The sequence below is a fragment of the Lucilia cuprina genome, chromosome 4, assembly GCF_022045245.1.
Source record: "Lucilia cuprina isolate Lc7/37 chromosome 4, ASM2204524v1, whole genome shotgun sequence".
Lineage (NCBI taxonomy): Eukaryota > Metazoa > Arthropoda > Insecta > Diptera > Calliphoridae > Lucilia > Lucilia cuprina.
In genome coordinates, this window is record NC_060952.1 from 65,814,009 (window position 1) to 65,886,097 (window position 72,089).

General features: G+C 30.1%; 4 protein-coding genes across 4 annotated transcripts in view; 1 reads left to right on the forward strand and 3 right to left on the reverse strand.

The window, feature by feature from the left end:
• The window catches only part of LOC124419252, a 118,411-nt gene extending 107,454 nt beyond the window's left edge, over positions 1–10,957 (forward strand). The window contains exon 8 of the mRNA XM_046947877.1: positions 10,799–10,957. Within this exon, the coding sequence (XP_046803833.1) occupies positions 10,799–10,957 (159 nt within the window). The remainder of the gene's footprint in view (positions 1–10,798) is intronic.
• A 28,963-nt stretch (positions 10,958–39,920) lies between these two features.
• LOC124419253 lies at positions 39,921–41,444 on the reverse strand. Its single transcript, XM_046947878.1, has one exon. It carries the CDS (start codon positions 41,442–41,444, stop codon positions 39,921–39,923), a length of 1,524 nt encoding a protein of 507 aa, XP_046803834.1.
• A 64-nt stretch (positions 41,445–41,508) lies between these two features.
• On the reverse strand, positions 41,509–43,909 carry LOC111678554. The gene is made up of 2 exons (XM_046947879.1): positions 43,452–43,909; positions 41,509–43,222 (listed from the first exon to the last, which is right to left on the reverse strand). The coding sequence occupies exons 1-2, from the start codon at positions 43,907–43,909 to the stop codon at positions 41,509–41,511; spliced, it is 2,172 nt and encodes a 723-aa protein (XP_046803835.1).
• A 1,429-nt stretch (positions 43,910–45,338) lies between these two features.
• On the reverse strand, positions 45,339–51,741 carry LOC124419254. The gene is made up of 2 exons (XM_046947880.1): positions 51,728–51,741; positions 45,339–45,745 (listed from the first exon to the last, which is right to left on the reverse strand). Exons 1-2 carry the CDS (start codon positions 51,739–51,741, stop codon positions 45,361–45,363), a joined length of 399 nt encoding a protein of 132 aa, XP_046803836.1. The 3' UTR covers positions 45,339–45,360.
• Between the last annotated feature and the right edge of the window lie 20,348 nt (positions 51,742–72,089).

The following is a 72,089-nucleotide window of genomic DNA, read 5'->3' on the forward strand; positions in this document are numbered from 1 at the left end:
TCTATACACTTATATGCGCTTATCACTAGCAATACGTTGTTGTTGTTCTTAACAGTATACAAGCTAAAGTAAAACAACACTTTGGTAGTCATGCTGGTAAACATTGACGTAGATTTTGTTTTTCTTTATCGTAAAAAAATTGTTTAATAAGCACTTGGAAAAAATTTGTGTTAGTTTTAAATTTCAAACTTACATTATTCGCATAAAAATTATTGTACAATAACTCACAATCTACTCTCATATAATTGAAAACGTTTTAAATACTTTTTTCTATTCATTAAAAAATATATTTGCAAACTAAAAGGGAAAATTATTTTATTTTAACAAAAAATGCAAATCATATTTTTTTGCTGTGTATTTTTTTGTATGTTTGGATTCCAAACATACAAAAAAAATACACAGCTGGATAATACCAAATACATCTACTCACACACGTGTACATCTTTTTCTATATACAGTGTTGTTGACATTTTTTGATGAAATTTTCAGAGGTTGTTTCGGATTTTTGCTCATATCTCCGTTATTTACTGACCGATTTTGCTGATTTTAAATAGCGATCTTCTAGAAGGCATGTCTAGTAGAATTATTGAAGATTCGGATCTCGCCGATATCTGGGGTTCTCTAAAAACTGATTTCAACAGACAGACAGACAGACAGACGGCTGTGGTTTAATACCCAAAATCGCGGGGAGAGAATGTTGGTTTAAGGATTGATATATCCTATACCTAATGGGTTGGATAAATCTCTCTTCGAACAGGTCTGTATACAAAGCAGCATATGCTGGATTCCTAAACCCGGTATTTCTTACCGTTTGTGTAGTGGGACGCCAGTATATGCTGGGGAATTGTCAGGTCAGTATTCAATGGTTGCCTGTCATCCCGTAGATCGATCTTTATGATCATGGGAATGGGACTGATGCTAAAATTGGTGAAAGATCCGGAAAGTCTCCATATATTGCAAATTAGTACTGATTTAGTATGCCTTTTTACGCTCCGGGGAAGCTCTTCGGTGCTGTTGCCGTCCCAACAGGATATATTGATACATGTTGCGCGACTATTTGTCGGGGTAATTATTGGAAATATATTTCGGATTACCAAATATGTCTCTAGGTGCTGTTGCCAAAACAACAGAGCCATCTCAGTAGTGTGGTTGCGCGGGCTTAAAGAGGTTAAGGAATGCACTGGAATGGGTCATTAGATGATGGAGATTGCATTTTTAATAATGCAATTCTTTCATGACATCATTAAGGGTGGTCACTTCAGCATAGTCGGAAGATTGATTTCACCTGATGTTGGGACTTGTCACCCCCTTCTATTGACTTTAGACCAGTAATTTTTCTTGTCGGGGTACGCGGATTAATTGCAATGAGGCCTGTCATTCCGCAACGGGGCTGCTATGGTAAGAGATTAGATAGCTCGAGTACTTCAACAAAGTGCTTGTACATGGACCGGACATCCATGTACAAAAATTACTACCTGAGTTCTTCATATAGGAATTCAGGGGCGCATGGTAGACCGTCTCTAGTCTACCCAGTGGATGAAGATAAGGCCGTCAGGTGCTCACGTTAATCTTTCGACATTCACAGACAGACGGACATGACTAAATCGACTTCGCTTTCTATAAGGATCCAGAATATATACTTTATAGGGTTGGAAAATTATTAGAAATTACAAACGGAATAACAAACTTATATATACCCTTCTCACGAAGATGAAGGGTATAATTATTAAAAATTCATTGATTAATTTCAAAAATTTTTTACCAAAACAAACAAGAATTTTGTTAAATTTAAAGTGAATGAATAAAATAATTTTTTGCTGGAATCTGCAAAAATTCTTTGTAGATCATTGACAAATCTACAAATAATTTGAATACTGAAAAAATTAAAAATTACTTTTACACTTACAACCAGTGTTGCCACTTTGGTTATTATTAACCAAAATTGGTTATTTTTATTTTGCATGTGTACATGTGAATTATTTTTTCGTTTTGGTTATTTTTTGCAAACAATTTAACTAAATACTGTTTGCTTTTAAGTATTCCAAAAATAAAATTAAAAAAAACTTTTATCTCTAGTTTTAAATCAATTATGTAAATATACATATCGTCCTGTTTTAAATTTTGTTAATATGTGGAATTTTTTTTACTATTCGAATTTTTTTATTACTGCAATTTGTACATCTACTGGTTATACTTTTGTGCACAAAGGCAAAAGTACCTATGAATTTTTTACATATTAAATGAGTTGATTAAAATCATAACAACACCGTAAATTTTATTTACACTAGTCAATCTGAATGACAAGTGTAAATGAATGATGAATCCTCTCTCTCATTTTGGTTCATCCGTGAACTTAAAATCACTTTTTGGGTCGATTCAAACTCGTTCGTCCTTCCTTTAAAATTTCTATTGGAACTTTTTATGTAAAGAATTCGCGATACATATATGAATAAAATTTGTTGGGAATAGTCTACGTACATAGTAGATTATGTCCTCCAAATTAAATTTATAGTATTATTACAACTTCTATACCTATTTGAAATTATGCATAAACAAATACTGTGCTAATTTACCGAAATTCTAAGATAAGTGATTTAATAAGAATAAATGAAGTATTTTCTTCTAATTGATGCAAGAATAGTATCACAATATCTTTGAAGTATTAATCAACTGATATTTTTAAGTAACACAGTTAAATTGTATTGTATACAAAAGTTGTAATAACATCTAAACTCGTACGACGAACAATAATCGCGATATATGCAAAGATTTGATACTCATGGCCTGTGACTTCTACTTTCTCATCATGACTTTTAGTTCTTCATTTACATTTTCTAGATGATGTTGTATACTAGTTTTTATTTTATTATATTAATTCCATCTGTAAACGAATATACAGTGTCTCTCATAAATATTCGAATTTAGGTATAATATGAAAAAAAAACAAATTTAGTAACATATTTTGTATGCAAAATTAATAAATTAATTTGTTAAATTCTCAAGACAGTCCTTAGCTTTGATATCACGCTTTTTAAAACTTTAAAAATTCACATATACTTAAATTAATTTAGCTTTATTTAAAAAAGTCCATAACATTACCTCACAAAAGTATACGAATTTTTTCTGTATTTCATATTTGACATAAACTTGTCTTCTATATATTGTTTTAGATATCAGCTGTTATACATTTTAAGTTTTCATTATATTGTGGAGGTGTATAACTCTAAAGCATGCCTCGCAGAAAGGCCATTCAATATAATGGAATCATTCCTTTTTATAACCAATGGCCTCTAGGCTGAATGTCACCATATCAATATGGTCTAACTCAAAAATATTGATATATGTTTAAATATTATCTAATATGATTAAAATTTTGGACATACAATGTTGTTGTACTGGGCAACATAATCGTGAATGTTATAAGTTGTAAGTACTAAAATCTACTGTATAGGATGACGGTTTGTTAAGGCATGTTTTGGAGTTGTATATCGCTACGATGTCTGGAAAATTTAAAATATAAGTATTAGTGCTAATATCTACAATAATATATATTATCCAACTTTGTCGAAAAATATCGATCCTAGTGGTGCGAAGAGGGACCTAAGATCCAGATAATTCAATTAGAAACAGAAGAACGATACCAAAAATATATCATGGAATGTTTAAAAGCAAATCCTTATAACAAAGATTATTATTTTTAGATACCTGAAGGAATCTATTAAATCCTAATATTAAATTTTGGTTTCATCTATGGAAAAAGAGAAAAAAATATGGAAAATATGGGCAAAAATCGTAATTTTAATGATATTATATGAAAAGATGGTATAAATGCCCCAAATGGTCCAAAAATATATCCATTCCGTTGATAGTTACCCCTTAAAACAATTTTTAGCAAAATAACATTCTATTCTAATTTTTGTGTTTCGTATAATATAGTCAAATATGAAATACAAAAAATTCGTATGCTTTTGTGAAGTAATTTTATGGACTATTTTTAAATAAAGCTGAATTAATTTAAGTAAATGTGAATTTTTAAAGTTTTAAAAAGCGTGATATCAAAGCTAAGGACTGTTTAGAGAATTTAACAAATTAATTTATTCATTTTGCATACAAAATATGTTATTAAATTTGGTTTCTTTATATATTATACCTAAATTCGAATACTTATAAGAGACACTGTATTTATTGTTGAAAACACGATAGAGTCGAAAAGAAACAAGATAGAAAACTGAAATATTATTAATTGACCCAGTTTGATTGGTATTGAAAATCGAAATATCGGTCAACGATTTCACCTACCCTCCATATTATGCCCTATTTAGAATATTGCTATATTGCTTAAAAAAGCATCTATAGCGATGAAATTCAATATAAAAAAGTTTTATTGGAAATGTATTTGTCAAAATTTATGAGGATTGGTATATAATTGACTCTATTGCTCATAAAAAGTTTCCTCTGAAAATGACTTTAAAGCCGCGGTGGCCAGAAAGAGAATGTCTAAAACGCATATGTCCTAGTGCAAAATATAAAGAGAACATAAATGAAAATATGTGTGCTTTGCACTGAAAAAAAATATATGTTTGTACATATTTGTGTTATTCATGTTATTACTTAGTATTATAAATAAACAACGCACAGTGGGGCAGAATGGAAATTTTTTGGAAATAAATCTAGCATTTCTAAACGGCTGATCCGATCGGGATAAAATTTGGCGTGAGCGTAGCCAAGGAGTATTCGAGTTTAAGTTTTGAAGATGAACCCCGCAGATGCCCCAAGGACGGAACTGTGGCGGGTCAAAGTAGGGTACCTACGACATATAAAAAAAAACTTGTCCTATTTTTTGAAAATGTTGCCACTGCGTCCTTCCAAATATGACCTATTTTATTTTATCAAAACTTCAAATTTGGGCGACAAGTTTTAAAATCCCAAAGCTGGGATCAGAAAACTGAAAGCAGTTTTGGAAACCTCAATATGTTTTCTATTTACTCCAAAAGTATTTTCCCAGCCCTGAAAGAAATGTGGACCCTATGGGCAAAAATGTAAAAAATCCCATTTTTGGGATTTTCATTCCTATTTTTGGGAATTGCGGGATGCCCTTTGACATTTTCAATTTTTTTTTTTTGCATTTTCTTATTTTAAATGACAAATTTAACAAGCGTTGAAGATTTCATTGAGTTTTGTTCATAAATAAAGATTTTGTCATATATTTGTTAAATTTCTAAAACTATGATTTATATCAAAATTTTAATAGGGTCGCAGATAGCTACAACAATTTAGTCCATATTTATCCCTTAATATCTTTTTTTAGTTAGATATGGAAATTCTCTCCCTTATAATTGAAAGGTCCTATTATGCTTAAATTTTCAGAAATTTATAACTATTTTTTACCTAAATTTTTTCGACAGATCATTTCGTTCTGTTTCGTTTATGATCATGTAGGTAAAAATATATAGGTAATGATAATTTCGATTCATTCACTAATAAGAAGTATCAATGACTAAATTACAGGTTATAGTAATATAGTCCTAATTATTAATAGGTAGACAGTTCGTAATTTTTTACTTTGAAATACCTGTATCGGAAATGACAAGAATTGGTATATAAGTAAACTTCTCAGATTTTAAGTACCATATTTAATAAATCTACAATGAAGATTACATTAAAGTACGAAGAGTTGTGTTCCGTTTTATGGAGTGTATCTTCAAAAGGGTCAGAAAGAATTGATGACATTTCAAATTATATAAAAACTAAGTACATATAGTAGAAAAGTAGTCAAAACAGGCGTATCAAAAATTGAAAACTTTTTGATGTAAAAAGTAAGTCTGTGGATGGAAATCAAAAGAAATTTCGATTAAAATTTTGTAGTTGGATGGAAACTACTACGGAAATCTCAACTTACAACACATCAGCAGGAGCGCCTTGCAAGTCATACGAAGACTTATGTTCAAAGTCATAAAAAGAGGGTCACACAAAAACTTTTTTCAATCTCAAATGAGGAAATTGCTGATACATTTAACGAAATGCTGAAAAAGGAAAACCAACCTATTAATGCCGTACATATTGCAACTATTCTTCCTAATGCATCACCAAAACAACTTAAGCGAATTGTGGAAAGTATACCAACTTCAACATCACAATCAAATTTTACTGAAGAGGAAGCAATAGCGCTTATGTTGGAACTGGGTCTCAGTCGAAATAAGTACCAAATATTAAGGAAAGCTCTGCATGGAAAAGGACACAATATATTACCATCATACAAGGCGATCCAGGAAAAAAGCAAACTATCCCACCATCACCTATTGCTGTTAATGATGTGGAAGTTTGTATTGATATATCATCTTTGCTCGAAAACACAACATCAAGAATTGTGTCAGACTTTTCAGAAGACCAACTAAGGAAAATTCATAACTGTGATGTTGTCTTAATGTGTAAGTGGGGATGTGACGGTTTATCAGCACTTCCAGAATACAAACAAGCTTGCAGAAGTTGGACCTTAGCAGACTACAAAAGTGTATTTATGTCATCATTAGTGCCATTACGAATTCGTTCATATTCCCTTAATCCATCATCGTCAAGCATCGGAAATTCATTTGAAGATATATGGATCAATACAACTCCGGGTTCAAAAAATTTTTGTAGACCCATTGGATTTGAGTATATAAAGGAGTCAAAGAAAACAACAAAAGATTTAGTGGAATATTTAAAAGATGAAATAAATGCACTGGAGCCCATTTGCCTAAAAATAAAGGAATTCTCTATTAACGTATCATATCAGCTAAGCTTAACAATGATTGATGGAAAGGTCAGCAATGCCATAACAGAAACTTCTTCCTTCTGGAGATGCTCAATATGTAATGAGAAAAAGTCGCAATTCTCAAATATAAACAAAAGCAGAAGTATTAATGAAGAAGTCCTGTCTTTCGGAATTTCACCACTTCATGCCAGAATACGATTAATGGATTACTTTTTACACATAGCATACGACCTCAAATATAGAAGTGTGCCAGAGAATCTTACTAAATCAACAAAAAATAGTGAAGAATTGAAAGAACTGAGAGCTGCGGAAAAAAGCAGAATCCAAGAAGAATTTAAAGTTCAGATGGGATTAAACATCGACAAACCACTTCCGGGTTGTTTCGTGATTTTGAAATTACTTCAAAAATAACTGGAATCGACAAGGAGTTGCTTCGAAGAGTTAACACTATTTTAATGGCAATGAATAGTAAAGATAAAATTAATGGAAATCGATTTGAGGAATATACATCTGAAATTTCTAAATTACTTGTATCTCTGTATCCATGGAGGGAACTAACACCAACAGTACACAAAGTATTGTTTCCAAAAAATTTCCATTCTGCCCCACTGTGCAACGGAAGGAATGTATGTATTGTTGTATGTATCTGTTGATAAAAGTATGTATTGATTCACATTTTGATGTAAAAATGTGTTGATGTATGTACGTATATTGTTGTTGTTGTTTTTGTATGTATTAAATTATCTAATAGGTATTCAAATGATTAACAGTCGATCGTTTAATCGTTACATTTTTAGCGATTAATTGCTTGAACAAATGAAAATACAAATATAAATATAAATAATTATACTTATGTCTAATAGGTTTTTCTATAAAAAATATTTATACATTAATTTGAAATGGCTTTTGAAAATATTCTCTGTGTATCATTTCATAAAGAGAACAACTAAATTAAATTGTTTTTGTTTTGTTTATAGTTTGTTTTGTTGCTGAGAATCAGGGATGGAAAAATTGGTACGATCGTACTTTTTTTGATACTATGTAATGTTGAAAAGTACCGTGATACTCCCGAGTGTTATTTGATACTCTCAAAATACCTTTAAAGCACTGTATAATACTATTCAAATTTTAAATCTTGAGTTATTATTTTTAATGTTTGGCATATATTTACATTGTTCTCAAATATGAATCAACTATATGTTCTTAAAAAACGGCTAATAAAATTATAGAGTAATGGAATTAGAAGATGTATTTGGCCACCAATGCTTTAAAGCTCAAAAATTCAACATAATCAAGGTTTAAAGGAACTAAAATATCTCTGTCAGATTTTATAAGAATTGGTTCATAATTGACCATACGTCTCATATAAGATCCCGTACAGAAAATTACTTTAACGTTCATAACTGTCTTCATAATAACAGTTTAGCGACGAAATTTAACATAGTTCCACTTCAGAAAATGAATTTGTTATTTTAATGTCCAAATGTAAACAAATAAAATAATTTTGTTTACTTTTTTCTTAATTTGGTTATTTTTTATTAGAATTTGGCTTAAAAAAAATGTTAAGGCAACATTGCTTACAACACTTGTTAGAAACCTCAACTTTTATTTCTCATTTTAGTATCTATTATTTTGTACTGTTAGAAACACTCTTGGTAGTCTACAAAGAAACTGTGAAGAGGTAGTCAAAAGTAGTAAAATGGATGCAATCTTCAAATGGGTTCTTGGGAGTCAGTCACATAACTAGCTCTTTTACTAGTTATTGACGTATCGTAGGGGAAAGACAAATGTACCCAAGGAGTTTGTACAATGAACAGGTATTGCAGTAGAGTTAAATAACCGGTCCGTCGAAGTACAACTCTAAATACTTATGAAAAATAACAAATGAGAGTGTCATATACCCACCATCAAAATGTCTACCATATACCGTAAATGGAATGCTACCCTATAAATATCAGTGCGATATTTAGAAATTCAATTATGGACTGAGCTATTTTGAAATAACAAAATATTAATTTTTTAAAACAAAATATTTTTGGTAAATTTTTAAATCGTGATCGTATTAGTAATTTTCTGAAGAGGACCCTCATATGCGTCAATTATGAACCGATACTCATGAAATTGTGTACAAATATTTCATTTTGTATAGAGCTTGTTTACAGGGACTAGGATCAGTTATAGATTAGTTTTCATTAAATTCCGAATGAAGAATTATGTTTCTAAGTATAAACTTTCTTATGTCGATTATCATCGCTGTACTAGTAATTTTCTGAATTTTATTCATTAAATTTTCTAAAGAGGACCCTTTATTAGGGGTATGGTCAATTATTGACCTATCCTAATAACTTTTTGTAGACTGATTTCATGTAAACTTGTTTACATTGAATATCACCTCTGTTCTTGCATTCTTATGACAGTAATTAACGTTAATGTAATTTTCTAAAGGGGACTTACATATATGGGGGTGGTGTAGGATGAAATAAGAAACTTACTTGTACCGAATTTCATCGCTATACTCGAATTTTTAGGCCAGTAATGAGTTTTAAAGTCATTTTCTGAAAGGGACCTTATATGGGGGGTAGGGTCAATTATAGACCGATCCATAAACAATTTAGTAGAGAAAGTCAAAACTTGCATGAAACTTGTGTGTATCAAATTTCATTGCTGTATTCTTATTTTTAAGACAGTAATGATCGTTATAGTGATTTTCCGAAGGAGACCTTATATGGGGGGTAGGGTCAATTATGGACCGATCCTAAAAAAATTGGTAGAGAAGTTTTGGTTCGTAAGAAACTTACTTATACCGAATTTCATCGCTATACCAGCATTTTTGGGCCGGTAATGAGTGTTAAAGACATTTGCTGAAGGAGACCTTATATAGGGGAAAAGGTCAATTATGGACCGATACTCAAAAAAAATTATAGAAAGATTTTAACTCATATGAGATTTATTTCTCTCGAATTTCATCGCTATACTCGTGCTTTTAAAGCCCGTTAAAGCTGTTTTTGGAGGTACACTTGTATGGGTGCTATACGAAAAAGTGAACCGATATTGCCCATTTTCAAAACCAAACAAACCTCATTTGTATCTTCAGTAAAATTGGACTTTTAAATTTTGGAATTCATTAATACACATAAATGACTCTGAAAGAATAGAATCAAATTAAAAAAAATGTGTTCATTGTTATTGACATATAGTAGTATATAGGCAAAACTAATTGTCCTAAGTCCCCTGTCAAAGACCCAACTGGTAAGAATGTATTAGTAGCAGCACACAAATAAACACAGTTGTTCAAAAGGTAATAAATAAAAAAATTATTTTTTTGACATTATTATTATACCCTTCACCTTCGTAAGAAGGGTATATATAAGTTTGTCATTCCGATTGTAATTTCTATAATATAATTTTCCGACTCTGTTGAAATCAGTTTTTAGAGGACCCCAGATATCGGCGAGATCCGAATCTTCAATAATTCTATTAGACATGCTTTCGAGAAGATCGCTATTTAAAATCAGCAAAATCGGTCGGTAAATAACGGAGATATGAGCTAAAATCCGAGACAACCTCTGAAAATTTCACCAAAAAATGTCATATTTTTTCATGCGTTGTTAAAAAAGCAACAACAACACTGTAATATTTGTATATTAATTAGGTAATGTGTATGTATATACAGCTACATTTCGTACAAAAATTATTATTTTTACCAAAAAAAAAAAAAAATTGACGGTAATATTTCTTTATTTTGTAAAAAGTTGTAAAGATATTGGCATTATAACGGAAATCAATAACACTATATGGTTTTCAAAAAAAAATTTATTATCTTCACACAGACGAGCTCTGAGAGCATAAAACAAACTTGTGAAAACTCACTAAACTTCAAACTTTTCATTTATTTAAAACACCGAAAATAAAAACGAAAAATTTGTTTTTGTTCTTTGACATTTCATTTTTATTAAAACTGAAAAAAGAAAAGTTGTACATTTTCGTATTGAAATAAATAAAAAATAAAATATGTTACTATATTCAAATTGTTTTAATTTACAGATAGACCACTTATCTAAAATAGCATTGGTCTCACTTAATGGTGTAACATCCATGTCTGAGGATGGTGGAACATGTCATCATTTTTCATTATGTGAAAATAACAAATTTGCGAAGCATTTACAAGATACAAGGAAACTTTGGATTCCAGTATGGAGGTAATTGTATTTTTATATCCATCATCAAAAAAGAGGATTTATATATGTTTGTATGTTTGAACTAAACGAGGATTTATATATGTTTGTATGTTGAACTAAACGACTGAACCGATTTTCTTGAAATTTTCACGGCGTATTACTGTATGACTGGAATAGGTAATAGGCTACCTTTTATTTTGAAATTTCATAAAATTTGTATATTTTTATAATATACAAATTTTGTCGGAGCCACTTTAATGTAAATATGATTATTTAAGATAAAAAGTGGGCGGACTAGCGTCAGAGGGCGTGGCACCTCACATATAAATTAAATACAAAAATTCGTTTATCTGGGAAACTAATACAGTTAGAATCTTAAAATTTTGCATAAATAACTCTAACATCCGTGTAAATATTTTGGGAAATAAATATTTACACGGATGTTACCCATGAAGGGAGCGGCACCTCACATATTAATTAAATACAAAAATGCGTTTTTATGGAGATAATATAGCAGTTAGTGTCCCGAAATTTTGTATGTGCCACTTAAGTGTCAATATGATTATTTAGGATAAAAAGTGGGCGGACTAGAGTTAGGGATCGTGGCATCTTCCATATAAATTAAATACAAAAATTCATTTAACTTGGAAACTAATACAGTTCGAATATTAAAATTTCGCACGAATAACTTTTACATCCATGTAAACTTTTTGCTAATAAATTGACGGACTACCCATGAGGGGAGCAACACCTCCCATAATAATTAAATACAAAAATTCGTTTTTCTTGAGATAATTTTTCAGTTAGAGTCATCAAATTTTGTAGGAGCAACTTTAGTGTCAATATGATTATTTAGGATAAAAAGTGGGCGGACTAGCGTTAGGGGAGCGTGGCGTTAAATACAAAAATTGGTTTATCTTGGAAATTATTACAGATAGAATCTTAAAATTTTAAAATCCATGTAAACATTTTGGGTATTAAATTGGCGGACTACCCATCAGGAAAGCGACACCTTCCATATTATTTAAATTCAAAAAATCGGGAAACTAATGCAACTAAATTCTTAAAATTTTGCACGAAGAACGTTAATAGTCATCTGAACATTTTTAAGAAAAAAAGAGCGGACTTTCATCTATAAGCCCCCATATAAATAAAAAAAGAAATTTTCGTATATCTGATTATAATATATATTATAATTATCTATTATTAAATTTTACTTGAAAAATTTTGACATTCATCTGAACGTTTAGAGTATATAGAGCGGAAACTCTGCTGTCAAGGACCTAAGTCTGTTGTCAAAAACCTAAGTCGATTGAATGTAGTAGTAGAAAAACTTATGATAGTATTAGTATATTCCCAATATTTTAAATAACCCAACAAACACATAATCAAACGTTTTAAAAATGTTATTAATTTTATTTAATATTAAACATTAACTGTTCTTTAAAAGAGAAACTGATTTAACGTTTACATTCGATTTAGAGTTTAAAGATTTAAAAATAGTTTGATTTACAACCTTTCTAGATTTTACATGAACACTGTGTGTTTGCTGGGTAACGACATTTTAATTTATTATTCTGACATCATCACAACAATTTTTTATTTATTTTTTAAATTTTACATAACTTTGGCAAAATAAACAGATGTAGGTGACCCAAATTCAAGAGAAAACACTCGTCATTCTTACGAGTATTTGGGTGTGGCGAGATCCATATACCCTTGATTCATTCAGTAACCTATTCCTTTGACACCAACTCTTCCCTGTTTGCCAGGATAATTTGATGCCATCCATCTTTGTATTGTCCCGGTTATTGGAGTATTCCATTTTGTATGTACGTGGTGGCTGCGGTTTAAACCCGGGAAGAGAATATTGGTGAAAAGACTGGTGCACGGTAAAGTCTATAATTCGGGATAAGTTCGGTGCTATAGCTGAGATAACAGCATTGGAAATGAGTTGGTGTCAAATGTATATCATACGGGATGGATGTAGGGTTATACGGACCTTACTTACTCAGATGTTGGTCTCAATGAGTGTGTCGGTGTGCAGAGTTGAATGGTGATGTATGTAAAGTATCTTATAAATGTGATACCAATGAATTTGCCTTCCATGTCAGGGTATATTTAGGGTTTACTCTGTCCGTACCAGACCACAGTATATCCACTGATTACGTCTGTAGGTGCCATTGCCGAATCACACATTCATTGTTGAAAACTAAAGTGATGTTTTTGCATCTCGGTAGTTAAGCAATGGTCAGAGATTAGGTAGCTCGAGTACATTAGTAAAGTTTAAGGAGCACAAAGTGGTGGTGGTGAGTCGCCTCAAAAGCTTACCCAGTGGTCTTATAAGGCCAATACGACGTGAAGTAAAGCATATTCACTTATATATCTGTTTTTTTCGGCAACAGCACCGAACTTATACAGAATAGATATAACCCGTAATTTTATGTTTAAACCACAGCCATCCTGAAGGGACCACTGCAATAACCGGGACAAGACAAAAAATTAAAATCCAGACGAATACGGAAACATACATTCATAATTTTGATATTTTATACAAAACTAAAAATATTTAATTTATTTACATTTAATTTGACAAATGACTGTGGGGAAATCAAACAGGTGGTATGTTGAATACACAGTACCCATATGTGTAAACAGCCTACTTTATGTTTTCAAAAAAATTTTGACAGGTTTCCCCTCTATGTTTCTCTATGGTTTAGAGTATAACGAGCGAACTTTCAATGGGGACTTGACATCTCCCATATGAATAAAATACAAAATATTGTTTATCTAGGAAAATATAGAACTATCTTTTATCTATCATTTTTATCTAAATGATAGATAAAAATTGGCGAACTACAATAATTTGCTTGGCATCTCTCATATATAACATATTGTTAATCTGGAAAACTATTGTGGTTAGAATTTTCAAAATCTTTAAGTGGGTTTTTTATTTATACTTAATTATTTTTTAAGAATAAAATTATATATTTAGTTTTAGCAAGTAAGAAATAAATAGATCAATAATGTATTATTTTAGAATTTAAATGAAATATATTGTCATCAAGAGAAATTATAATAAACCTTTAAGAAAAATTTTATAATTGAGTAACTATGTAAATAATTTTTTTTTGGTTATTATGTATTTAGTTTCGATTGAGGTAGCGAAGTACACCGGGTATTAGCTTGTATATATATAAATGTTTGTATGTGCTCCCAAAAAATTAATATCATTTAGTAATAAATTTTGCACTCTATTGTATTGCAAATTCCCAAAGTAAAGCACCCCCTTATTGAAGGTTTCTTTAATGTAGTTCTAGTTATTAAAAAGGAGACAAATTTTCTTATAGTTTTGGTAGGTGTTTTAAAAACTGTAACAGAAATGTTATTTATTCAAAATTTGCCAAAACATTAGCACCCCCATAAACATGATTTTTTAAATCGGATTTTTCAATTCCTTTAAAATTTTTTACTATAAATTACATTTTAAATAAATGAATATCCCTTTTACTTTATTCCTATATGTTGAAATTTGTTTTTCAAAACTTTATTGGTGGTATAGCACCGAATCGGAGATGCTATTTTCAAAATTTCGTAAATAAGAATATGAAACAATGCAATTTTTTTAAATTTTAAAATATCTACAAAATTAATTTTTGAGATGAAACATTTTAATATTTATCTACAGACTAGCTAATACCCAATCGAGACTAAATACATAATAACCAAAAAAATTATTTACTTAATTACTCAATTATAAAATTTTTCTTAAAGGTTTATTATAATTTCTCTTGATGACAATATATTTCATTTAAATTCTATAATAATACATTAATGTTCTATTTATTTATTACTTACTAAAATTAAATATATAATTATATTCTTAAAAAATAATTCAGTATAAATAAAAAACCCACTTAAAGATTTTGAAAATTCTAACAACAATAGTTTTCCAGATTAACAATATGTTATATATGAGAGATACCAAGAAAATTATTGCAAGTTCGCCAATCTTTATCTATCATTTTCACATTTTTTAAATGTTTGAAGATTATAGCTCTAAAAGTTTCTTAGATAGTTCTATATTTTTCTAGATAAACAATATTTAGTATTTTATTCATATGTCAGATGTCAAGTCCCCATTGAAAGTTCGCTCGTTATACTCTAAACGTTCAGATGAATGTCAAAATTCTTCAAGTAAAATTTAATAATAGATAATTATAATAGATATTATAATCAGATATACGAAAATTTCTTTTTTTTTAAATTTATATGGGGGCTTATAGCCCCTTAGATGAAAGTCCGCTCCTTTTTTCTTAAAAATATTCAGATGATTATTAATATCGTTCTTCGTGCAAAATTTTAAGAATTTAGTTGTATAAGTTTTCCAGATAAACGAGTTTTTGAATTTAATTAATATGGAAGGTGTCGCTTTCCTGATGGGTAGTCCACCAATTTTTTAGCAAAAAGTTTACATGGATGTTAAAGTTATTCGTGCGAAATTTTAATATTCGAACTGTATAAGTTTCCAAGTTAAATTAATTTTTGTATTTAATTTATGTGGAAGATGCCACGCTTCCTAACTCTAGTCCGCCCACTTTTTATCCTAAATAATCATATTGACACTTAAGTGGCACATACAAAATTTCGGGACACTACTGTTATATTATCTCCATAAAAACGCATTTTTGTATTTAATTAATATGGGAGGTGCTGCTCCCTTCATGGGTAGTCCGCCAATTTATTTCCCAAAATATTTACACGGATGTTAGAGTTATTTATGCAAAATTTTAAGATTCTAACTGTATTAGTTTCCCAGATAAACGAATTTTTGTATTTAATTTATATGCCGCGCCCGCTAACGCTAGTCCGCCCACTTTTCATATTGACACTAAAGTGGCTCCGACAAAATTTGTATATCTATATAATTAATAGGCAAAGCGATTTTTTGTGACCCCTTTTACTCTTACAGTATACATCCGATTTCTAGAAAGAAGAGAGGAAAATATTTTTAAATGTCTTTATAAGCTTAAGGAATCCAGTGATGCCACATATAATCTTAAAAAATATTAAAATTGGAAATTTGGGAAGCGGAGCTCCCTTTATGTACTCTAGTTATCAAAAATATACAAATTTTATATTTTCCTAATGTGGGCGTGGCTCCTCGCCCACTTGAAATTTCAAAATAAAAAGTAGCCTATTACCTATTCCAGTAATACAATAATACGCCGTGAAAATTTCAAGAAAATCGGTTCAGCCGTTTAGTAGTCTATAACGTTCAAACATACTAACAAACACACATTCATTTTTATATATAGATAATGATAATCTACTGATTTTTGGGTCAAATTTCTAGCAATATTTCAATATTTGGCAGTTAAAATCATTCTCGGAAGTTTAAAATGGACTGAAATGAAAAGAAATGTTGATGAACAGATAGAATAATGTTAAAATAAGTAAAATTTAATATTGATAGTTCAACAAACGTAAACATTTTTAAAATTGACACCTCCGCAGGCATATTGAAGTTGGAGTAATTTGACCTAGTAAAATAATGGTATCAAAATGTCACATTCAATCTTTACTTTTATTATTCTTTTTATCAAAATAAATGCGAATTTCTGCAAAACTAGATAATAAAATAAATAGACATAAATTTTGCTTCCTTTTATTAGAATTTTATGTTATATTTTTTATAATAAATCGTACTATTTCTGTATTAGAATCAATTACCAAACAGTAAACTATGTACAACATTCTTAATTTTCAAAAAATGTAGTTTTGTGAACTTTTTGGGTTAGAATAATACTTATTTAAGTACTATATTAGATGTCTGGTGTTTAAGGCCAAAAAAGTGTTGAAAAAATAATTTTAACATTAACAAGTAAGAGTGTTATATTAGGCTATGTCGAATTTTATATACCCTCGAATGAAACTTACTTATGTCGAATTTCATCTATATACTCGTATTTTTAGGCCAGTTATAAGCGTTAAAGTAATTTTCTGAAGGGAACCTTATATAGGGGGTAGGGTCAATTATGAATCGATCCTCATAAAATTTGGAAGACAGAATTTGGTTCGTATTAAATTTATTTGTGTCGAATTTTACCGCTACATTCGTATTTTTAATCCATTAATGAGCATTGCAGTCATTTTCTGATGGGAGGTAGGGTCAATCATGAACCAATCCTCATAAAATTTTTTAGATAGTTTTTGACTCATATGAAACTTACTTATGTCGATTTCTATCTATATACTATCTACATACATTAGAGTGCTTCAAGCTTGTATGAAGGAAAAAAATTTATCCTACAGGCCGTCCCCCCACTAGAATTGTTCTATGGGTTATAAAAAAAGGTCGTGCCAAAAATTAGGTCAATAGGATTACGTTAACTGGTGCCGCAACGGCTCTGAAGTTTGAAGATGCATTTACAAGGGGAAAATATGCAATTTTCCAGTTTTCACAAAAGTTTTGTCATTAAACAATTTGTTTTGCATTTTATTGTCAAAGAATCGTAATGTACACAGAATTAGCGTTACAAAAAGATAAAAAAAACACAAAAATTGGTTGAAAAATGTAAAAGTTATTAAAAATTTCCCAGGCCATTATCGTGTCTCAGAGCACTTGAATTCGAAATGTGATAGGAAAATAAACATATTTTTGAAAATATTCTAATAAAACAATTGTATTACTTAAAATACATCTGTAGTTACTTGAATATGATTTTTTGTCCTTATAGAATAACGTAAACCTGTTCTCAGCTATGGTCGAAAAAATTTGATATATTTAACGGTCGTTTCAAAATTCAAATTTAAGTTTTTTTGACACTTTGTTAAACAAATTTCAATATTTTTGGGAGAACTCATAGGAATTTATGGACAACAGATTAGGGAATAAAACAGTAAAAAAATAGGTCAATACCTCTTATAGTTTGCCTGTATCTGCAATTTGAATTCAGCGGATTTCGAGAAAAACACATTTTTATGTAATATTTTGCAAAATTAGCCTTTTTATTATATTGTTGTGTATTTTAAATGGAACCTTTTGTAAATTTATTAGTCCACATATTTCTGAATAAAAATCAAGAGTTTCGTGCAATTTGGACCCCATTAACCCATAAACTTTAAAGGTCAAAGGTCAAATTTTGTAATATTTGCAATTTTTGAAGGAAACTAGTCGAAATTGTTTCTATTTTTAGGTAGATTATCACAAAACTTAAGAAATTTATTTATTAACAACCGATATTTACAATAATAGTGAAAAAATTAATTAACCCTTAAACGGCCTTGGGATCAAAATGACCCCGATGTTTTAAAAACATGCCAATTTGGACATATTTCAATAAAACCGATTGTAATCCCATTAATTCAGCAAATTGCTAAAAAAAACAATTGGGTATTATAAAAAATATAATATATATAAATAAAAATAATGAAATATAAAAAATGTATTTAAATATTATTTGCATTAAATATTTTAAAATAAAAATAAAACTGGAAAATTATATCACAAATATAGATTATGGTATCTTAGTTTTTAATACCAAATTTAAATCGATTACAAAAAGTATTATGGTTCAAATTGACACCATATTCAAAAAGGTTTAATGCCTAGAATTTTTTAAGCTGAATTAATGGGATTGCAAACGGGTTTTATTGAAATATGTCCAAATTGGCATGTTTTTAAAACATCGGGGTCATTTTAATCCCAAAGCCGTTTAAGGGTTAATTATATTTTTTCACTATTATTGTAAATATATGTTGTTAATAAATAAATTTCTTAAGTTTTTTGATAATCTACCGAAAAATAGAAACAATTTCTACTAGTTTCCATCAAAAATTGTAAATATTACAAAATTTGACATTTAAAGTTTATGGGTTAATGGCGTCCAAATTGCACGTAACTCTTGATTTTTATTCAGAAATATGTGGACTAATAAATTTACAAAAGGCTCCATTTAAAATACACAACAATAAAAAGGCTAATTTTAAAATTTTCAAAATTCGAAACTTAGTTTTTTTGGAGCACTCTAACATACATACATACATACATACATACATACATACATACATACATACATACATACATACATACATAAAATTACTATTTATTTTCTACAAAATTTAATATATTTATAATAAATTTTCTTCTTTTCTTAATTTCTTAATCAATTTTCTATAATAAAGAAAATATATTTGATGATTTTTGAAAAGAACTCATGGAAATACACAGAAAAAAATTACGACAAATCAATTGTCATATTAATTACCAAATTCGACAATACAATAAATTTTTTTATTGAAAAGGCACCAACAACCTTTTTTGTAAATACAATACGTATTATTGTTACTTGAAATTTTAAAGACCCTTTTCAAAAAATCTTTCGGATGTTCATATTTTGATTTTAAATGTTATAAATTTATTACTTTTTAATCATAAATGCGTTTTTCATTTAAGAAAAAAGTTCGGTGTTACCGAACTTTGAAAACCGAACAAAGTTCCGGTTCGGCCGAACTTACAAATTTACCGAAGTTCGGATTCGGTGTTCGGTACAGGGCAGCAATGGCCAGAGATTTTACACCAACGTGTAAAAAGCACGAATGGGCGGTGGCGAGTTTTCGAATAAGCTCTCCCTGTGGTCGTAAAAGTATCACCGTGAAATAAGGCCAACACGTCAGGTGTAAAGCACTTCGGCTTACGTATTTCTTTTCTTTCCGGCAACAGCAGAAAACTTATCCAGAAATGTAGATTTCACCGTTTATCAGTCTTTTTATCAACATTATCTTCCCACGATTCCAAGTGACCTCTCCAGTAACCAGGATGAGACAAAAATTGCAATACAGTAAGGGAAGTACATATTTTAAAATATTTTTATATAAAATTAAAAATATTTTATTTATTATTTACATTTTTTCACAAATGACTATGGGGAACTCTAATAGGTGGTATGTTGAATTCACAGTGCCCATATGTGTGAAGAGCCTACTTTATGTTTTCAAAAAAATAATGACATGTTTCTTCTCTATTCTTTCCCCATGGTTTAAGCAATATTAAAAAAAATCTAAAGTTGAAGTCTTAAAAGACCAACTTTTTGGGAAACAAATTTAGGAAAAAATCGAACATTTTACAAAAGAATTACAAATTTTCAAAAGATATCGACAATAGTCGTTAAAAATTTAGTTTTTCAATTGATATGTGAATTCATGGACCGATATATTGTCCATTTGACATTTCAGAGATTTTTATAAAAAACTACTCAATTATTTAAAAAAGCTTTACACTTTTTTTATCAAATGTAGATAGGGTTAACAATGTGTTCAAATTATAAATAATATATTATTTTCATTAACACGTTTTGGGCTAAACAAGTGATAGCTAAAGAATTTTCTAATTTATATATACATATTTGAATGTATATAATTATTTACATTGCGCATAGTTAGGGTGCATTTTTATAAACTACACCACTTTAGTGGGGAGGGTATATTGGGTTTGTGCTGATGTTTGTAACATTAGAAAAATATTATGCTATGTCCGTCCGTCCGTCCGTCTGGCTGGCTGTCCATGTAAATCTTGTGCGCAATGTACAGGCCGCAAATTTTCAAGATAATTGGATGAAATTTGGCACACACCCTTTTTTGGCCCAAGGACGAAGCCTATTGAAAATGGTTAAAATCGGTCCATTATTTCGATTAGCCCCCATACAACCGTACCCCCCAAATAGGGCCTTTTGGCTTATAATTAATTTAAATGAACTATTATGTTAACAAAAGTCGACAGCACTTAGTTTTATAGAACTTTAAATGACACTACCGATTTTTGTAATGATCGCGCTTCATTTGACCCTATCCCCCATACAAACTCCCCTTCAGAAAATGACTTAAAGGTCAAAATTTATTTTTTTAATAATCCCCATTTTTAACATACATACTAGGGTATTCAATTATTCGGGTTTTTGTCTTATTCGGTTTATTCGACAAATAATAATTTGAGGTTTTACGTTAGCCGGTTAATAATCGGATAATTAAAAATTATTCGGTTATTTGATAAAAAGGAAACTAGATGTTATCATTGCTTTTAACAATAATTTTCTTCATATACACCCTGTAAAGCATTCGCATATGGAAAAGTTGATAAGCATGTGAAAATATGCATGTCCTTTTAAGACGGCTTTACACGATCGCACAAGTAATATGATCTTTCAAAATTTTGTGTAGAAGATTACGGATGGGATCGTTTAAACGCACGCAATATGTAGTGAAACCATCACGCATTGAGAGAGAATACAGATGGAAAATTTGACAGTCGTATGGCTCTCATTTTTGAAACGATTCAAAAAACAAGCCGGTTTCATTAGATCAGGGATGTATTTTTATGTAAACACATATAAAAAAGTAAAACAGCTGTTTCCATCAAATTCTTTGTTTAGTTTCTTATCAAATATTACAAACGAGTTCTAGAATTCATACGTTACATTGAACACTAGTTCAACTATAACTGTTGCTGAAAACGGGTTGTAAATATAAAAGCGATATTATTATTTCCATTACATTCATACTTGTTTCTATCTACTGAATTGTTTGAGGACTTTTAATTTGCTTATAGTTTGAGGACATATTTTTAATAATCAAACTTGATAAAAATTCATAAAATATCACTTAAGCTTCGTCAGTAAGTTTCCAAAGGTTGTTTTAAATAGACTTTACATTTTTTAGCCCTTTAAATTAGGCTATAAAAATCTATAAAAAAATCTATAAAAATCCCCCTATGCGAAGATTGAAACATTTTCCTATGTGTCAAATTGTTAATAATAATGTATATTTATGGCAATAGATCTACTACATATCTAAAAGAATTTTGTTTTTCCCATTTCATTACTCTCATGTTGATTAAAAAATCTATCAATTGCCAAAAATGTCGGTGTCATTTTGTATTGGCGCGGAATAATACAAAGTCAAAAGTCCTAATTTGCCATTAAAGAGTGGTAACCTCAAAATCAAAAATAAATTTTTTAAAATCAAAAATTAAGGCATTAAAGCCGTATACATTAAAAATAAATACTTAAGTGTAGTATATTTAACATAGCACAGTGGGCCAGAATGGAAATTTTTTGGAAATAAATCTGGCGTTTCTAAACGGCTGATCCGATCGGGATAAAATTTGGCGTGAGCGTAGCCAAGGAGTATTCGAGTTTAAGTTTTGAAGATGAACCCCGCAGATGCCCTAGGGACGGAGCTGTGGCGGCTTAAAGTAGGGTACCTACGACATGTAAAATTTTTAAACTTGTGCCATTTTTTTGTTTTTCACCCAAATACAAAGATTTTTATATTTTCTGAAAGCGCTCGACGAGATCTTGCTTGGACATACTACTTATCTCTTATAATATCCGAGTTATAGGCATTTAAAAATTTAGTGATACAAAATTTACCATACCTTGGTCCGCCTTTTTTTTGAATACCGGGCGTAATTTTGGACCAAAAGGATTTTTTCTTGTTACTTAGACAACAAAATTTCCAATAATATACAAAAAATTTCAGATCAATATCATTTAAAGATCCAAAAATATACGTTTTTTAATTTAAAATTCAAAAAATTTTAGATTTTTGCCGTTTTTTTTGCCCAAAATGTGTCTTAACTCTTTTATTAATAAAATAAAATTTTCTTTAAGAACATATAACAATTTTATAGTTTTCTAAAAGGTATCTTTACGCAGAACGCTTTGGCGTAAAAAACGCTTTGGCGAAAATGTTGCCACTGCATCCTTCCGAATATGACCTATTTTTTATCAAAACTTCAACTTTGGGCGACATGTTCTAAAATCCCAAAGCTGGGATCAGAAAACTGAAAGCAGTTTTGGAAACCTCAATATGTTTTCTATTTACTCCAAAAGTATTTTCCCAGCCCTGAAAGAAATGTGGACCCTATGGGCAAAAATGTAAAAAATCCCATTTTTGGGATTTTCATTCCTATTTTTGGGAATTGCGGGATGCCCTTTGACCTTTTCATTTTTTTTTTGCATTTTCTTATTTGAAATGACAAATTTAACAAGCGTTGAAGATTTCATTGAGTTTTGTTCATAAATAAAGATTTTGTCATATATTACATATTTGTTAAATTTCTAAAACTATGATTTATATCAAAATTTTAATAGGGTCGCAGATAGCTACAACAATTTAGTCCATATTTATCCCTTAATATCTTTTTTTAGTTAGATATGGAAATTCTTGACCCTTTACAAAAAATTTCAAGCCAATATCTCAATTACATTCAAAAATATGTTCATTTAAACCTGTGTCCTTTAATTTCATCTTTTTCATATTTGAATAAAATATTTGGACAATTTTTAAAAATTATTTAGTTAATTATTTTATTAAAGACTATAACATTGTATATACAATAAAAAATATAATTTTATTATGAGCCACGCACAACAACACCTAAATCACCCCACACAAACCACCTTTCCCGCCCACCGAAATATAAAACACAATTTAATACAATATCATCAGTTAGTATAATAGCTTTTTTATTTGAACTGTTTATCTTAAACATAATACAATTAATTCTTACAACCTACTTATATAGTTAATTCCTAACACTACTTATTTTCTATAAAATAATCTGTCATATCGGTATACATATCCTGAGGGTAATATAAGTCCTTTAAATCTTCCTCGTTTTGAGATGATAGAGTTTCATAACAAATCCATCTTTTTCGCATAGTTGAAAGAACAGGATCAGAAGATAGAAGTAAACTATTAAAAATATCTTCATTCTGTGATTGCCTTGAGCATTTGCTTAAGCTGAAAAGTTGAACATGCTTAAAATCTCAATTCTTCGCTTCCTGGGCTTCTTCTGTTAACTCTCCAAGTGGAAGAATATTCGATTCAATTATTATTTGACCATGACACAATACTTTGTGAACTGTTGGTGTTAGTTCCCTCCATGGATACAGAGATACAAGTAATTTAGAAATTTCAGATGTATATTCCCCAAATCGATTTCCATTAATTTTATGTTTACTATTCAGTGCCATTAAAATAGTGTTAACTCTTCGAAGCAACTCCTTGTCGATTCCAGTTATTTTTGAAGTAATTTCAAAATCACGAAAAAATCTTCTCGCCGTATTACCGTAATTTGTACTACCGCAACTTGGAAGTGGTTTGTCGATGTTTAATCCCATCTGAACTTTAAATTCTTCTTGGATTCTGCTTTTTTCCGCAGCTCTCAGTTCTTTCAATTCTTCATTATTTTTTGTTGATTTAGTAAGATTCTCTGGCACACTTCTATATTTGAGGTCGTATGCTATGTGTAAAAAGTAATCCAAAAATCGTATTCTGGCATGAAGTGGTGAAATTCCGAAAGACAGGACTTCTTCATTAATACTTCTGCTTTGTCTATATTTGGGAATTGCGACTTTTTCTCATTACATATTAAGCATCTCCAGAAGGAAGAAGTTTCTGTTATGGTATTACTGACCTTTCCTTAGCTGATATGATACGTTAATAGAGAATTCCTTTATTTTTATGCAAATGGGCTCCAGTGCATTTATTTCATCTTTTAAATATTCCACTAAATCTTTTGTTGTTTTCTTTGACTCCTTTATATATTCAAATCCAATGGGTCTACAAAAATTTTTTGAACCCGGAGTTGTATTGATCCATATATCTTCAAATGAATTTCCGATGCTTGACGATGATGGATTAAGGGAATATGAACGAATTCGTAATGGCACTAATGATGACATAAATACACTTTTGTAGTCTGCTAATGCCCGACTTCCACAAGCTTGTTTGTATTCTGGAAGTGCTGATAAACCGTCACATCCCCACTCACACATTAAGACAACATCACAGTTATGAATTTTTCTTAGTTGGTCTTCTGAAAAGTCTTACACAATTCTTGATGCTGTGTTTTCGAGCAAAGATGATATATCAATACAAGCTTCCACATCATTAACAGCAATAGGTAATGGTTTCTACTATATGTAGTTTTTATATAATTTGAAATGTCTTCAATTCTTTCTGGCCCTTTTGAAGATACACTCCATAAAACGGAACACAACTCTTCGTACTTTAATGCATATACCGGCGGATAGAGAGGCAGATACAAAAAAATAACCACTACACACACACTATTGACATTTTTTCATTGAAATTGCACTGAAAAAAATATTTGGTTATTTTTAATTTTGAAGATTAAATTGCATTACTGTAAAATGCGAATATTTATAAACAATGTGTAATCAATGTACTCAAGAATGATAATTTCTTCACATAGAAACAACATTTCTAATTAAAATGTACAAAAAAAGTATGAAACAAGATTAACTTATTTACTTTCATTGTTATGTATTCTAGAAAATTATTTAGAGTGTACGTTGTTTTTATAAATTATGCTCTTGCTTTTGCAAGTTGTGTTTGCAATTTCTTTAACAAAGCGACATCAACGTGCTTTGTTGAATGCTGTAAAGCAACTAAATAAAATATTTGTATTTTTGATGCTCTTGTTTAGAGGTTCGTATGCGATCGTGTTGTGTACATGTAATTTGCCGAAAATCTTCGTTGTCAGAACAATACTAGCGCCGACGTCTGCTTTAATGTAATCTTCATTGTAGATTTATTAAATATGGTACTTAAAATCTGAGAAGTTTACTTATATACCAATTCTTGTCATTTCCGATACAGGTATTCCAAAGTAAAAAATTACGAACTGTCTACCTATTAACATTTAGGACTATATTACTATAACCTGTAATTCAGTCATTGATATTTCTTATTAGTGAATGAATCGAAATTATCATTACCTGTATATTTTTACCTATATGATCATAAACGAAACAGAACGAAGTGATCCGTCGAAAAAATTTAGGTAAAAAATAGTTATAAATTTCTGAAAATTTAAGCATAATAGGACCTTTCAATTACAAGGATAAGCAAACAAATAGAAAATAGGTTAATATAAGATTTAAACATGTTCTGTCATATTTAATACTAAAATATGAAAAATATGAAATTAAAGGATACAGGTTTAAATGAACATATTTTTGAATGTAATTGAGATATTGGCTTGAATTTTTTTGTAAAGGGTCGAGAATTTTCATATCTAACTAAAAGAAGATATTAAGGGATAAATATGGACTAAATTGTTGTAGCTATCTGCGACCCTATTAAAATTTTGATATAAATCAAAGTTTTAGAAATTTAACAAATATGCAATATATAACAAAATCTTTATTTATGAACAAAACTCAATGAAATCTTCAACGCTTGTTAAATTTGTCATTTCAAATAAGAATATGCAAAAAAAAATTGAAAAGGTCAAAGGGCATCCCGCAATTCCCAAAAATAGGAATAGGGTCCACATTTCTTTCAGGGCTGGGAAAATACTTTTGGAGTAAATAGAAAACATATTGAGGTTTCCAAAACTGCTTTCAGCTTTGGGATTTTAGAACATGTCGCCCAAAGTTGAAGTTTTGATAAAAAATAGGTTATATTCGGAAGAACGCAGTGGCAACATTTTCAAAAAATAGGACAAGTTTTTTACGCCAAAGGGTTCTGCGTAAAGATACCTTTTAGAAAACTATAAAATTGTTATATGTTCTTAAAGAAAATTTTATTTTATTAATAAAAGAGTTAAGACACATTTTGGGCAAAAAAACGGCAAAAATCTAAAATTTTTTGAATTTTTAAATTAAAAAACGTATATTTTTGTATTTGTAAATGATATTGATCTGAAATTTTTTGTATATTATTGGAAATTTTGTTGTCTATTCAAAAAAAGGCGGACCAAGGTATGGTAAATTTTGTATCACTTAATTTTTAAATGCCTATAACTCGGACATTATAAGAGATAAGTAGTATGTCCAAGCATGTTTTTTCAAGATCTCGTCGAGCGCTTTCAGAAAATATAAAAATTGGGTGAAAAACAAAAAAATGGCACGAGTTTAAAAATTTTACATGTCATAGGTACCCTACTTTGAGCCGCCACAGCGGGGTTCATCTTCAAAACTTAAACTCGAATACTCCTTGGCTACGCTCACGCCAAATTTTATCCCGATCGGATCAGCCGTTTAGAAATGCAAGATTCATTTCCAAAAAATTTCCATTCTGCCACACTGTGCATTATACAAAATATAGAGAATGTATATATTTGACACATCTATTGAAGACATAATTAATATTTTCCACTAACCTATATGAATTTATATATCTTACGAAAGTACTCTTCGTACTTCGGAGCGAAGACAGTCGCCAGTTTATAGTGCACGAAGAAAGCAAGAGAGTGGCAGGGATACTTAATAAACTTAAGAATTGAAGGTGAAGAGAAAAAGAAAAAAAACTTGATCGGTTTTGTCTAAGTGCAAAGACAATGAATCACTTTTTAAGTTATTTTATTTTTATATCAGTTGACCTTAATAAATAGTTTAAGACAGTTCACGAGAAAACTTTTGCTGTGTGAATTTTAAAATAAAATGTTTTTATTTTATTTAATTAAAAAATATTAAAATTTAAATAAGAAATGTTTACAATTTGAAAGAGTGAATTTATTTAAGACGAGTTAAAACAAAAAACTTTAGCACAGATTACGAAAAAAAAACTTCTTTAATAAAATTTAATATAACAATTTCTATTCTTTCAGAGTTACTGAAAATACAAATGCAGCAATATTAAAAATATTTATTTTAATATCTATTTAATCTAGAAACAAAAGTTTATTTTTTAAAAGTGTTTTTTTATTTTTATGGTTATGATGAATATTTAACCCAACTGCAATACCTGTCCATTGGGTAAGCTACTTGGGGACACTTGACTTACCCCTGGGAAACATCAATAACTAGTAAAAGAGTAATGTGACTGACTTCCAAGAACTCTTTTGGAGATTAAATTTATTGACTACTATCAACTACTTCTTTGACAGTATCATTGTAGACAGTAGAGTGACGATTGACTTCCTCGTAGGACAAGCCCATGTTAAAATGGTTGGTCACGTGTCTAGGGATCACCATAAGTGGTATGTCAAGTGGTTAGTTTAGGACTGTCCCGCCAAATTACTGGGTAGTTTTATTACCCTGTGTATTTTGTTTGGATGCTGTTGGCTTCATTGAGTTATGTATTTTGTTTTCTTTTTTTGAATTCTGTTCGTATATTGGATGAAGGTTGGTTTTATTGAGTTATTTATTATGTTTTTTTTTTTTGTCTTTCTTTTTGTATGTTTCAACTAATAGTAAACCACCTGGATGATTGTAATTCGTATGTTTAGGGTCATTCGAAACGAACGTACCCTTTGTAATCGAGAATGAAGACAATCGACAATCTCGCGGAGACAGTCGTCTCTTTATTGTCCTCAAGTAACCTAGAGATTATACTCTTAAAAGTGTTTTTTTTTTGTACTTCCGAAAGTAGTTATTTTACCCATCTTTTGGAGAAATGATTATTACTTTCTACTAATATGCCACCATCTCACTCAAATTTATATCTTTCGGGTCAATCGTTACATTTTTGTCCCATAGTATTTTAGAGAGTAGACACTTGGAATTTTTAAATTTTAATTCCATTTATATCTTACCACTTGGCTGACTCCAATTCTTTGTATGTATGTATGTATGTATGTATGTATGTATGTATGTATGTATGTATGTATGTATGTATGTATGTATGTATGTATGTATGTATGTATGTATGTATGTATGTATGTATGTATGTATGTATGTATGTATGTATGTATTCAATTCAATTATTCAGGTTTTTGTCTTATTCGGTTTATTCGACAAATAATTATTTGAGGTTTTATGTTAGCCGGTTTATAATCGGGTAATTAAAAATTATTCGGTTATTCGAATAAAAGGACCCTAGATGTTATTATTGCTTTTAACAATAATACATATACACCCTGTTACAATTTTGGAATGTATTTTATAATGCTAACATTGGTATCAAATGAAAGCTTGGAATCTGTACATTCTATCTATATTATTTACCTGTCTCACTTAGAGGAAAAACGAAAAAGAAGTTAAATATAAAAAGATTTCATTTTCGACTCAAAAACTTTTAACTACTTTTTTGTGACAAATTTTCTTTAAGATTTCCAATTCTTTCTTATTCTTATTTCGAAGCAGAGGGACTCAGCTTCATTTGAAATTAATATTAATACCAACTTTTTAATATTAATTTGGAATTCCATCTTTTGAAATTGCATAAGAGCTGATTATGAAAAACTGAGTACACAGAGTCAATACTAATGGTCCACAGTTTCCTGTACGCTTAAATTTTTTCATGTTTAAAAATAACTTTTGAACGGTTTATAAACAAAAATATTATTTTCACTTCAATTCTTTGTTTAACTTTTTATCAAGTACTAGAAATTTTTCCTGATTATTTGAAATGCTTTTCTATATAATGACATTACTGTTTTTAAGATTTTTCACGAGTTCTAGAATTCATACGTTCCATTGAACACTAGTTCAACAATAACTGTTGCTGAAAACTTATTAGAAATACCTAAGAACACAACAATGTCCCCAAAAAACTGGTTGTAAAAATAAAAGCGATATAATTACACAGAAAAAAATTGCAAATGTTGTGAAGCAATTATACAAAATTGTTACCAATTGATTAATATGTTTAACAACTTTTTTAATTAAATAACTGTAAATCGTTCTTTACTTATCATTTTTTGATATCTCAAATGAGGAAATTGCTGATACATTTAACGAAATGCTGAAAAAGGAAAACCAACCTATTAATGCCGTACATATTGCAACTATTCTTCCTAATGCATCACCAAAATGACTTAAGCGAATTGTGGAAAGTATACCAACTCCAACATCAAAATCAAATTTTACTGAAGAGAAAGCAATAGCGCTTATGTTGGAACTGGGTCTCAATCGAAATAAGTACCAAATATTAAGGAAAGCTCTGCATGAAAAAGGACACAATATATTACCATCATACAAGGCGATCCAAGAAAAAAACAAACTATCCTACCATCACCTATTGCAGTTAATGATGTGGAAGTTTGTATTGATATATCATCTTTGCTCGAAAACACAGCATCAAGAATTGTGTCAGACTTTTCAGAAGACCAACTAGGGAAAATTCATAACTGTGATGTTGTCTTAATGTGTAAGTGGGGATGTGACGGTTTATCAGCACTTCCAGAATACAAACAAGCTTGCGGAAGCTGGACATTAGCAGACTACAAAAGTGTATTTATGTCATCATTAGTGCCATTACGAATTCGTTCATCTTCCCTTAATCCATCATCGTCAAACATCGGAAATTCATTTGAAGATATATGGATCAATACAACTCCGGGTTCAAAAAATTTTTGTAGACCCATTGGATTTGAATATATAAAGGAGTCAAAGAAAACAATAAATGATTTAGTGGAATATTTAAAAGATGAAATAAATGCACTGGAGCCCATTTGCATAAAAATAAAGGAATTCTCTATTATCATATCATATCAGCTAAGCTTAACAATGATTGATGGAAAGGTCAGCAATGCCATAACAGAAACTTCTTCCTTCTGGAGATGCTCAATATGTAATGAGAAAAAGTCGCAATTCTCAAATATAAACAAAAGCAGAAGTATTAATGAAGAAGTCCTGTCTTTCGGAATTTCACCACTTCATGCCAGAATACGATTTTTGAATTACTTTTTACACATAGCATACGACCTCAAATATAGAAGTGTGCCAGAGAATCTTACTAAATCAACAAAAAATAATGATGAATTGAAAGAACTGAGAGCTGCGGAAAAAAGCAGAATCCAAGAAGAATTTAAAGTTCAGATGGGCTTAAACATCGACAAACCACTTCCAAGTTGAGGTAGTACAAATGACGGTAATACGGCGAGAAGGTTTTTTCGTGATTTTGAAATTATTTCAAAAATAACTGGAATCGAAAAGGAGTTGCTTCGAAGAGTTAACACTATTTTAATGGCACTGAAGAGTAAACATAAAATTAATGGAAATCGATTTGGGGAATATACGTTTGAAATTTCTAAATTACTTGTATCTCTGTATCCATGGAGGGAACTAACACCAACAGTACACAAAGTATTGTGTCATGGTCAAATAATAATTGAATCGAATATTCTTCCACTTGGAGAGTTAACAGAAGAAGCCCAGGAAGCGAGGAATCGAGATTTTAAGCATGTTCAACTTTTTTGCTTAAGAAAATGCTCCAGGCAATCACAGAATGAAGATATTTTTAATAGTTTACTTCTATCTTCTGATCCTGTTCTTTCAACTATGCGAAAAAGATGGATTTGTTATGAAACTCTATCATCTCAAAACGAGGAAGATTTAAAGGACTTATATTACCTTCTGGATATGTATACCGATATGACAGATTATTTTATGGAAAATAAGTAGTGTTAGGAATTAACTATATAAGTAGGTTGTAAGAATTAATTGTATTATGTTTAAGATAAACAGTTCAAATAAAAAAGATATTATACTAACTGATGATATTGTATTAAATTGTGTTTTATATTTCGGTGGGCGGGAAAGGTGATTTATGTGGGATGATTTAGGTGTTGTTGTGCGTGGCTCATAATAAAATTGTATTTTTTTATTGTATATACAATGTTATAGTCTTTAATAAAATAATTAACTAAATAATTTTTAAAAATTGTCCAAATATTTTATTCAACACCAAATGTATGTTCTGTCATACTTAATACTAAAATATGAAAAAGATGAAATTAAAGGACACAGGTTTAAATGAACATATTTTTGAATGTAATTGAGATATTGGCTTGAAATTTTTGTAAAGGCTCGAGAATTTCCATATCTAACTAAAATACAACATTAAGGGATAAATGTGGACTAAATTGTTGTAGCTATCTGCGACCCTATTAAAATTTTGATATAAATCATAGTTCTAGAAATTTAACAAATATGTAGTATATGACAAAATCTTTATTTATGAACAAAATTCAATGAAATCTTCAACGCATGTAAAATTTGTCATTTCAAATTAGAAAATGCAAAAAAAATTGAAAAGATCAAAGGGCATCCCGCAATTCTCAAAAATAGGAATAAAACTCCCAAAAATGGGATTTTTACATTTTTGCCCATAGGGTCCACATTTCTTTCAGGGCTGGGAAAATACTTTTGGAGTAAATAGAAAACATATTTAGGTTTCCAAAACTGCTTTCAGTTTTCTGATCTCAGCTTTGGGATTTTAGAACTTGTCGCCTAAAGTTGAAGTTTTGATAAAAAATAGGTCATATTCCGAAGGACGCAGTAGCAACATTTTCAAAAAATAGGACAAGTTTTTTACGCCAAAGCGTTCTGCGTAATGATACCTTTTAGAAAACTATAAAATTGTTATATGTTCTTAAAGAAAATTTTATTTTATTAATAAAAGAGTTAAGACACTATAGAGCTATTCAATTAAAAGATGATAAGTTCAATATGTATTCTTCGCAAGAGCTAAATTACAGCTCTCTTGTGTTAAGCGAAGTGTGTCTTTATTGAAAAAGTTCTTAGATTATATAGTAATTAATTGCTTACACAGCATTATTCATAAAGTGGATAGTGTAACAATGACAGAACATTGAACGCAAGAAATACATACAAACAAAGCCATGATCAGTAAAATATTTAAAGTATTGACTGTTTAATCGACTTTGTAATATGATATTATTTTTAATTGCTTTTTCAATATTCTGTCGGCATAAGCTATACATGTTTTATGCTACACCTCCCTTTTACGGAAGAATGTTCATACCCTTTTTTAAATGTATGGACATTCTTTAACAAATTATTACTATAATCTTAATAATTAATTTTATTACAAATATGGGAATAAACATCTTATTTATTACTTAAACACATGCGCATATGTTACTAAGGATAATGTTAATTATATTATTTGTTGAAAATCTTAAGTATATTCTTATGAACTATTTGCTCTTTTTTATTTTTCTTATCTACTATAGTTACATTATTTCTTAAGTCTATGTTTTTAATTTCGTAAGGTCCTTTATATTGTGGATCTAATTTGTGACCTACTACATTTTTAACTGAAACTAAATCTCCCACTTTTAATTTATAATCTAACAATGTCTTATCATAATTTAATTTCTGTTTTAACTTATACCTATCAATTATTTCTCGTGCTCTCTTATGTGCTATTTCTAACCTATATCTAACTTCCTTAGCATAATCTTCTACATTATATAAAGGTGATATTGTATGAACCTTATCAAATTGTTGAAACCCATTAGGAGTCTTACCGAAAACCAACTCATAAGGGCAATAATCATGCACCGTAGATGGCGTGGTATTGAAACAGTAAGTGAAATACCTGAGCCATTCATCCCAATCGCTTTTGTCAACGGATATGTATGATCTTACATATTCGTTGAATGTTCTATGACTTCTTTCTATAGTTCCTAGCGTCTGGTGATGATGAGCAGTCGATGTAATATTTTCTATCTTCAAAAGGTTACATAATTCATTAAGCACCGAATTTTTGTACTCTGTACCCATGTCGTAATGAACGTTAAACACATGCGCATATGTTACTAAGGATAATGTTAATTATATTATTTGTTGAAAATCTTAAGTATATTCTTATGAACTATTTGCTCTTTTTTATTTTTCTTATCTACTATAGTTACATTATTTCTTAAGTCTATGTTTTTAATTTCGTAAGGTCCTTTATATTGTGGATCTAATTTGTGACCTACTACATTTTTAACTGAAACTAAATCTCCCACTTTTAATTTATAATCTAACAATGTCTTATCATAATTTAATTTCTGTTTTAACTTATACCTATCAATTATTTCTCGTGCTCTCTTATGTGCTATTTCTAACCTATATCTAACTTCCTTAGCATAATCTTCTACATTATATAAAGGTGATATTGTATGAACCTTATCAAATTGTTGAAACCCATTAGGAGTCTTACCGAAAACCAACTCATAAGGGCAATAATCATGCACCGTAGATGGCGTGGTATTGAAACAGTAAGTGAAATACCTGAGCCATTCATCCCAATCGCTTTTGTCAACGGATATGTATGATCTTACATATTCGTTGAATGTTCTATGACTTCTTTCTATAGTTCCTAGCGTCTGGTGATGATGAGCAGTCGATGTAATATTTTCTATCTTCAAAAGGTTACATAATTCATTAAGCACCGAATTTTTGTACTCTGTACCCATGTCGTAATGAACGTCTTCATCGGTCCATAAGTAAGAATAAAATGTTCAAATATGGCTTTCGCAACTGATTTTGCGCTTTTATCTTGAATAGGTACCGTTACAAGATATTTTGTCATGTCGCATATTATTGTGACAGCATATGAATTTTCGTTATATGATTTTGGTAGTGGACCTATAGTGTCCACTATTACCGTATCAAATGGTTTAGCTGGTGTATTTGTCAAAGTCAATGGCATTTTTGTGTGTTTTGTAATTTTAGCCGACTGGCATTTTTGGCACACTTTAACATATTTCGTAATACCACGAGTCATGTTATTCGAGAAATAGTATCTTTTTATTTTACTAAGAGTTCTTGAAACACTTGAATGTCCGCCCTCCGCTGGATCATCATGATATCGTTTCATTATTTCTGTTATTAACTTAGCATTTGTTACGTGGATCACCTCATTAAGTAGCGCTACTTTCAATACTTTTAATAATTTATTGCCCATTTCCTTAAATTCATTAATAGAGACAAATTCGAAAATTTTCTCGCCACTTGTAATTTATTAATTTTTAGTTTACCGGCCACTTCTTCGAGCCATGGGAAAAATTGTCCTAAGTCAAATTTCCCATTGATAAACAATTCATTTATTTTCATACATGCAAGTTTCGTTTTACCACGTTTAATATAAAATGTATGTGGGTCAATTTTTAGCTTGCAAAATTTTCTGACGTCAGAATTCATAATTGGGTTAAATACATTGGGCTTCTCATGTTTATTTTCTAAATGCTTTTTGTTTAATGTAACTGGAGATTTTTCAAGTGACTCTTTTGCCATTGATCGTGTTGTTATTTTGTATACATTGTTATTTTTATTGTTCATTTCTTTCAAATCATCTATGGTTATACGCGATAATGCGTCAGCAACATAATTATATTTTCCCCTAAGATATTCAACTGTAAAATCATATTCCTCTAAATCAAGTCTCATTCTTGTTAATTTTGAACTTGGATTTTTCATAGAAAATAAATAAGATAATGGTCTGTGATCAGTGCGGACTAAGCAATGTTTTCCATATATGTACGGTCTAAAATGCATAATAGCCCAGTGTATGGCTGTTTACTCCTGTTCTATAGTTGATTTATTGCTTTCGCCCTTTGTAAATACTTTTGAAGCATATGCGACTGGAAGATGCTTTCCATTGTGTTCTTGTGTTAGAACGGCGCCACAAGCTTGTTTGCTTGCATCGGTTGTTATACAAAATTCTTTTGAAAAATCTGGGTACTGAAGCAATGTTGGACTCATTAATGCCTTTTTTAGATGTTTAAGAGCCAAATCACAAGCCTCATTCCATTTGAATTCAACATTTTTCTTCGACAACCGTGTCAAATGTCTTGAATAATCGGAAAAATTTTTAATGAATCTTCTATAATAGTTGCAAAAGTCTACAAATCGTCTTGCCTCGTCAGCGTTTTTTGGTGTTGGATAGTTTTCAACTGCGCTATATTTGCTATCGTCTGGGAGTATTCCTTTATCTGTACATTTATGTCCCAGATATGTTACCTCTTTCCTGAAGAACGTACATTTCTCAGGGTGCAACTTGAGATTATATTTCCTACATAATTCGGAACAACCTAGTACTACTAAATCGTCCATATACAAGAAAGCTTGGTCGGGCCTTAGACCGCTGAAAGCAATTGTCATCATTCTTTGGAATGAATTTGGGGCTATTTTTAAACCATAAGGTAATCTAGTAAATCTGTATGATCCATTACTAGTTGAGAAAGACGTAAGATCTCTAGAATCCCTTTCTAAACCTATTTGATGAAAACCTGACATCAAATCCAAACAGGAAAAATATTTTGCTCTGCCAAGTTGATCCAAGATATCATCAATTCTTGGTATTGGGTATTTATCCGCTACGAGTTTTTTATTAATTTGCCTATAATCGACCACTAGTCTCCATCTCTTTTTATCGGAATTAGGAAGAGATTTCTTTGGAACCAATAGTATTGGACTATTATATTCAGAGTAAGATGGTTCAATAATTTTATCATCTATAAGTTTTTTAACTTGTCTATCTATCTCTTCTTTGTGTACATGTGGTATACGATAATTTTTTATATATATCGGAGTTCTGTCTTTTACTCTCAACTTTTGTTTATAAAAATTGTTTATTGTTATAGTTTCCGTTTCTAATCCAAAAATATCACTATAATCAGAATAAAGATTAGTTAATGTTTTTTCAAATTGTTTCTTTAAAATTTTCATTATTTCTGATCTTCTTTTGCCATTGTTTATGTTATTATTTGTGACTATATCATAATCAATAAAATTTTCTGTTTTTATATTAGATTGCTTTAATACTACAGGACAATTATTGGTATTTAAAATCCTAATAAAAGCTTTGTCAGTTTTAACCAATGTGTTAGCTATAAATACACCTTCTTGGGGCTCCTGATTTGGAACCAATATTTCTTGTTCAGCATGAGTGAATTTCACTTGACGAACGACCTCTGCTCTGGCTGGCAAAGTAATATCGCTGTGAGCAGATATAATTGGTACTTCTATCTGCTGTGGAATGTTTTCAGGCCTTAAAATAAAAGAATCATGATCTTGGCTAAATTCAAGAATGCAGTTATATTTTTTAATGAAATCCATTCCTATAATACCGTCACATGGTATCGGGAATTCATCTTTCACTACGTGAAAGTGATGAGGAATCAAAAACTGCGTGTATCTTAGATCAAAAAATATCGTACCAAGGGATGTAATTTTGCCTTCACCTATTCCACTTAATGTTGTTATATGTTTAGTATTTAATTTTTTAAAGGCATACTGGAGTTTTAGCAAGGATATGTCTGCACCTGTGTCTACTAGCAATGTTATTAATTCTTTAGTTTGATTTATCTGTCGTTTTATGAAAATGCTTAAGTTGAGGTTAAGATTGTACACCTTTTTATTTACTGTTCTAATCCTAGGGGAGCGTTCTGGTTTTCCGAATCGCTGTCAGATAGATTCTCGCTGCAATCTGTTACTGTTGTTATAATTGTTATTATTATTTCTAAATCCATTTCTGTTCGGATTTCTAAAGCCGTGGTTGTCTACAAAGTTATTGTTACTTCTATTGTAATTTTTTTTCAATCATAATTATTCTGTCTTTGTCCATAATACAGTACGGCGTTTTGTTGTCCTGTTGCCTCGTTCAAATGTTTACAAACTTACTAACAACTTCGTTCATACTGTTAAATTGTCCTGCTTCCATGATAAGTTTTACCTTATCAATTGTGCAGTTTTTAGTAAGTGCCTTTACGGCAACCTGCGTTGAATATTTGCTTGCCAATTCGCAAGACAAGCCATCCGACATATACGCGTTTTCTAATGATTTTGTAAGATTTTCTATCTCTGTACAATATGCATTTGCTGTTTTATTATTTTGTCTTATGTTCATTATTTTTGCTGATAATACTTCCACCGATTCTCCCTTAACAGTACCATTCCATTTGCCAACAATTTCTGCTATGGTCGCTTCATTGTTAATTAAATTTCTAGCAGTTCTTTTAGTTTAGTTTTTATAAGAGACACTGCTGTGGATTCGTGGCTTCCCTTTATTAAGTAGACCAAAGCCAATGAATCAAGAAAAGATCGTAAGTTTTCAGATTTTCCATCAAATTCTGTAATTAGCTTTGAGGCTGAATTCAAAAATTCCACTACTGTTTGCGACATTGTTTTAACTTTTCCTGATTCTTGCTGTGAAAAACTAGGTTTTATAATTATCTCTTCATGCAAATTTTCTGGTAAGTCAATTTTATATCCTTTCTAATGGCAACTTTAAATACTCTTTCTTTTAAATCAAGAAAAAAATCCCTCTGCTGCTGTTTGATGTGTGTACGAGATTTTAACTTTTCTAAGTTAAAATAATTTTCAATATTTTTTATTTAAACGGAATAAAAATCCTTAAACTCTTATGTAGGGTATTTATTTAAACCGTTATTTAATTTTATTAAATATTTGAAAACTAATTAAATATAATTAAATGTATGAAAAATCTTCTGTTCGCAGCGAGGCAGTAAAAGCAAGTGAAGTTTTAATAATAATTTCAATTTAAAAAGAGCCAAAAAAGTGCGTATCAATATTTAAATATAGCTTACGCATATAACATACATATTTACATACATGCGAATATGGTAAAAAGTGCGTAGCAAAAAACCAGTATTTTTCGCACTTCTTTTACTGCATTTACTTTAATGAGAGAAAATAAATCTCATTTAAGTAAATCTGCATAGAACTACCAAAATTAAACAAAAAAGTGCGTAAGCTTTTTTGTGCATTGTTCACACAAGCAATGAAATTCAAAAAAAAAAATAACTTAAATTGTTAAAGAGAAAAATAACAAATTAATGCAAATAAAATAATACAAAATATAAATATTAAAGTTGTTCACCAACATTCTCCCCCACTAAGGACGACAGTGCTTAAACCGAGGAAGAATCATCATCACCATGTAGTTTAAAGTTGTAATCATTTTCTTCGGCATTAAAGCTATCATTTGTAGGTAACAGGGCAACTTTAGACATTGGGCGTTTAAATGTTTTTCTGTTTGAAAATAGAGTGACCACCCTTACACAACCATCTTTGCCGGGATGAATATCTTGGATTCGGGCAAGCGGCCATTCTCCAGGGGCACCTCGTTCATCAAATACGACCACTAAATCACCAATTTTAGGGTTTTCAGTTATTTTGAGCCATTTGGGCCTAGCTTGAAGTCGACACAGCCATTCGTTACACCAACGTCGCCAAAAATGTTGCTTCAGCTTTTCGACGGTTTTCCATCTATTTAGTCGATCAATGTTGACATCCAGTAAATCTTCTTCCGGAACACATAGAGTAGGTTCCCCAATCAAGAAATGAGCTGGGGTGAGCGCATTGCAGTCAGATGGTTCGGAATTTAGAGGGCACAAGGGTCTGGAATTCAAACAGTTCTCAATCTGGGCTAAAAGCGTTGTAAGCTCCTCAAATGTCAAAATACGGTTCTGCATCACTCTTTAAGTGGTGTTTTGTAGACTTCACGCCAGCCTCCCAAAGACCACCAAAGTTTGGAGAGGCTGGAGGTATAAAATGCCATTTCGTACCATTTGCGGCCAGGCAGTCGCTTATCTCATATGAAATCGATGATTTGCTGCGATTATAAAGAATTTGTAGCTCCTTATTAGCTCCAACAAAGTTCGTACCACAGTCTGAGTACAAGTCGGTACAAGGGCCACGGCGGGACACGAAACGCCTGAAAGCGGCCAAAAAAGCATCGGTTGACAGGTTTGTTACTGCTTCCAAGTGTAAAGCTTTCGTAGTCATACATATAAACAAACAAATGTAGCCCTTTGTAGTTACTGAGTTTCTTGCAGTGGATTGTTTTATAGCAATGTGACCGGCATAGTCAACTCCACTGTGCTTAAACGGACGAGCAGGTTTAAGACGAACAATAGGGAGATTTCCCATCATCTGCTGGGCTGCCTTTGCGTTATATTTGAAACACGTTATACATTTTCGCAAGACACGTTTAGCAATACTTCTACTTGATATTATCCAATATTCCCGTAGGACGTAAGCTTGCATTTGGATTAAACCGCCATGTAAAGTTTTTATGTGTGCATCTAGAAATAATAAATTAGTCAAAGGATTTTGCTTTTTAAGTAAAATTGGGTGTTTAGAACAATAATCAAGGTCAGAATTTTGAATTCTACCGCCAACTCTAAGTATTTGAGAGGAGTCAAAAAATGGGTAAAGTTGAGCTAAAGCGCTATTTTTTATAATTTGACCTCACTTTTGAAGTTCAGAAATCTCTTGCAAAAAATCCACCTCTTGTGAAAGTTTAACAAGCCTTAAACGAGCAAATTTTAGTTCTTCGGTTGAAAGAAACCCTGTCATCTTACCGTTACCTTTTATTTGTGAATGTTTATAGTTTTGAGTATTGTGTTTAAAACGAAATATGTATGCAGTAACACGTATCAATTTGCAAAATGAAGAAAATCTTGTTAATATTTCTGGATATTGTTTTATTTCAGCTACAACCGAGTGCATATTTAAAGTTGGTTCAGTAGAAATTTCATCCATTTCATTTAGATTTAGTTTCGGTTGTTTTGGCCAATTTTCTGCAGGTTCCGATAGCCATTTAGGGCCATGCCACCATAGTTCATGTTCAACCAATTCATTCGAAGATATACCACGGGAAGCGCAGTCAGCAGGATTTTCACGTGTAGATATGTATCGCCATTGAGAAGTATGACATCTGCGTTGGATTTCTGCCACTCTGTTTCCAACATATACGGGCCACTTAGATAACTGACCACGTATCCACGAAAGTACAGTTGTACTATCAGTCCAATAATAAACATTTGAAATATCTTGATCAAGTGAAGAAGTTATTCTGTCAACTAATTTAGCCAATAAAGTAGCAGCACATAATTCCATTCGAGGTATAGTTAACCGCTTTATAGGACCTACTTTAGTTTTCGCTTGTATTAAATACACTTTTGTACCCAAATCTGAAATAGTCTTAGCGTAGACAGCAGCCGCGTAAGCCAACTTAGATGAATCGGAAAAACCATGAATTTCAATTGAACCACATTTAAACGTTCCGATCCAACGAGGAATTTTAATTCTTTCAAGAAACTTTAGATTTTCGCGGTATGTTAACCATCTTTTTTGCATAGCGTCAGGTAAGCGATCATTCCATTCAATGCCAAGCAACCACAAATTTTGAAATTCAATTTTAGCAAGAATTGTAGTTGGGGAAAGCCAGCCTAAAGGGTCATAAAGTTTTGTTGAGTCTGAGAGTAAACTTCTTTTGGTAACTACTGATGTATCTTCAATATTGATCTTAAATGAAAAGCAGTGGTCTATCGTGTTCCACTCGAGTCCAAGAGCCTTTACGGTATTATGTTGATTTAGTTCAAATATATCAGATTTTTCTCTGTAGTCTACAGGAATCAATTCTAGCAATTCCTTCGAGTTTGTTGTCCATTTACGTAATTTAAACTTATCTTCATTAAGTAAACTACATAATTGAGTATGCAAATGGTAAGCTTCAGATAGACTATCAGCTCCAGAAATTACGTCATCGACATAAGTATCTGAATTGAGCACATTACATGCCATCGGATATTTTTCCTTTTCGTCCAACGCTAGTTGTTGTAAAACCCTAATCGAAAGAAAAGGAGCGGGTGTGGTACCATAAGTAACCGTTGAGAGCTTATAAATTGATATCTGTTCAGAGCCACTATTTCTCCACAAAATTTGTTGAAACTTTCGTTGTTCCTGTACCACAAGTATTTGTCGGAACATCTTCTCCAAATCTGCCCGAAACCCAATTTTAAAACGTCTCCACCGATTTATAATTGTGGGCAAATCATTTTTGCAATGCAGGACCAGGTGCTAGTTCCTCATTCAAGGAAGATTGAGCAGACCTTTTACAGCTACCATCAAAAACTACCCTCAATTTAGTAGTAGAACTACTCTCTCTTAACACACCATGATGAGGCAAAAAGAAACCATTTTTTTCTAAATCACGTGGATAGGTACCGACCTTTTCCATATGTCCGAGACATTCATACTCTTTCATAAAATCTAGATAAAGTTTTCCAAAGTTCTTATTCAATTTACATTTTGACTCAACGTTCTTTAAACGAGAAAGTGCTGCATAATCCGTATGACCAAAGACTGGAAGCGAGAGGCCTTTAAGCAATGATTTAAATGGCAGTGATACGGTGTAACGCCCAGATGAATCACTAGAAGTAGTGCTTTTGAAATGTTGTTCGCAAAGGATTTCTTCTTCTGTCAAAGCTCTTTTTTCCAGCAATTCTTCTTGTTCCCAAAAGGACAGCAATTGCTTATCTAATGAACAAACATTTACTGTGATGATGTGCTCAGATGAGTTATCATGTGAGGGGCCAGAAACTATCCAACCGAAATGTGTGAGTTGTAAGAATAAACCACTTTCAAATTTTTGTTGCTGAGGTAATATGATATCCCCGTATACATCTCCTCCTAATAAAAGGTCAATTTCACCAGGTTTCGAAAAATAAGGATCAGCTAATGAAAATTTCTTTAAATCCGGTAATAATGTTTCGTTTATAGCCATAGGTTGATATGCCGTTATTTTCGGAAGAACCAAAGCCTCGCAATCTATTTTAAAATTTGTTTCGATTCTTGAGAATATTGCAAAATTAACGTATTGCTTTGAAATAGTAGATTGGTTTCCACCTACACCGCATATTTCCACAAAGTTCCTTTTATAAGATAAGTTTAAGGCATCTGCAGCCTTTTTGGTTATAAAGGTTGCTTGAGCACATTGATCAAGAAGAGCACGCAAAACAAAATCTCCCTGAGGGGTTTTTAAAACAACACGCATCGTAGCGAGGAGAACTTGGGGCCTTTTCCTCCTGTTAGATGTTTTACTATTGTCAACGACATGAGCGGTAACGTTTTCAATACCTTGAGAAGACGAGGATGTTTGAGAAGATATAACAGGTTCAGGGGTCGGAGTATTAGAAACATGATTTATAAAATACTCATTATGAACAGTGGTATGGTGGTTTTGTTGGCAGACTTGACAGCGAGAAGCTACATGACATTTGTTACTAAAGTGGCCTGGGGTTAAACAATTTCGACATATTCGCTTTGAATTCAAAAAATCTCTTTTTTCACTAGATGGTAAAGCAGAAAACTTGAAACACTTGAAAAGAAGGTGACGCTCATTGCAGCAGGGGCAGTTGTAGTCGGTACTTGTGGAAGCAGCATTTACATAACGTCGTAAATTGTTTCTACTTTTATTTTGATGTTGTGGGGTTTTTGGTTTCGAAAAAGGAACATTAGGGCTTGAATCAGTCTGATCAGAAATAGTTTCTAATGTTCGAAAAGTTGATTCCAAAAATTTGAACAAATCTTCAATAGGAGGGATTTGAGTCGAGGCATTAAGCGATTGCTCCCATTCCTTTCGGGTTTGTACATCTAGCTTATTCACTGTCATATAAATAAGCATAGCATGCTCACCTTCGGTGTTTATTTCTAAAGTACGTAGTTGGGCAATACTAGTTCGTGTTGTGTCTAAAATCGTCTGAATGCTTTTGGAAGAGCCATCAGACGAAGGTATAGCAAACAGTTTTTTTAAAAAAAATATCAACTATTTTTCTTTTATTATGATATCTATTCTGTAGAGCGGTCCAGGCTAAAACGTAGCTTGAATCCGTTGCTGGATATTCGTTCACTATATCCAAAGGAGTTCCTTTACAAGAATTTTTCAAAAAACAAAATTTTTGAACATCAGTTAGCCCAGAATTATTATGGACTAACGAAACGAACATGTCCTGATAAGACATCCAAGTGAGGTAATCACCACTAAAAACTGGCAAATCAATCTTCGGCAAACGAGCCTGAAGCGAAAAGGTTTCATTTCTAGAATGAGAGGGACCAGCAAACGTACTGGACTGAATTCCAGGAGAACGAGTAACAGAAGAATCCATGAAATCGAGCAATTGGCTTTTAAGGGTAAGAAACTCGTCTTGAAATTGATAATAAACATCGTCTTCGAAATACGGAATATTTTCTGTATTAATAGTATTGTCACGGACTACAGCGCATAATTGGGTATTCCCGTCTTTAAATTGCAAAAAATTTGATTCTATTTCGTCTAAAACAGATTGTGCGAAGCCATGCGTTTTATGCTGTCTTGAATTATATAACCTAGCAGTACGTTTTAAATTTAAAAATAAATCTTTTTGATCCTCAATAAGATGGTGAATATCCGCCATTTTGTTCAAAACACTTTTTTATTTTCAGTATTGTATAATACAAAATGTTATGCATACATACAGTTTTCCAGAAACCACAAATTAAGGTAACTGTAACGCAGAGTTCCAAACCTTATTTTATTCGTTGCAGCAAGTTTCACTTTTCAAAATATCTTCAAGACTACAAGCGATTTTTCCAAAGAAGTTCTAGAGCCAAGTTCCAATCGCAAAGCAAGCAGTTCTAAGGGCAATAAGATTCCAATTCGTTACTCCAAATAGCACACAATTATTCATCAGTCCCGGGTTTCAGCACCAAATAATGTAATTTTCAATATTTTTTATTTAAACGGAATAAAAATCCTTAAACTCTTATGTAGGGTATTTATTTAAACCGTTATTTAATTTTATTAAATATTTGAAAACTAATTAAATATAATTAAATGTATGAAAAATCTTCTGTTCGCAGCGAGGCAGTAAAAGCAAGTGAAGCTTTAATAATAATTTCAATTTAAAAAGAGCCAAAAAAAGTGCGTATCAATATTTAAATATAGCTTACGCATATAACATACATATTTACATACATGCGAATATGGTAAAAAGTGCGTAGCAAAAAACCAGTATTTTTCGCACTTCTTTTACTTCATTTACTTTAATGAGAGAAAATAAATCTCATTTAAGTAAATCTGCATAGAACTACCAAAATTAAACAAAAAAGTGCGTAAGCTTTTTTGTGCATTGTTCACACTAGCAATGAAATTCAAAAAAAAAATAACTTAAATTGTTAAAGAGAAAAATAACAAATTAATGCAAATAAAATAATACAAAATATAAATATTAAAGTTGTTCACCAACAATGTGCTTTAGTTAGTCTGTTATAATTTACGTTAAGTATTACTCTTATATCCTCGAAACAACGTAGCAAAGTGAATTGTTTCTTCCTTAGTTGGTCTATCAATATTCAAACATTTGTAAGACCGGTCAAATTTATCTCTAATTATTCTAACCCTTTTTACTATATCCGACCTCTCCATCTATACTCTATCCAAATTGTTAGCTCGGCTTGTATATTTCTTCTTTAATCTTTTATTATGTAAGGCGTAAATACGCAACAATGTATTTAAACTTATTAAAACAGTTGTTATTACTAAACAACATTCAATTAATTCAAGACTTGTATTTCCCTGTACTACCTCTACTTCATTGACCACATTGGCCGAAGGATTTTCTATTTTGGATTGGTGATTTCCCATTACAAAGGACCTTAAAAATTTTTAATTGAGCTTGAAAACTTAAATATTCTATATATTATTTTGATTATTCATTATTCTTAAAATTATTTATATGTAAAAAAAATAAAAATTATTTATAATAAAAATATTTGTCAAATGGCGGTTAACGCCTACTGACCTAAATGTGCAACTGAATGCACAATTATATTTTTTTTTTATTATATTTTATAATTTCAATTTTTATTAGATTTCACGTTGCATAGTCCAACAGATTTCAGCTTTTCCACAACTGCAAACAACTTTATAGCTCAATTGTGCCAAGGTATTTAGCATAACAAGATGAGAGGCTGATACCATGACACCATTCATCACGGGTTTAACACTGTTTTCGAAACGTTTCGATAGCGCCTGTATTTCGGTGTCATTCAAACCAAAAACAGAACAAGAACGATCATGTAAAGAACCTTTAACAGTTATATAAGCACAAGTGCCTTCGTTATTTACAATGGATACAGGAATAGTAACTTCATTAGCTGTAGCAGCTGGGGCTATATTTGTTACCAAATTTGCAGATGCAAGTTGTTGTTTATTTGGAGGATTAACACTGGGATTTGCGGTTTTTTTATTCCTTTTGGGTGCTTATTATTTTTTTAGCACTCCAAAAAGGCTGGCAGGATCGCCATATAGAGCTATTCAATTAAAAGATGATAAGTTTAATATGTATTTTTCGCAAGAGCTAAATTACAGCTCTCTTGTGTTAAGCGAAGTGTGTCTTTATTGAAAAAGTTCTTGGATTATATAGTAATTAATTGCTTACACAGCATTATTCATAAAGTGGATAGTGTAACAATTGGACAGAACATTGAACGCAAGAAATACATACAAACAAAGCCACGATCAGTAAAATATTTAAAGTATTGACTGTTTAATCGACTTTGTAATATGATATTATTTTTAATTGCTTTTTCAATATTCTGTCGGCATAAGCTATACATGTTTTATGTTACAACACATTTTGGGCAAATATTTTGAATTTTTACATTAAAAAACGTATATTTTTGGATCTGTAAATGATATTGATCTGAATTTTTTGTATATTATTGGAAATTTTGTTGTCTAACTAACAAGAAAAAATTGAGTCCATTTGGTCCAAAATTACGCCCGGTATTCAAAAAAAGGCGGACCAGGGTATGGTAAATTTTGTATCACTAAATTTTTAAATGCCTCTAACTCGGATATTATAAGAGATAAATAGTATGTCCAAGCGAGCGCTTTCAGAAAATATAAAAATATTTGTATTTGGGTGAAAAACAAAAAAATGGCACGAGTTTAAAAATTTTACATGTCGTAGGTACCCTACTTTGAACCGCCACAGCTCCGTCCCTGGGGCATCTGCTTTCATATTCAAAACCTAAACTCGAATACTCCTTGGCTACGCTCACGCCAAATTTTATTTCGATCGGATCAGCCGTTTAGAAATGCCAGATTTATTTCCAAAAAATTTCCATTCTGCCCCACTGTGTAATGGCAAAAAACAATGTTTAAGGGTCCCCTCACTCGTTTTGCCTAGGGTACAGTAAAGTGTCGACTGTCTTCACTCTCGTTTAGTGTTTACAGAAAAAAAACGAATTTTGAAGAAACCGGCTTGTCATAAGAAAGCAATCTTGTACAAATCAGAAGCTGCAATTGTTTAGTTAGGTACATGGAAGTAGTCATAGGAGGGATAAATTGACCTTGCAATACTAAACTGATACTATTTATGTATGTACTAAACATGAGAAAATTACCCAGGAAAAATATTTAAGAACCACAACAATATTCTAAAGAATGACTTCCAGAAGTAATGGCGACACTACTAGTTCCAAGGCTGTTATTTAAGAATCTGTTTTCACTCGTTCTAGAACTAGTAGTTTTTAGAACAAGTTCTAAAAATTTTCCTGAGTAATAACAATATTTGTAAAAAAATATTTTCTGCACTCTTTATGAAATTGGTCTCAAAACTTCCGTTTTTTAGAGCTTATCGCGGAAAAAATAATAATAATAATTTTTGTTACAGTATTTCTGGTCCGTAAACCTACTTAGTGTATTATAACGGACATATAAACTCCAAAATAATTTAAAAATTTCTGAAATGGACCAAACTATTGTTCTGTATAATATAACCTAAGCTAAGTATGTATTATTCTTTATAACATAAAAATTACGACAATTATGAAATATATTTTGAAAAAAACAACAAAAATAATATGACTTTCCAACCAACACAAATTTTAAAACCATTTAAAAGCAAACTTTTTACTTGTTTTCTGAAATTGTAAGTCTTTATTTAATATACATAAAATATTTTTAACATATCCTAACTTTTGTTTAACATGAACGGAGAATAATATTTAAAATTTTGTATACAAAATTTTAAAAAATGTGATTTTTTGTCAAAAAAACCTACTTTTTTGTACACCAATTAATTTTTTTTTGAAACCGGTTAACCGAGACATAAAAAATTGAGAAAATCAAAATTTGTATTGGGGAAAACCAAAATGAATTTCAGAAATCCAATGTAATGTTGATTTCATAAAATAATTAATTTTAGGAATCAAAATTAATATTAGGAAATATTATTCTATTTGAAAAATAATATATATTAATATAATCCACGTAGTGGTTGTGGTTAAAACCCAAATTCGCGGTTGCGCTTAAAAGACTGATGTAAGGTAAAGTCAATATTTCGGGATAAGTTTGGTGCTGTTTCCGAAACAACAGAAGTTTAAAGCCTACTAAACGGCTGAAGCGATATTTTCTGAAATTTGCACAGTATATTCCTGTATATCTAGAAGAGGTAATAGGCTACTTTTTATTTGGAAATTTCAAGTGGGAGAAAATATTAAATTCTCAAATTTTGTCGGATCCACTTTTATGAAATATTTCGACGGTATATGATGTAATATGTAATATGATATTTAAAAATTGTTACAATAACGATACTATGTTATGTTATACTACAATCATAATTTTAGCCAAAACCATGTTTTTTCTCTGCGTGCTCTTACAGAGAATCATATCAATGTCAATGAATCGTGTAAAACCCAAAAATAAAGGTATTAAGATATATGCAATTCACAAAAATAGTTTGTTATTAGAAATTTATCACACTCTGGGATTCGGAATTACAATTAAATAATTGACCCAATTGCTAATAAAAGAGCCTTTTCAAAAAATCTTCCGGATGTTCATTTTTTGATGTGTCAAAAATACCAATTGCAAAACGGAAAGGTACCAAAAAGTCCCGCATCCAGACTCTACATACTTAATTTCATGTTTCTAGGTTTAATATTATAGAATATTCAAAAAGTACCTTTTGAAAAACGAAAAAGTACCAAAAAGTTCCCTTTTATGGGTTCTCACCTTATTCAGACTCCACATACTTAATTTCATATATCTAGGTTCAATATAATAGAAAATTCAAAAAGTACCTTTTAAAAAACAAAAAATTACCAAAAAGTTCACTTTTTCCGGTTCTCGTCTAATTCCGACTCTACATACTTAATTTCATGTTTTTTGTTACTAGGTTCAATATAATAAAATATTCAAAAAGTACCTTTTGAAAAAAAAAAACAAGTAAGAGTGCTAACAAAAAATGCAAATCATATTTTTTTTCTGTGTATTTTTTGTATGTTTGGATTCCAAACATGCAAAAAAATACACAGCTGAATAAAACCAAATACATCTACACACACACGTGTACATCTTTTTATAACCTTCACCTTCGTGAGAAGGGTATATATAAGTTTGTCATTCCGTTTGTAATTTCTATAATATAATTTTCCGACCCTATAAAGTATATATATTCTGGATCCTTATAGATAGCGGAGTCGATTAATCCATGTCCGTCTGTCTGTCTGTCCGTCTGTCTGTCTGTCTGTTGAAATCAGTTTTTAGAGGACCCCAGATATCGGCGAGATCCGAATCTTCAATAATTCTATTAGACATGCTTTCGAGAAGATCGCTATTTAAAATCAGCAAAATCGGTCGGTAAATAACGGAGATATGAGCAAAAATCCGAGGCAACCTCTGAAAATTTCATCATAAAATTGTTATAAAAGCAACAACAACACTGAATATAGAATCCAAACATACAAAAAATACACAGCAAAAAAAATATGATTTGCATTTTTTGTTAAAATAAAATAATCTTCCCTTTTGTTTTGCAAATATATTTTTCAATGAATAGAAAAAAGTATTTAAAACGTTTTCAATTATATGAGAGTAGATTGAGAGTTATTGTACAATAATTTTTATGCGAATAATGTAAGTTTGAAATTTATAACTAACACAAATTTTTTCCAAGTGCTTTTGAAAAAATTTTTTTTACGATAAACAAAAACAAAATCTACGTCTCGTCAATGTTTACCAGCAATGAATCAGAGGTCGAAGTCGACCGGCTTCGAGTAGGAGCTTAGCCGCCGAACTATATTTAGTTGCTTGAGCCGCCGACGAAACATTCGGCTTAAATCGACTCAAATTTTTTTAATGTTTTTATTAACTAGACTGTAAGATCAATTATATTTAAAATACACTATGGTGAAGGGTATATAAGATTCGGCACAGCCGAATATAGTACTCTTACTTGTTCTATATACAGTGTTTTTGTTGCTTTTTTAACCATTTTTTTGATTCTATTAGACATACTTTCTTCTCGAAAGCATGTCTAATAGAATTATTGAAGATTCGGATCTCGCCGATATCTGGGGTCCTCTAAAAACTGATTTCAACAGACAGACAGACGGACATGGCTTAATTGACTCCGCTATCTATAAGGATCAAGAATATTTATACTTTATAGGGTCGGAAAATTATATTATATATTCTCACGAAGGTGAAGGGTATAAAAATGTTCAAAAAAGTTCCCTTTTATGAATTTTCACCTAATGCAGACAATACATACTTAATTTCATATTTCTAGGTTCAATATAATAGAAAATTCAAAAAGTACCTTTTGAAAACGAAAAAGTACCAAAAAGTTCCCGTTTATGGCTTCTAACTTAAGCCAATTTCATGTTTCTAACCAATAACAACACACTAGTCATAGAAAAATAAATAGAAGTGTTACTGAGAGTAAGAAATATTACTCTCTTACATGTACAGGTTCTGTGTGAATTTATTACAATTGTATGAGTATTTTTATTTTTGTTTACATAAAATAACAAAAATATGAAAGTACAAAATGTATCCGAATACATCATACCCTACCACATTGCGAGTAAGTAGCAATAAGTTATTTAGTATTTTTTAATATAGAAGTTATATTCAAGAGATTGATGTTTGCTTAATTAATGAATGTACTACTCATTATAACAATATGTAGTCAAAATTTCGTATATATAAAATTTGTTGAGCCTAATTTTATAAATACCCTATTCTTGTATAGCATGTACCGCTTACAAAAAAAGTTCAATAGGCTAATTTATGGACGGATTACATCATTACATCGACGCAGGTGTTACAAACTTTAAGACATAAACAAAATTCCGTTCCCATTAGTGTGGTGTAGGGTGTATTTTGACTGCATTTGGGCTGCTTTGAAATTAACAATAATCATTCATATCAAGCGTTAATTTTAGCATTAGCACAATTGCTTTGGCAAAATAGCCCCTGCTGCTGCAATAAACACTGCTAAAAGTTATGTTTTTCCTATAAAATTATTGAAAACATTTTCAGAAAAAAACAAATTTTTCAATCGTTTTTATTTTTTTAATATAATTTTTAAGTGTCAATATTGACTCAACCCAGCAAACACAAAGAGTTTATTTAAAATTAAGAATAATTTTTAACGAAGATGTTTCTTACATTGGTCAACTGATATTGAATAAAAATGGCTAATTCAAAACATTATTTCATAAAATATCGAAATATAATGTCAAACAAAAATATAAAAACTTTTTAAACGAAAGAGTTTGTGTTTGTTGGGTTACATATTTTTCAACTAATACATTCTCACGACTTAGGTTTTTGACAGCAGACTTAGGTTTTGTCATTCTCAGTTTCAGTTCTATGTATACCTTTTCTATGACACTAGTGCTGCTCTCGCTCTGCCTTGTATTTATAAACAAGAGTATAATAACAAAATTTACCGTATGATTATGTATTTTGTTTTTGTTTTTTGCAATTTCTATTTCAACATCAATAAAAAATCTAAATTTTTTATGAAATTTTCAGAGGTTGTCTCGGATTTTTGCTCATATCTCCGTTATTTATGGACCGATTTTGCTGATTTTTAATAGCGAACTTTCCGAACAGAATTATTGAAGATTCGGATCTCGCCGATATCTGAAACTGATTTCAACAAACATACAGACAGGCTTAATCGACTCCCCTATCTATAAGGATCTAGAATATATATATACTTTATAGGGTCGGAAAATTTTATTATAGAAATTACAAACAGAATGACAAACTTATATACCCTTCTCACGAAGGGTATAAAAACTTGTATGTGTTCTCGGCTAATCCGGACTCTACAAGCTTAATTTAATGTTTCTAGGTTCAATATTATAGAAACGAAAATGTACTAAAAAGTCCCTTTTTGTAAGTTCTTACCTGGTCAAGGGCCTACATGCTAAATTTCATGTTTCTAACAAAGTAACGTGATATTCATTCATTGCTTTGTGTTTATAAACAAGAAACTACAATAACAAAAAAATTACCGTTTGATACTGTGATTTGTTTATTGTTTTGTATAAGCATGCTTGAAAATCTTAATTTTTTCATGAAATTTTCAGAGGTGATCTTGGGTTTTTACTCATATCTTCGTTATTTATTGAAAATTCGGATCTAGCAGATATCTGAGGTCTTCTGAAAACTGATTTCAACATACACACAGACAGACGGACATGGCTAAATCCACTCCGCTATCTATAAGGATCCAGAATATATATACTTCATAGGGTCGAAAAATTGTATTATAGAAATTATAAACGGAATGACAAACTTATATATACCCTTCTCACGAAGGTAAAGGGCATAACAAGTGAGAGTGTTATAGTCGTGTCGAATCTCATATACCCACCATCAAAACATCTACCACATACCTTAAAAGGAATGCTCACCTATAAATATCAGGGTTATATTTGGAATATGGATTAAGTCAATTATGGACTGAGCTCTGTTGAAATAACAAAATATTAATTTTTTTAAAACCAAATATTTTTGGTAAATTTTTAAACACTGAGCTGAGTGTATGAGTAAGTTTCTGAAGAGCACCTTCATATGCATCAATTATGAGCCGATACTCATGATATTGTGTACAAAGATTTCATTTTATATAGAACTTGTTGATGTCAAATTTTATCGCAATACTCGTATTTTAAATAAGGAAAACTCATATTTTAAATAAGGAAAACTCGTATTTTAATAACCAAAACTCTTTTCTGAAGGGAACATTTTATAGGGGCTAGGGTCAGTTAGAGTCAGTCCTCATTAAATTCGGAATAAAGAATTATGTTCCTAAGTATAGACTTTCTTATGTCGATTTTCATCGCTGTACTAGTAATTTTCTGAATTTTATTCATCAAATTTTCTAAAGAGGATCTTTTGTATATGAGGGGTACGTACAATTATTGACCTATCCTGCATCGCTATACTCCTAATCCTCATCAAAATGCAATATAAACAAATTAATGTTCGCATAAAAGTTTTTTATGCCGAATTTCATAACTCATACTTTTAAGTCGGCAATGAACGTTAAGAAATTTTCTGAATGTGACCTTATATTGGGTGTAGGGCCAATTATGGACCGACTCTCACAAAATTTGATAGAGGGATTTTGGCTCGTAAAATTTTAGCCCCATTAACTCCATTTCCGGTTATCATAAAATCTATAAATATTCTGCCGGTAAAAATATATATGGGGCATTTCACGTCAAGTGAACCAACTTTTAAAATCGATGTCCTCCGATCGCGATGAAATTTGCACCATAGTTAGTTCTATTGGATAGTAATTCAGACACAATTTTTCAACAAGTTAGAGGCGGTCAAAATTTGACATTTTGGCCATGCAGGTGTTTTCTCTCATCCATGTAACTTATTACCTATTGTTCTTAGCAAAATGTGTCCCAAATAGTTTAGATAGCTATTTATGCAATCTTTCGAAAAAAAAAATTAATAAAATATTTTTGATTTTTTTTTTAATCAAAAACCTTTTTGACTTTTTTTTTAAATGGGTCCTTATTTTTTTTTTTAAACTTAAGTCTATTCCTAAGCGACCTATATGGTCGCTTAGTGGGATGCGAGTGGGATATCAATAAAAAAAATATTTTGTAACTCAAGATTTAAAATTTTTGAATTTTTTTGCAAAATCAAAAACTTTGTTGACTTTTTTAAAAAAATGGACCCATTTTTTATTTTTTTGCTCAGAAGAAAGCTTATGTGTTTTCCTTTAACACCCTTCCTGTCGCTTAGTGGGATGCGAGTGGGATATCTATAAAAAATGTTTTGTAACTCAAGACATACAATTTTTTATTTTTTCGAAAAATCAAAAACTTTTTTGACTTTCTTTCCAAAATGGACTCTTTTTTTATTAATTTTTTTCTCAAAAGAAATCTTAGGTCTTTTCCTTTAAAACCTTTTTGGTCGCTTAGTGGGATGCGAGTGGGATATCTATCAAAAAAAAATATTTTGTAACTCAAGATTTAAAATTTTTGAATTTTTTTGCAAAATCAAAAACTTTGTTGACTTTTTTTATTTTTTTTTTTTTGCGCAGAAGAAAGCTTATGTGTTTTCCTTTAACACCCTTTTTGTCGCTTAGTGTGATGCGAGTGGGATATCTATAAAAAATGTTTTTTAACTCAAGACATACAATTTTTTACTTTTTTTTAAAAAAATCAAAAATTTTTTTGACTTTTTTTTTCCAAAATGGACTCTTTTTTTATTATTTTGTTTTTCTCAAAAGAAATCTTAGGTCTTTTCCTTTAAAACCTTTTTGGTCGCTTAGTGGGATGCGAGTGGGATATCTATCAAAAAAATATTTTGTAACTCAAGATTTAAAATTTTTGATTTTTTTTGCAAAATCAAAAACTTTGTTCATTTTAAAAAAAAAAATTTACCCATTTTTTAATTTTTTTGCTCACCCTTTTTGTCGCTTAGTGGGATGCGAGTGGGATATCTATTTAAAAATATTTTGTAACTCAAGACATACAATTTTTTACTTTTTTTTTGAAAAATCAAAAACTTTTTTGACTTTTTTCCAAAATGGACTCTTTTTTTATAAATTTTTTTCTCAAAAGAAAGCTTAGGTCTTTTCCTTTAAAACCTTTTTGGTCGCTTAGTGGGATGCGATTGGGATATCTATCAAAATAAATGTTTTGTAACTTAAGACAAATGTTTTTAAATTGATTTTTTTCATATTTGTGTGTAAGTGTTTCTAAAACCTTAAAAATAAAAACCACAACAACTGACCGATAATAGCCACTGGAGGCGTGCAATATGAGGCCGACCGCGGCTTTTTTAGTCAATCCTAGAGTTAGTTTTCAGCGCACGTGATTTTCATTGTTAAAATATCAGGTGCTGGATGTAATAACGCCAAGAAAGGATTGACAAAAAAAGCAGCTAATAAAGGTGACAAATAAGGAGGATAAAAGTATGTATATTTGAAAATTTAAAAACTTCATAAATTAAGTGTAGAAATAGTTATTATATAAATTGATCTATTGTGATTAAGAATTAATTTTACTAAATTATTCATCTTTTTATTATTATTATTATTATTATTATAAATTAATTATTATTACAAATAAATAACAAAATTAAATTATTCAACATTTCCATAGAAAAAAGGGACTTTTATTCCTGAGGTTAACATATTATGGGTATTACAATATCGAGGCTATGAAATTTTACTTTTTTTTAAAAAGTCAACAAAGTTTTTGATTTTGCCAAAAAATTCAAAAATTTCAATCTTGAGTTACAAAATATTTTTTTTGATGGATATCCCACTCGCATCCCACTAAGCGACCATATAGGTCGCTTAGGAAAAGACTTAAGCTTTCTTAAAAATAATAAAAAGGGCCCATTTTGAAAAAAGTCAAAAATGTTTTTGATTTAAAAAAATCAAAAATATTTTATTACATTTTTTTATTTTTTTTCGAAAGATTGCATAAATATCTATCTAAACTATTTGGGACACATTTTGCTAAGAACAATAGGTAATAAGTTACATGGATGAGAAAAAACACCTGTATGGCCAAAATTTCAAATTTTGACCGCCTCTAACTTAGAAATTTCACGAGCTATCTTGTTGAAAAATGGTGTTGTTGAAAAATGGTGTCTGAATTACTATCCAATAGAACTAACTATGGTGCAAATTTCATCGCGATCGGAAGACATCGATTTCAAAAGTTGGTTCACTTGACGTGAAATGCCCCATATACTTTGTGCGTTTTTTACAATATTTCGATATGTTACAAATGACAAAAATAAGGGTCAGCAATATTTGAGAAAGAAATAATAAACGTCAGTGATATTGTTAATTGGGTATTGGTATTTTAGGGTTATCGGTATATTGCTTTATTTCGGTATTGATATTTTAGTGTTTTCAATATTTTAACTTACTTCCGTTTTGATATTTTAGCGTTATCGGTATTTTGATTTATTATATAAAGTTTCAAGGCCTAACTATAATATGCTTACATTAACTGAAGTCAGCATAAGCAACTGTTCGAACACATATAAAACGTTTGAGACAAACTATAATGTACTTAAGAGATTTTCGTTAAGTTTCGTCAAATTTTATGTGTTTAAGCAAAGAGCGATACTTAATTTTTTGTTTATTGTACACAAAGAAAATAATGTACAAGTAAGAAGTTATAGTCGGGCGACCATATAATACCTTACACCTATATACGTATATAATGTGATTTAGTTTTCAAAATAAAGCATTTAAGTGAAATTGTACCTTGCCTTAGATATAATTAAGCCATTTATTGTTTAATAAAACTGTGGATATTTAATTAAAATTTTAGTGGGGGCTTTTTATAGGGGCTAAGGAGTCAAATGAGTTTATGAGGGTCATCAAGGCTAATGTAGTACTTGTTTTTGCAGCTTTTTGTCAAGATACGAGTATATGAAACATAATTATGAATATAAAAGCCCTAATCGGGGGTACAGTTGTATGGGGGCCAGGTGAAATAATGGACCGATGTTAACCATTTTCAATAGGTTTCGTCTACGGTACCAAGAAGATCATGTGCCAAATTTCATTGAATTACCTCCAAAATTGCGACCTGTAGTTTGATTACAAGGTTTACAAGACCTAATCGGGGGTACAGTTGTATGGGGGCTAGTTGAAATAATGGACCGATCTTAACGATTTTCATTAGGGTTCGTCCCTGGGACAATAGAATATATAGTACCAAATTTTATTGAATTATCTTCAAAATTGCGACCTGTAGTTTGATTACAATGTGTACAAGGACGAACAGACGGACGGATATAGCTAAATCGACTTAGAATCGACTCGATTGGTATACTTTAAGGTGCGTATAGGACCAGTATTATTGTGCGTTACAAACATCAGCACAAACCCAATATACCCTCATCACTAAAGTGATGTAGGGTATAAAAATTGAAAAATTTTCAAGAAAATTATTTTTTTTTTTTAATAAAATATTATGAAATATGTACTTTTTTTATTACGTGTGGCACATAAATGGGCAAATAGAGCAAAAATTTTTGAACGCACGTAAGTACATTATAGCCACCTAAAATTTTTCTTGGATTTTCTTAAGCACTTGAGAGACTTTTCGTTCGATTTTGTCATTTACTTATATATCAAAATTATATATCAAAATTTTGGAGGACCATAACTTCCTTACATTAAAAGAACGGATAATTGTTTGTCCTTTGTTTAAGTCACAAGGAAAAGTACTATCACGCGGTACAAACAAATTTTTAAAACCACCTGGATTAGAACTCTAGATTTATGTCCAATTAACTTAAAATAACAATAAAAGAAAGACAACACAAAATGAAACATCATAAAAGTAAGCCGCTATGACAAAACACAGGCACAATTTGTACCTAACAATTAAGAAACAAAATATTTTTCTACTACAATGTAGTAACTACATACATACCTATTGAATGCAAAATAATAGGAATTTTTTGTTTTTATACCATACACCACTTTAGTGGGGAGGGTAATTATGTTTGTGCTGATGTTTTTAACATACAAAAATATTCGTCTTATACCTTAAAGTATACCAATCGGCTTAGAATCGTTTTCTGAGTCGATTAAGCTATGTCCGTCCGTCTGGCTGGCTGTTCATGTAAACCTTGTGCGCAAGGTACAGGTCGCAATTTTCAAGATACAGTGGATGTCCAATAGTACGTACCCTCTTTATTACAAATGTCCAATAATACGAATGGCAAAATTGTTGCATTGTCTACTCTATAGTATGAATAGTCACAACTTTTCTGTTCGATAGTACGAATAACGCATTTTTATTAGAATTTTGGTTTTGTTTGCGTAGTTTTTATGTATATTTACAAATCAACATTTATTTAGTGTAATTAATTTATTTTCTTGTAATTTCGATGACCAAAAAGAAGAAATTAAATTTAATGATATCGCCAATGAGAACAATATTGAAGCCTCAAAAGCGCTGTTATTGAAAAGGTCGTAGGAATCATTTTACAAAGTAATAAACATCAATGTTTAATTATGGATTTTCTAATAAGTAAAATGTTATTTACATATGTATGAACTGACAATTTTGAAAGTAGTATGACTCCACATTCCAATGGGATTAAGCATTACTTTATGTGATCCTTTAACTATTCCAAGTTTTTAAGAGAAAATTTTAAATTAGAGAATTGTTTTTGAAAGTATATTCCATTTAAGTTTCTAATTAAAGTTTTATGTAATCTGAACATGTTTTATACATTTTGGAACAGATATGTACATGCAAATTGTCTTTGGCACACATATTTTTAAAAACATTAAAATTTAAAACCTTCTATATCTCATTTCAACCATTGGACTCACGATACTTTTATTAACAATTCGTATACGTAAATATGTCCCTTTTATGCCTGTTTATGTACAAGAAATTTGAAATAATACATATTTATTATATTTTGTTTCGTTATGTAATTTTTCATGAAAAATAAAACAAAAATAAATAAAATCCTATATTTTATGTGTATTATTTGAATTTAAACATACAAAATGTGTTTTTCAATAATACGAATTTTTCGGTACTACGAAAGGTACTGTAATTAAATGAAATTTGGCACGTACTTTATGATCTTCATCTCCCATACAAAGTCCACTTCAGAAAAATACTTGAATGTCCAAAATTAACTTATAAACACAAATATAGAGATGAAATTCAGCACAATAAAATAAATAATAATAAATATTGTGTAAATATAAATATATTCACAAAATTTTATCGGGCTTGGTCCATATTTGCCCCTAGCCCTCATATAAAGCCTCTTTCAGAAAATTAGATTTTTATAAATAGCTTAAATATAACGGAACAAGGTAATGTTGAAGATAAATGCTTTATTATTAAAAATAAATCAAATTTAATATTCGTAACTGGTGTATATATACTATACTTGTTTTTTTCATTTTTGTAAAGTAGCAAATAAGACAAACAACGCAAATATGAAGAAACAAACTACAAAAAGTTCGAACATATATTATAATAAAAAAAACAAGTAAGAGTGCTATATTCGGCTGTGCCGAATCTTATATACCATTCACCATAGTTTATTTTAAACATATTAGCTTTATACATTTTTTCCCGACAACATTATTATTACACCAAAAGCAAAACAAAATGAATAACAACAACGCTAAATGAAATAAAAAACAAAATACACAAGGCATCTAAACCAGCGTTGATATTGTTCTAATTACGAAGATTTTCTGCAATTCACACGTACATAACTCGATCGTAAATAAAACTCATTGCAAGAGCGTAAAATTACTGAAATTGCAAACAAAATATGTAAAAACAACAACATCATTTTCAAACAAGAGAGTAACTTGCAAAAAACTCATACACTCTAAAAACTTTTCAGAAATGCATAATAGTAAAAATACATAAAACGATATTTTTAATACTTTTTTTTAAAACATTTTTCTTTTCTTTGGATATTTTCTATCTGTAAAATTTACCATTTTACTTGTTATAAATCTTGATCATAACAAGCGAGATTAGGAAATATTTTTTCTAAGTGTTTTTTTTTTTGCATTTTCTCACCACTACAATAACAGTTTCTCTTTCTGCGCTTAACTGATCTAAACCAACCCTACAAACATTTTCTATTGCGGAAGTTACCCGTGTGAAACTTTTTGTATTTGTATACTTACCAAAATAAAATCTATAAAAGTAAATCTAAATAAAATGAAATTTTATAGTTTTTATTGAAATAATTAAAATTAAAATAGTAGAAAAAATAATTGATTTAACAAAAAAAGTAATTTATATGTACTTACATTAGACCGACTCACAAAAAAATGGTGCTTGAGTTACCCCCTCATAATATTCGCTCTTATGTAATATGATGTTACCCAAAATATTTTCGGGTTAGTGTTGTCCATTCGTGAGCTGGACAGTTTTAAAGAAAATATCGTATGGCAACACGACTCTTCATGTTAAATTAAATATTTTAACCCAGCTTCAAAAAATCTTTGTTATGTTTTATAATGGTTCCTAAAATATTTCTAGTCTCTCGATGGCCGTTCGGTTGCAAAAAAGTCCCTTTTTAGTTATTTTGTTTTAAATTATACAGTATTTCTTAAACAATATATATAGTATGTGATATCAGTTCAAAGGTTTTTTGTCTAGTGGTGCGCAAAATTAGCAAAATTGTGCATACATTTTATTTTTCTTAATGAAAAACCTAACAAATTTTAAATATTTTGGAATATGACAATTATAAGCAAACGGTATTTATGATTAATACATCATTGGACGCGACATTAAAATACCTTTTAAACGATACCCCGTATTGGATATTTTGTTTCAAAACAAACAAAAATTAAAAAAAAAATAATTCCAAAATACCTTTTTTAATTTGGTCCAGCTCACGAACGGTCATCCCTAGATTTAAAATATTTTGGGAATCATTGGAACGCATTAATCCTTCAACAAAATAAATAAAAATAATGTTATAATTAATATTGAATATACATACTTTTGTATTTATTGAAATTACATCTTATACTTTAGGAAGCAATAAAATAGGATTCTCTTATGTCCAATTTAAAATTTAAGCTGTCAGATCCATTTTTACATTTTCTGCAAATAATCGACATTTTTAATGGAACCGCGTGATGAAATAAGAGATATATAACTTACCAGATCCCTTTTTTATATTTTAATTCGGTTAGAAGTATTTTAATAGGGGGTACATTATTAGCTACTACTTTCTAAAAAATAAAATAATTAAAATTTAATTAATTAATTTATTGTTTTTAAACAATAAAAACATTACCTTTCATGAGCATTTTTTAAATAACTTGGAATTAAACCACCTATAAAGATTGGAAATTGCGAGGCATGGATTTAAAATTATTTACAGTCACTAACACTAATACTGCAATACTATTTTGCTCTCTTCTAATTAAGGAGTTATACACGTTCAAAAACTATCTACTTAGGTTTAATATCTTGGGAACGGCATGCTCAATATTAAGAATATTAGTATCATATGATAGGTCATAGAAAGACCTGGTGTTAATAACTAAAAAAATACCTATAATTAGAATAATTAAATCCAAAGCTGTATAAAAATTAATAAAATTGTATTTATTTAAAAAAGGTGGGTTTAAAAACATCTGATTTCAATATTAAATATCTTATATGGGCAATTTCGTGTCGAGTGACCCAAGTCAAAAAATAATTTATGTATAAAACAGTAGTATTAATTTCAATATAATGATTCCAGATAGCGTTTGAATACTTTAAGTAAAAATTTTAATGTATTTTGTTTTTGTTACGATAATGAAATACAAATAAAATTTTAGCTCAAAGTGATCATACGTAATCTAGAAACAGGATCTAAACGCGCTAATAGTTTAAAAAATATTGAAATATAAGATTTAACTCAAATAAATCTAAATAGGTTAAAAATGCAATGTTCATCAAATGAAAGATGAAACGTACAACTTGAAAAAGTCTGTAAATGCTTATAACTCCTAAACCAATAAAATATTGGAAATGGAAGCCGTTTAGAGTTGTTAACTTATTCCTAAAATAGTATTTTAATGTAAAATATGACAACTTACTTTTTAATTTAATTTATATAACCCTTGAAGATAATTACTTTTTGGTATATTTAATAAACTTCGCCATTTAACAAAAACTTATTAAATGTTTATTAACCGTTGACTTTTAACACAACACTGTCATATTGTTTTTTATTACTTAAGATTCACATTATATTAATTACACTATTTTTCTATGAACTTTAAATTCAATAACTCATTTAAGTTTAACAATGAATAATTAAAACTAAACATGACTGGACAAAACATCACTGAACTTAGCAAAATTTCTGCATTATTTATTTTTATTTTTTTCGCGTTCACGCTAAAAAATGGAGTACTTATATTTTTTTGTTTTTGTACTCTTCTTACTTTCATCCGGAAGTAACCTAAAACTATACTTTCAGACGGCGAAACTAGAAATCAATGTATTTTGTTTTTGTAAAATGTGTGCTCTCGTCTGACAATCGTCCAGAAGTGACTAAAATCCACACTTCCAGATGAATAAAATACAACATTAATGTGAACACTCTTCAAACTGTCTTCCAGAAGTGACATAAACATACAAATCAAGAATCAGAAGTCACTAAAACGTATACTTCCAGATGAAAAAAGTTCAACAGTCATGTTTTTTTGTTTAAGCAAAATGCACTCATCAAGTAACTTAAAAGACGAAAATTCGAAATCAATGTATTTTCTTTTTGTAAAATGTGCGTTCTCGTCTGACAATCGTCCAGAAGTGTTTCTGACGTAGCATCTGGGGTGATGCGCAATAGTTTTGTCTTCTAAATGTTTGAAGGGAACAGACATTTAAACCAGCCAAGAGCAGAAAGAGAAACTTTTATTGTAGTGGTGAGAAAATGCAAAAAAACACTTAGAAAAAATATTTCCTAATTACGCTTGTTGTGATCAAGTTTTATAACAAGTAAAATGATAAATTTTACAGATAAAACATATCCAAAGAAAAGAAAAATGTTAATTTCCTCACAAAGATTAGATTTTTAGTATAAAATGTTTAAAAAATGTATTAAAAATATCGTTTTTATGTATTTTTACTATAATGCATTCCTGAAAAGTTTTTGGAGTGTATGAGTTTTTTGCAAGTTACTCTCTTGTTTGAAAATTATGTTGTTGTTTTTACATATTTTGTTTGCAATTTCTTTAATTTTTACGCTCTTGCAATGAGTTTTATTTACGATCGGGTTATGTACGTGTGAATTGCCGAAAATCTTCGTAATTAGAACAATATGAACGCGCAACGCTGATCTAAACATACATAACGAAAAACACAGAAAAAAAAAATAAACAACGCAATAAAACCATCCTACATCCAAATATACGAACAGAATTCTTAAAAAAAAATACAAAACTCAATGACGCCAACAAAACAAAAAAATACATCTACACACGCGTGTTCATCTTTTCTCTAATTTACAGTGTTGTTGTTGCTTATTTAACAAAGCATGTAAAAAATATGACATTTTTTGATGTAAAACTGATTTCAACAGACAGACGGACATGGCTTAATCGACTCTGCTATCTATAAGGATCCAGAATATAAATATTTTAGAAATTAGAAACGGAATGATATAAACTTATATATACCTTCTCACGAAGGTGAAGGGTATAATAACAACAGAATTGAGTATATACTTTAATGAGAGTGATGAGAGGGTCTCTCAAATGTATACATTTGTTACTTCTCACAATTCATATACGTAAATACCCAGCGGTAAAAATACACATTATGTACTCACTTATCTATGCAGTATTTCGTGGCAGTCAGTGGTGATGCTTTCACTTATTCTTCCACTTAGATTTAACATAAAAGTGTCCTAGGATGCCTCATCGATGTGCTCTCGCTTAGAATGTAAGCCACAATATCATTAAGGCAAATTAAAAATTCACATACATAATGTGTGGAGTTCTAAGCGAAGTTAATGAGACGCCTATAAACGCTTGCAAATAATAATGTAATGTATGTAGATTACAGCTCTATTTGCATTTGTAAGTTACATGTGGTACTATGCATATTGAATTATTAATAAAAATAATTTGTTATATATTTTTTATTAATTTAAAAGTAAATAAGAAAATGAAAATGTTTATAAATTCAATTCGAATAAAATTCATTGGAAAAGTATGTAATCCAATCCATATTGCATGTAATCCAAAATCCAATTGATAAGAAAAATAGATATGGACATTTTTATGTGTTTTTAATATTAATTTTGTTTTTTTTTCTCTGGATTTTTTTGAAAAAATCTATTCTTATAAATTTTGAAACAATGTTGCATTTTCTTTTTAAATAATTGAATGGTATAGCCAACCTCCAAGAATATATTTAAATAAGGAAGTGTAAAATAAACTTACCGTAAATTACATCATGCAGCGACTGGAACTCTTTAACCCCCTCTTGCCATTCAATTCATTATAATTTAATGACAGATATACATCTCTATTCAATAATCTATCTATTTTAGGATTTTAGTATTTTTAATAATTCGTCACAGCACTTTCTCCCTGGATTATATTTGTTGTACCAGGCACATAATTTTTCCGTTATGGACGAGGAGTTGGTCGATTGAGTTTCAAAGAAATTAATATTTATTATTTTCATTCCCTTTTTCTTCTATTGTCCCTTTTTTTCTTATTTACCAAACGTCTTAAATTTCTGGACAAAAACCTTCCATTTTTTATTAAATAGTTTCACCTTTTTAAAAACACGTCACTTCTAATACAAAACTTCTTTGAACATAAACATTTATTTTGTTTTCCATTTCTTTTATGTATTCAACAAAAAAAGAAACGGTTCTTTATTATTGTTATTTAAAAAAACAACATTAAAAAAATCAGCTGAATCACCTGCTTAAATCGTAACCTAAGTTATAATTTAAGTTGATGATATGTTGGATTACGCATAGATTGCACTCTAAGTACTTAGATTGCTCGCTTAGAGTATCATACTCAAGTCATCGCATATTATCTAAGTACTTTGTTTCGTTCACCGCTGCACAGTGGGGCAGAATGGAAATTTTTTGGAAATAAATCTGGCATTTCTAAACGGCTGATCCGATCGGGATAAAATTTGGCGTGAGCGTAGCCAAGGAGTATTCGAGTTTAAGTTTTGAAGATGAATCCCGCAGATGCCCCAGGGACGGAGCTGTGGCGGCTCAAAGTAGGGTACCTACGACATGTAAAAATTTTAAACTCGTGCCATTTTTTTGTTTTTCACCCAAATACAAAGATTTTTATATTTTCTGAAAGCGCTCGACGAGATCTTGAAAAAAACATACTACTTATCTCTTATAATATCCGAGTTATAGGCATTTAAAAATTTAGTGATACAAAATTTACCATACCTTGGTCCGCCTTTTTTTGAATACCGGGCGTAATTTTGGACCAAATGGACTCAATTTTTTCTTGTTAGTTAGACAACAAAATTTCCAATAATTTACAAAAAATTTCAGATCAATATCATTTACAGATCCAAAAATATACTTTTTTTAATTTAAAAATTCAAAAAATTTTAGATTTTTGCCGTTTTTTTGCCCAAAATGTGTCTTAACTCTTTTATTAATAAAATAAAATTTTCTTTATGAACATATAACAATTTTATAGTTTTCTTAAGGGTATCTTTACGTAGAACGCTTTGGCGTAAAAAACTTGTCCTATCTTTTGAAAATGTTGCCACTGCGTCCTTCCGAATATGACCTATTTTTTTATCAAAACTTCAACTTTGGGTGACATGTTCTAAAATCCCAAAGCTCGGATCAGAAAACTGAAAGCAGTTTTGGAAACCTCAATATGTTTTCCATTTACTCCAAAAGTATTTTCCCAGCCCTGAAAGATATGTGGACCCTTTGGGCAAAAATGTAAAAAATCCCATTTTTGGGATTTTCATTCCTATTTTTGGGAATTGCGGGATGCCCTTTGACCTTTTTAATTTTTTTTTTGCATTTTCTTATTTGAAATGACAAATTTAACAAGCGTTGAAGATTTCATTGAGTTTTGTTCATAAATAAAGATTTTGTCATATATTACATATTTGTTAAATTTCTAAAACTATGATTTATATCAAAATTTTAATAGGGTCGCAGATAGCTATAACAATTTAGTCCATATTTATCCCTTAATATCTTTTTTTAGTTAGATATGGAAATTCTCGACCCTTTACAAAAAATTTCAAGCCAATATCTCAATTACATTCAAAAATATGTTCATTTAAACCTGTGTCCTTTAATTTCATCTTTTTCATATTTTAGTATTAAGTATGACAGAACATACATTTGGTGTTGAATAAAATATTTGGACAATTTTTAAAAATTATTTAGTTAATTATTTTATTAAAGTCTATAACATTGTATATACAATAAAAAATATAATTTTATTATGAGCCACGCACAAGAACACCTAAATCACCCCACACAAACCACCTTTCCCGCCCACCGAAATTTCATCAGTTAGTATAATAGCTTTTTTATTTGAACTGTTTATCTTAAACATAATACAATTAATTCTTACAACCTACTTATATAGTTAATTCCTAACACTACTTATTTTCTATAAAATAATCTGTCATAACGGTATACATATCCATAAGGTAATATAAGTCCTTTAAATCTTCCTCGTTTTGAGATGATAGAGTTTCATAACAAATCCATCTTTTTCGCATAGTTGAAAGAACAGGATCAGAAGATAGAAGTAAACTATTAAAAATATCTTCATTCTGTGATTGCCTGGAGCATTTTCTTAAGCTGAAAAGTTGAACATGCTTAAAATCTCAATTCCTCGCTTCCTGGGCTTCTTCTGTTAACTCTCCAAGTGGAAGAATATTCGATTTAATTATTATTTGACCATGACACAATACTTTGTGTACTGTTGGTGTTAGTTCCCTCCATGGATACAGAGATACAAGTAATTTAGAAATTTCAGATGTATATTCCCCAAATCGATTTCCATTAATTTTATGTTTACTATTCAGTGCCATTCCTTTATTTTTATGCAAATGGGCTCCAGTGCATTTATTTCATCTTTTAAATATTCCATTAAATCTTTTGTTGTTTTCTTTGACTCCTTTATATATTCAAATCCAATGGGTCTACAAAAATTTTTTGAACCCGGATGTATTGATACATATATCTTCAAATGAATTTCCGATGCTTGACGATGATGGATTAAGGGAATATGAACGAATTCGTAATGGCACTAATGATGACATAAATACACTTTTGTAGTCTGCTCATGTCCGACTTCCACAAGCTTGTTTGTATTCTGGAAGTGCTGATAAACCGTCACATCCCCACTTACACATTAAGACAACATCACAGTTATGAATTTTCCTTAGATGGTCTTCTGAAAAGTCTGACACAATTCTTGATGCTGTTAATGATGCTTATATACCAATTCTTGTCATTTCCGATACAGGTATTCCAAAGTAAAAAATTACGAACTGTCTACCTATTAACATTTTGGACTATATTACTATAACCTGTAATTCAGTCGTTGATATTTCTTATTAGTGAATGAATCGAAATTATCATTACCTGTATATTTTTACCTACATGATCATAAACGAAACAGAACGAAATGATCTGTCGAAATTGAGGTAAAAAATAGTTATAAATTTCTGAAAATTTAAGCATAATAGGACCTTTCAATTATAAGGATAAGCAAACAAATAGAAAATAGGTAAATATAAGATTTAAACATGTTCTGTCATGTTAATACTAAAATATGAAATTAAAGGATACAGGTTTAAATGAACATATTTTTGAATGTAATTGAGATATTGGCTTGAAATTTTTTGTAAAGGGCCGAGAATTTCCATATCTAACTAAAAAAGATATTAAGGGATAAATATGGACTAAATTGTTGTAGCTATCTGAGACCCTATTAAAATTTTGATATAAAGCATAGTTTTAGAAATTTAACAAATATGTAATATATGACAAAATTTTTATTTATGAACAAAACTCAATGAAATCTTCAACGCTTGTTAAATTTGTCATTTCAAATAAGAAAATGCAAAAAAAAAAAAATTAAAAAGGTCAAAGGGCATCCCGCAATTCCCAAAAATAGGAATGAAAATCCGAAAAATGGGATTTTTTTACATTTTTGCCCATAGGGTCCACATTTCTTTCAGGGCTGGGAAAATACTTTTGGAGTAAATAGAAAACATATTGAGGTTTCCAAAACTGCTTTCAGTTTTCTGATCCCAGCTTTGGTATTTTAGAACATGTCGCCCAAAGTTGAAGTTTTGATAAAAAAAATAGGTCATATTCGGAAGGACGCAGTGGCAACATTTTCAAAAAATAGGACAAAGGTATCTTTACGTTCTGCGTAAAGATACCTTTTAGAAAACTATAAAATTGTTATATGTTCTTTAAGAAAATTTTATTTTATTAATAAAAGAGTTAAGACACATTTTGGGCAAAAAAACGGCAAAAATTTAAAATTTTTTGAATTTATAAATTAAAAAACGTATATTTTTGGATCTGTAAATGATATTGATCTGAAATTTTTTGTATATTATTGGAAATTTTGTTGTCTAACTAACAAGAAATTGAGTCCATTTGGTCCAAAATTACGCCCGGTATTCAAAAAAAGGCGGACCAAGGTATGGTAAATTTTGTATCACTAAATTTTTAAATGCCTATAACTCGGATATTATAAGACATAAGTAGTATGTCCAAGCATGTTTTTTCAAGATCTCGTCGAGCGATTTCAGAAAATATAAAAATTTTTGTATTTGGGTGAAAAGCAAAAAATGGCACGAGTTTAAAAATTTTACATGTCGTAGGTACCCTACTTTGAGCCGCCACAGCTCCGTCCCTGGGGCATCTGCGGGGTTCATCTTCAAAACTCAAACTCGAATACTCCTTGGCTACGCTCACGCCAAATTTTATCCCGATCGGATCAGCCGTTTAGAAATGCCAGATTTATTTCCAAAAAATTTCCAATTTAAGAATGCTTAAAATGAAAACAATTCTTAGCTACTCATTTTGTAAAAGTGGACATAGAACAAAAAGTTTGAAATGTACACTCAAATCAATTTATCATAAATGTTTAAATTTATGTGTTCATACATGGATTTTTCTGAACCCTAAAAAATACTAAAAAACACTTAGAAAAAACATTTCTTAATTACGCTTGTTATGACCAAATTTTATAACAAGTAAAATGGAAAATTTTACAGATAAAACATATCCAAAGAAAAATGTTTATTTCTTTACAAAGATTAAAGTTTTTAATATGAAATGTTTAAAAAAGTATTAAAAATATTGTTTTTATGTTTTTTATTATTACGCATTCCTGAAAAGTTTTTGGAGTGTACGAGTTTTTTGCAAGTTATTCTCTTGTTGTTTTTAAAAATTTTGTTTGCAATTTCTGAAACAAAGCGACATCAACATACTTTGTTGAATGCTGTCATGTAACAAAAAAGAATTTTTTAAATTTTTTATGAGATTTGCTATGAGATTTTTTTACGATCGGGTTGTGTACGTGTGAATTGCCGAAAATCTTCGTAATTAAAACAATATGAACGCGCAACGCTGTACTAAACCATTGAAGTAAAAATCATTTTATAACCGTTATTCTGAGTGATTTATTTAAAAAAATCAAAAATAAATCACAATTCAATTACTTTGGTTATTTGGCCCAGTTATTTTCAGTCTCTGATCTTAACATTATTAACATACAAATTTTAAAAGGATTAAAAAATCGTAGAACAATTTCATTAAGTCCTCTTTTACATTGAGACTTTTTCCTGGGCTTTTCTCAATTTTCTTTTAAATGTCCTTCGTAAAATCTTGAATGTTTACATTGAGACTTTTAAGGCATGGCTGGTTTTTGAAATTATAAGAATAAGAGTTGCCATTTTTTATAATTCTTAATTTATTGTTATATATATTGTATAAATGTATAAATCTATTTCTTTAATATTTGTTAAATTAAATATTGTTTTAATTATTTAAGTAAATATTTATAAAAAATATGAATAAAATACTTTAAAATACATATTTTTGCTACTATTAGCTGTATGTTTTAGTTCTTTTATAGTTATTTATTTTTTATTAAATATATAATAACATTTTAATACTCATAACATTTGAAAAAATAAATTATTTTTAAATTAATTGAAATATATAAAAAAATTAAATATTGCAAATGGCAACACTAATTCATGTATGAGAGTAGTTGTACATGATCTTTATGCTGTGAGAGCAGAATAGATATAAAGCAACTATCACGAACATAAAGGAAAAACAATGTCGAAAATTACGATTCGTGCGTGTCTTGTTACTTCCCTTTCTTCTTTCCCCCCTTTGCCGGCAAACTCGACACGCTTGCGTGCTCACCCCTGAGAAAAAGTCTCTATGTAAAAGTGGAATAATACATTTTGACGCAAATATACACGGTTGTAAAAATGTAAACAAAATTTTGATGGTGGTTATAAAAACGGGACTTTCTGGTACTTTTTCCTTCTTCTAATGGTAGTTTTTGAGTTTTGTACAAAAATTTAAAGTCTCAAGTAGATGAGAATCTAAGAAGTACTTTATTACAAACATGGGCACGCTGCAGTATAATTTTACTGCATTACACATTTAAGTAATCAATTAATTTTTACTGGTTACTGAAAAGTATTTCAGTATTTAGTATATCTTTACTGCTTACAGTAAATTTTTACTGATTACTGAACATTTTTTCAGTAAACAGGAAGGGCTTATTTTTACTGGTACTGGAAAGTGCCCATCCGGTGTACATTTAAACATTACATCATTCAAAGTGGTTAGTAAATTGTTGCTGTTAAACTGTAAAGGATCTAAGAAGTGTCGCGACTAAAACTCCTTGGAATATGATAGGAGACATGGTAAGGATTGAACTTCAAAAATTGTCAGTAAAATTGTTGCTGGTAAATTTTAGAGATTCTGGTGTACTTTACCTTGGAATATGGATTAAAAGTATGAAGGATTAAAAAATCCTTCCGTAGATATTTTATCTACCGACTAGGGAAATTTAAATGTCGATAAGTTCATATTTAAAAAATCAAAGAGTCTACTTTTCAATCATATACTACGAAGTATTTGACATTTTTGAAGAATGATTTCGATTGAAATCTACTAGATTTCGATGTAGTGTAAATGGGGTAAAATGTATTAGATTTCATTTATATGCATTAATGTGTCTCGGAAATAGGTGTGAAGTTAAATTTCAAATTTAAACCCTAGACACAAACCTGTTAGTTAACAGAGCTATTTTAAGCTAACAGAACTCTGTTAACCCTAGACACAAACCCTTTATGTTAACTTAACAGAATTCTATTCTGTAAGTTTAAAGAAATGTTAATAATATCATGTTAATGTTATTTTAACAGGGTTCTGTTTAACAGAATGTTTGTCCTTTTTGGACTTATAATTGGGAATGGGCGTAAAAACAGTATTGGATATTATTCCTAGCCATTTCAGAAGGAACACTTAATAATCAAAAGTGTTAACAGTGGATCTTTTATGTCATTTTTATTAATTTTTCAAAAAAAGGAATTAAGTCATTTTTGCACTTAAAATTTTTAAGTGGGCGAAATAACAGTATTTAATTTTATTCCTAGCCAGATCCGAAGGAATACTTAATATTGGATATAATTCCCAGCAGGAACGGAAGGAACACCTAATGGTCAAAAGTGTTAACAGTGGGCCTTTTATGTTATTTTTGTTCAATTTTCAAATAATTACGCTTTACAAGAAATAATACCCCATTTACACATACACGAAATCTAGTACTTAAGAGATTTTGAGCCAAATCTAGTTGATTTTAACTAGATTTTCCATACAAAACGAAATCTACTTCGTAACTAGATTTTATCAAAATCTACTCAAAATCTAATAGTTATTAGTGATGCATTAACCATTGCATAACCATTTTCAGTAGAATGTCTACAATAGAAGATCATGTGCCAATTTTCATTGAATTATCTCCAAAATTGCAACCTGTAGTTTGATTACAATGTTTACAAGCAATGAAAAAGGGATTTTTTAGAAAGAAGAAGAGGAATAAAAACAAAAACAAATAGCTTTAGAAAAAAATTTATGTAGGCAAACAAATTGCTGAAAATTTGTTGAAGCCATATTGGTAACCGAGGTTTCTAGATGCCAAAAGAAAAAAAATGTCGGTCCTTTCGATTTTTGCTTCAAATAAACATGAATGGTGGAGTGTGTGGACTCATCATAAAAAAGCTAAATTTTTTATTTTATTTTTTTTTATAAATTAAATAAATTTTATTTAAATCAAAAAATATAACTTAAACCTAAACTTAAAACTAAACTTAAAGCTAAATTTTAAATTAAACAAAAGCAAAACAACAAACCTGCAAAGCCACTTCAACACGACTCCATCCAACGAGGGAGAAGCTGCTTTCCAGCACCACCACGCCTGGGGTGCTCTGGTATCTTTTGGTTTTTCGACTAAGTTTAGTAATTTTACTGGACGACTAGACGGACTTTGGACGATTCCTTTTATTTAAAGATAAAAAATAAAACAAACAAAAAATTATATAATTGAAACGATTTTATAAATATGGGTTCCTAGCTCGTCTTTTATACGTCATTTTCATTCCGTGTGGAAGACGAATTGATGCCCACACGTGCGCGTTGTTAGGATATAGCTCTAGCCTTTAATAGTAGTACCATCTAAAACTAAATCT

Coding starts and splice junctions, on each gene's coding strand:
- LOC124419253 (XM_046947878.1), bottom strand. CDS start 41,444: ATGTTCCGACAAATACTTGTGGTACAGGAACAACGAAAGTTTCAACAA.
- LOC111678554 (XM_046947879.1), bottom strand. CDS start 43,909: ATGGCGGATATTCACCATCTTATTGAGGATCAAAAAGATTTATTTTTA. Junction 43,223..43,451: donor TATCAGGACATGTTCGTTTC/GTTAGTCCATAA, acceptor CTCTTCCAAAAG/CATTCAGACGATTTTAGACA.